This window comes from Bubalus kerabau, chromosome 6 (assembly GCF_029407905.1).
Source record: "Bubalus kerabau isolate K-KA32 ecotype Philippines breed swamp buffalo chromosome 6, PCC_UOA_SB_1v2, whole genome shotgun sequence".
Lineage (NCBI taxonomy): Eukaryota > Metazoa > Chordata > Mammalia > Artiodactyla > Bovidae > Bubalus > Bubalus kerabau.
Window position 1 is genome coordinate 10,965,414 of NC_073629.1, and position 66,210 is coordinate 11,031,623.

The 66,210-nt window shown below is 39.1% G+C and overlaps 1 protein-coding gene and 2 non-coding genes across 3 annotated transcripts; all 3 read right to left on the minus strand.

The window, feature by feature from the left end:
• Positions 1 to 5,383: 5,383 nt before the first annotated feature.
• Positions 5,384 to 5,456, minus strand: TRNAC-ACA (transfer RNA cysteine (anticodon ACA)). Its single transcript has one exon. It is a non-coding gene; the product is annotated as a tRNA-Cys (tRNA).
• Positions 5,457 to 27,219: 21,763 nt separating this feature from the next.
• Positions 27,220 to 27,291, minus strand: TRNAF-GAA (transfer RNA phenylalanine (anticodon GAA)). The gene has a single exon. It is a non-coding gene; the product is annotated as a tRNA-Phe (tRNA).
• An 11,420-nt stretch (positions 27,292 to 38,711) lies between these two features.
• LOC129655872 (olfactory receptor 10J1-like) lies at positions 38,712 to 39,641 on the minus strand. The gene has a single exon (XM_055586683.1). It carries the CDS (start codon positions 39,639 to 39,641, stop codon positions 38,712 to 38,714), a length of 930 nt encoding a protein of 309 aa, XP_055442658.1.
• Positions 39,642 to 66,210: the final 26,569 nt, after the last annotated feature.

The following is a 66,210-nucleotide window of genomic DNA, read 5'->3' on the forward strand; positions in this document are numbered from 1 at the left end:
TAAAGTTTTTTCTTTAATGGATTTAATTAGGGAGCAATACAAACAAAAGCAAGAACCCTCACACAAATCCTTGGTTTACCATCATGCAGTGCAGGTGACTCTTCATCCGTGCTACTTGAGAAGGTTCAGAGAAGAGCTGGGAAATGCCCTTGAGAGAGTGGCAAGGGCTCCCATGTGCAAGTAGCCTGATAAGACAGAGACTCAGAAGTCTGCAGTGGCAGAAGCAGAGAGGGGATGTAATTTACTTCAGTACATTATGAATGGTGTGAACAGAGCTAATACAGGCTCATTCAGCTCACACAATACTAGGAAGAACATGATGACATATTTAGTTCAATCAAATTCAACCTTTGTATTTTGGAAAATCCCACACACCAAGGCACTCTTTGACTTCAGGGTCATTCTCAGCTGGGTTCTCCTTCTTCCTTACAGGAGGCCCCAAGGACTCAGCCTCTTTAAAGCTTCTCTGAACCACAGAGCCCTACACTCCTTCAGAAGGATACTTTTGTCCCTAAAAGTGACATGATTTTCTTTAATAATGATAATAATCATGGTCAACATTTTTTGAGATCTTACTTTGCATCTGTCATTTTGCTTAATGTTTTATGCATTAACCTGTTTGAGCCTCACACATTCTTCTGAGTTAAGGACTAGTATTGATGTGGAAAGTGTGTTGCAGAGGGGATCACACCTTGCCCAAGGTGAAATTAGATTCAGTCATAGGAAGCTATGATTTCAGAGCCTCTGTCCTTAACTATTGAACTGTAGTGATTCTCTTGCTGCTTCATCTGTATCTTTATAAGTGTTGGTCCCTCTAAATGCCCCCAGTGACACATGCATCATTTGCCTTTCCCTCACTGTCTTGGATAATACCTCTTTGTTAGTACACTCTGACCTCTAGGCTGAGTTAGATTCCCCTCCCTTATGCGTCTATGCCATCCTGTACTAATCTCCCCATCACAGCACTCATTACTCTGTACTCTCATTCCCACTTACCTTTCTTCTCTAATGATGTTCTGAGTTTTTAACATCGGGGATTCTTTCCAATTCATTATTCATTCAGTAAATAGTTATCAAGAAACAAGTATGCAGTAGCCACTGAATGCATAGATCGTAGCACATAGTAGGGGAATCAGAAATATTTGATGGACAAATAAATGAATACTCTTCTTTGGGGTTCTTTTCCCCTCAAGATCAATTTTTAATTTTTTAAGCTAATCTCATAGAAAAATATAGGAGTTAATTGCATAACCACATTGAATAAAACTAATTGCATTCATGCAAGCTTCCTATAAGTATTGCCTTTTAGCTTTAGCTTCTAATTCCTACTCTAAACTGATCATTGGAAGTCTTCCTGGTTAGGTGTGTGTGTGTGTGTGTGTGTGTGTGTGTGTGTTTTAGTCACATAGTTGTGTCCAACTCTTTGCAACCCCATGGACTGGGGCCTGCCAGGCTCCTCTGTCCATGGAATTCTCCAGGCAAGAACACTAGAGTGGGCTGCCATTTCCTTCTCCAGGGGATTTTCCTGTCCCAGGGATCAAACCTGGATCTTTCACATTGCAGGCAGATTCTTTACTGTTTGAACCACCAGGGAAGCCCTGGTTAACTACTTCATGTTTAAGGATCTCTGCTAATGAGAAGCCTCAAACATTATATATACTTAGAGTTTACTTATATATCTTTTAATAGGTGCCAGACACTTTCCTGACCACTTTGCATAAATCAAGATGTTAGTCCTCACAACTCTGTGAAGAAGATGCTATCATTAAGCCCATTCTAAAGATAAGGAAACAGACACAGAGAAGTTAAGTAACCTACCTGTGATTACCTAGGAATTGCAGGAAACAGAATTCAGTCCTGGGCAGAGTGAATCTAGAGTCTATGCTTTTAATCACCGGGCCCTACTGTCTCTCATTACTGTCTATTTTCTCTATAGGGCATAATGATCTCAAACTGCATTTTGATATATTGGTTGTGAGAGACCATTTGATACAAATTTTGTAGAGAAGAACAATAGTCTATTAAATACTCTATTAAGGTTTAGGATGCACATAGTTTTTAACTTTCCCTTTTCACTTGCTGGTGTTCATTTATGTGTGAAATGGCATGTTCACAGAGTTTTCTATTCCAGAATTGTTTGCAATGACAACAGCTGGGGACAAAAAGGACCAAAACATCCATCAGCAATAAACTTAGTTAACAAAAAGGACATATCTATAAGGTCAAAAGTTATCCTACCATTGAAAAAATTCAGATAATTCTTCAAGTACTCTATGGAGCTCATTGCAGATATTGTTAAATATAGTGGGGAAAGTATTAATGTGTATGTGAACACATATTTGTTTTTATTAGCTTGTATATATGTGTGCTTAGTCACTCAGTCGTGTCCGACTCTTTGCTATGTGTCCATGGACTATAGCCCACCAGGCTATTCTGTCAATGCGGATTCTCCAGGCAAGAATACTGGAGCAGGTTGCCATGCCCTCCTCCAGGGGATCTTCCCAACCCAGGAATTGAACCCAGGTTACCCAGATTGCAAGTGGATTCTGAGTCACCAGGGAAGCCCAACTAGTATATATATGGCATCTCTATTTATATACTATCTATTTCCTGGAAAGAATATAGGGTGGAGGGGTGCAGGGAGAAAGGGTAACTACTTAACATGGCTTTGCTATTTAGTTGTTTTCAGTAATAGAACTCTACTATTGCATTATCTTCCTCGATGTGGCCTTATTTCAAAAAATTCTTTCCCAGGAAGACAGAAGTTTATTAGGAACCTCCACCAAAAACTTATGTCAATGACCATTGAACTATTCAGCTCTTTTTTCCCCCCAATATTCTGATTTTTTAAATTTATTTTTTAATTGGAGGAAAATTTCTTTACAATGTTGTCTTGGTTTCTGCTGCACAACAACACAAATCAGTCATAATAATACATATATGTCTTGAGCCTCCTCCTGCTCCCCATCCCACCCCTCTAGGTCATCACAGAGCACCAGGCTGGGCTCCCATGTTATATAGCAACTTCTCACCAGCTATCTACTAGACACATGGTAGTGTATATATGTTGCTCTGTTTCTCCCACTCTTTCCTTCCACCACTGTGTCCACAAGTCTGTTCTCTATATCTGCATCTCCATTTCTTCCCTGCAAATAGATTCATCTATATCATTTTTCTTTTTTTGAAATTTTTTTTATATTTTTTTATTTTTACTTTTTAATTGGAGAAAAACTGTTTTACAATATTGTGTTGGTTTCTGCCATACAGAAATGCAAATCAACCATAATTCTATATGTATCCTTTCCCATTAAGCCTCTCTCCCTTTCCCCCATCCCACCCCTCTAGGTTATCACAGAGTTCCAGGCTGGGCTGCCTACGTTATATAGAAGCTTCTCACCAATTATTTATTTTACATATGGTAGTATATATATGTCAGAGAAGGCAATGGCAACCCACTCCAGTACTCTTGTCTGGAAAATCTGATGGGCGGAGGAGCCTGGTAGGCTGCAGTCCATGGGTTCGCTAAGAGTCGGATACGACTGAGCGACTTCACTTTCACTTTTCACTTTCATGCATTGGAAAAGGAAATGGCAACCCACTCCAGTGTTCTTACCTGGAGGATCCCAGGGACAGAGGAGCCCGGAGGGCTGCCGTCTATGGGGTTGCACAGAGTCGGGCAGGACTGAAGTGACTTAGCAGCAGCAGCAGCATATATATGTCTATGCTACTTCCTCTATTTGTCCCATTCTCTCCTTCCCTTACCATGTCCACAAGTCTGTTCTCTATATCTGCATATCAATTCCTTCCCTGCAAATAGGTTCATTAGCACCATTTGTCTAGGTTCCATATATACGCATTAATATACTATATTTGTTTTTCTCTTTCTGACTTAATTCACTCTGTATAAAAGTCTCACTAGAACTGACTCAAATTCATTCTTTTTATGGATGAGCAATATTCCACTGTATATTGGTACCACATCAGAATTGTTCAACTTTTTAATAAATAAACATCAAAAGACTGTTAACTCTCTAAGGCAATTGAAACTCTAGTCTCAAAAGTATTACTTTTTTGAGTTTACCAGTCCAAAACTATTAGATCATGCTCCTTACCCAATCCTAATTAAGTCCATGAATTGAAAGACTGATATAAAGCATACTCCAAAACTTTATAAATAGCCTTACTTTTTACTTCCGTCTAACTTGCACTAATACTTTGTCAGGGTGGTATTCTCCCTTATCAAAGTAAGGATAAACTCAACCTTGTTTATCAGTAGGTTATTTGGGTAGCATTTTCAAGGAATCAGCATTCTAAAGGCAACAGGAAGGAAACTGAAAGAAGACTAATATTTAACTATAAACCTATTTTACTTTTGGATTGTTGTACAATGTCTCTGTATTACTTGTTCAACAAAAGAATTGGAAGAAAGAATGAAAGAAAGAAACTAAATCATTAGATGGAAGCACTTCAGAGAGAAAATAAGTGAAAAATCCCAGATCTAGGTCCTATGTCATTTCAATATATAGGGGCAAAATAGAAGCAACCAACAGAGAAACAGCATCTGTGATATGACTGAGTTAAAAAAAAAAAGTTCAGAATGCTCTAAATTTCTTAGATTGAAGCAGGGCCATTTGTAGAAGAAAGGGAGAGGAGAAATGCAATTTATGTTTGTGGTTGTGATTAAATTCTGTGAATTGTGATTAAATTCCATGAATTCCAGAACAGCTTAGAAGCAAGAGGCAAGTAAACTTTAATGCCCCTATATTCATTATTTCTTTAAGTAACTGAGTCATTCTTTGGAGAGGAGGAAAGATTCCAGCTGCACCAATTCAGGTAAGCAAGACAAAGAGTAAACTTGCCACACTGGCATGCCATTTCTTCCTCAACAAATCCAGTGGTCTGGATCCTGTCTGGAAAGAAAGTGCTGTGCGGAAAAACAGCTGGAGCTGAAGTTGGAGATCCAGCACCAACTGCTTTCTCCAAAGAAAAGATGTTTTCTTGTGTCTTCCTTCCTCAGTTTCCCCTCTGGGTTTCAGTGGCCAATCTTCCTTCTAAATTTGATGAGAGACATTAATCTATTCATCCAAGAAAGATAATACACATGGACCCAAAATACAATGAACAGCTGACTTCTCTTTGGACAGTAGAGCCCAGAGTCAATGGGATACATCTAAATTGTTAGGGGAAAATACTGTTCATCAATTTTATTTTTTCCTCCAAGTTTTCTTTTAAAGGAGATGTTTAAAGTGAAGTGAAGTGAAGTCACTCAGTCGTATCAGACTCTTTGCAACCCCATGGACTGTAGCCTGCCAGGCTCCTCTATCCATGGGATTTTCCAGGCAAGAGTATTGGAGTGGGTTGCCATTTCCTTCTCCAGTGGATCTTCCCAACCCAGGGATTGAACCTGGGTCTCCCGCATTGTAGGCAGATGCTTTTACCATCTGAGCCACCAGGGAAGTTTGTTGTTTAAGTAGCCAAACAGAAAAAGTGACTTCAGGAAAAGAAATGCAAGTGACTGTGGATCTCAAGGATGTCTGTAGAGAATGATCTATAGCCTCCTCTTAAACACAATCTGAAACTTTCAAAGAATAATGTCTAAGGTCTTAAGATCAAGAATTCTATATTTAGCAAAACTATCATTAAGCAATGAAGGTGAAATAAAGACACTCTCAGGTAACCAAAGACTTGAGAGCATTTGTTGCTAGCAGATCTGCCTTATAAGAGTAAAAAAGGAAGTTTTTCAAGCTGTAAGGAGGTGACACTACAATAATTGGAATTCATACAAAAAATTAAAAGTACCAATGGTAATAAATTGTATGAAATTAAGCATAAATGTATGCTTTTATTTAAATTAAATTTTAATATCAAAAGTGATCATATACCTTTCCTTTCCTACTCCAGCTCTGGCTCCCATAGTGGTTTCATGCATGCATCTCTCTTCCCATGAACTTTGACTCCTTATATTTTCCTATCTCTTCAGTCTTAAGGGTAGTAGGTTTTTCTGTGTCTTCACCTTTCTTATGGATTCAAGAACTGTTGATTGTTCAGCCTGTTTAGCCTTTCATTCGTTGTTAGGATAGAATGGTGTGTGTTCGCTGCTCCTTATGTGTTGAACCAAAATTCCCAATCAGATTTTTTTTTTTTAACAAAAATCTTTCAAATAAATTCCCTTTCAAACATCCAAATTGAATTAATTCTAGATTTACTTAGCCATATGTTTTATTGCTTCCCTGGTTGCTCAGATGATAAAGAATATGCCTGCAATGCAGGAGACCTGGGTTCAATCCCTGGATTGGGAAGATCCCCTGGAGAAGGGAATGGCAACCCACTCCAGTATTCTGGCCTGGGAAATCCCATGGACAGAGGAGCCTGGCGGGCTACAGTCCATGGGGTCACAAAGAGTTGGGCGTGGTATACATATATCATGTATAAACTAATATACATATGTTTTATTATAGTTTTAGACACGACTGAGTGACTGAACTGAACTGAACTGAATTCTTCAATGTATGCTCTAAACTCAACACTTTAAGCTTGAACTTTATGCTATAGACCATATTTTGTCCTCATAGAAATCTCTCGGGACTAGAATCAGTGGGTATCAATTTAGAGGCCTGTGGAGTAATCTATATTCTTTCATTAACAATAGGCTGAGATTGTAAGAACTTTTATTTTGAAGTTTGTACTTAAAGCTCACTTTTATGCTAGCCCTTATTGTGTCACATGACATGTTACCAGTTAACCTGAAACTGACTCCAATGGCTTTATTTACAATATTTCTGTATGAAAAATTTGTGAAACTATTTGAGAAGATATTTTAATACCTTTTTAATAATCCTGGGAAAGAGCTTTATTATCTACAACTTTGTCAAGGCATTCTTGACACCTTTATTTTTAAGTGTTGCGGACTCTGATTAGAGTTGGTCATTGAGATCGACTAATTGTACCCTTTGCTTATCTCACTACCATGTTTGAATTAAGCTCTAAAGGTACAGTTTTACCAGATGCTCACCATGGTGAGATGGGAAACACAGAGACAATGTCTTCTTTAGGCCCTTGGCTAATGCTATTCTGAAAATGGTAGAGATAATGAAGGCATAAGAGTCAAAAGACAATGGCAAAAGTAGTAGTCAGAAGACTCAGTAGCAAGATCAGTGATTGGACTAGCAGAATCAAGTCCAACATGACTTGCACATAATAGAGAAAATGATCAGTGAGTGGATCACAAAAGGTTAGCTAGAGAAGGGCCACAGCCTGAACCAGTGATAGAAGCAATCCTGTTGTACACAGTGAGGATGCCAGCAGAACACACACAGGTCCTCCAGTTCTTGAATTGAGTAAGAGTGGGTTGCAGATGCCCATGATATGGGACTACCCAATTACTGTTGGCGATAAGAAAGCAAAGATGATGCTCAGGTCTCAGAGTTCCCCAAGGAGATATGGATTCTCATCTACAAGACTTGAAAGCAAAATGAGATACTATTCATGCTGAAGATCTTTGAAGGAAACAGGACACTAAAAGAAACACAGGGGGGATGTGAAAGTGAAAGCCACTGAGGATTATAGTCCCAGGGATGATATTATCAGCCATTGTGATGAAGTATAGGCTTAGGGGCAGAAAAAAAATCCTTGAAAAATAACTCACTCACCTCTATGTACACTTTTCATGGAAATTTTCACATTAGGAAAAGATTTAGAGAAGTAAACATTTTCTTTTAACACCAGGTCAGTCAGTCAGTCACTTCAGTCAGTTCAGGACTCTTTGCGACCCCATGAATCGCAGCATGCCAGGCCTTCCTGTCCATCACCAACTCCTGGAGTTCACTCAGACTCATGTCCATCGAGTCAGTGACACCATCCAGCCATCTCATCCTCTGTCATCCCCTTCTCCTCCTGCCCCCAATCGCTCCCAGCATCAGAGTCTTTTCCAATGAGTCAACTCTTCGCATGAGATGGCCAAAGTACTGGGATTTCAGCTTCAGCATCATTCCTTCCAAAGAAATCCCAGGGCTGATCTCCTCCAGAATGGACTGGTTGGATCTCCTTGCAGTCCAAGGGACTCTCAAGAGTCTTCTCCAACACCAGAGTTCAAAAGCATCAATTCTTCGGCGCTCAGCTTTCTTCACAGTCCAGCTCTCACATCCATACATGACCACTGGAAAAACCATAGCCTTGACTAGATGGACCTTTGTTGGCAAAGTAATGTCTCTGCTTTTCAATATGCTATCTAGGTTGGTCATAACTTTTCTTCTCTCTAGGGAGTATGCTGTACAGATCAAGAAAGAGGCATGTCAAAATTTACCTTAAAAGAACATTGACCTCTGTGTCTTGATACATGGCTAGTATGGTAGCCTGAATGGCCCTCCAAAAACCTGACTGTGTACTAGTCATATTCTCTACACAAAGTAGCAGGGCTGAGAAAAGGAGAGCCCAGGGCTCAAGATACTGTTCTGACGTATTCCCGGGTCTCATACTTTGTGTTGGCAGACATTTTGATAGACATGAATGGATCAGTCACAGATATTCATCATTCTTCACTGTGTTGCTGCTTCCTCATTTTTTCATCAAAGGCCCAGATCAAAGCTGAATACAGGAGGAGCTGAAGTGTGAAGTTCACTCAACACCTTCATCTTCTTTGACCTGAACCTGTCTCTGCAATTGTCAAGTAGGGTAGTTGTTTTCATAATTCTGCTGTTTATTTTATGTTGAAAAATTTCCTTCTTCCAACCCCTGTCCTAAATTCAGTGAATCATTAGAAATTTCTTAATTTATTCCCAAGGATGCTGGAGCTTTTGGCCAGTGGAAGAGCACTGATGTTCCCCTGCTCCTGGAACATTATTCAAAAGTGCTTCTCAGAGTACTGTGTAATCCATTGTGTGGTTAGAGCCTCACCCCTCCCTTTCCTTTGTCCACTTCATTCAGATCCAGATCTTCCTTAGAGTTTGTGCCAAACTATTGCTTTTGAGGTTTCCCTCGTGGCTCAGTTGGTAAAGAATCCACCTTCCAATGCAGGAGACCTGGGTTTAATCACTGGGTTGGGAAGATCCCCTGGAGAAGGAAATGGCAACCCACTCCAGTATTCTTGCCTGGGAAATCCCATGGACAGAGGAGCCTGGCAGGCTATAGTACATAGGGTTGCAAGAGTTTGACATGACTTGGCAACTAAACCACCACCACCACTATTGTTGTTACTGAGATTTTCTTTAAAGATTTCTCCAGCTTTTGGTGGTAGCATGGGCTTGTTCTGCTTTTTTGACCTTTTGCCTTTGTACCTGCTGACTCTTTCTGGCAATGATATCCTCATGACTATTGGCTTGAGCCATCACAGCTACACTCTGCTGTACTTCTTTCTGAGCATGCTGTCCATCTCTGAGACCTACTATACTCTGGTCTTTATTCCCTGCATTGACCGTCATCCTGAACTCTAAAGCCCATTGCCATTCAAAACTATGCCATCCAGCTCTTCTATTTCATCTGTGCAACCAACAACTGTTTTCTGCTCACAGCTATGCAGTATGAACACTATGTGGCCATCTGCAATGCCCCTCCATGGAATTCATTCATTGTATTAGAGTTTTCCAGAGAAACAACCAGTCCACTCTCTAGTGGACCTTGTGTTCAACCTAAGGAACAAGGAGGTCAGAGATGCGCTTCACACAGCCACGCTGAAGATACCACTCAACCGTCAGTGCATCCAGACTGTGAGAGCTTCTCTTCATATACTCACCCCGCCAAAGTGTTTACGATCAGGAACATTCTCCACAACACCAGGAGTCTCCTGTGAGATCCGTTCTTCCAATGTTGTCTCAGGAGATGTCTCCCCTCAGACTGCCAGTCATATTCCCATGACACCAGCTAAAAGGTACTGAGTGTCAGTTCTTACTTCTGTCAAATAATCAAAAGAAGGTCAGTTCTTACTTCTGCCAAATAATACAAAACAGGCAAGAATCATGTTAAAGACACCTTGGGAAAAGCTGTAGAAATTGTACTCTGCTTTGAGGTTGGAGAACCTCCAGAAAGGAAGCTGAGACTTGTCAATTTAGTTGTTGCTTATACTATTTCCCATCATGTTATTGCTTACGAACTTTGGTACAAGTATCCTTCTCTCTCACCCCCACCCTGCAGAAGCTGTGCTGAGCCATGCCTGTATACTGTTTCTCCTTCCTACTACCACCTCATGCTCTACACCACCGTTAACATGGGGCCTAAGGACTGGGACTTAATATCACACCGATGATAAAATTTTTTATTTTTATTTTATTGTATTTATTTATTTTTATTTTTTAATTTTACAATATTGTATTGGTTTTGCCATATATCAACATGAATCTGCCACAGGTATACATGTATTCCCCATCCTGAACCCTCCTCCCTCCTCCCTCCCCATTCCATCCCTCTGGGTCGTCCCAGTGCACCAGCCCCAAGCATCCAGTATCGTGCATCGAACCTGGACTGGAGACTCATTTCATATATGATATTATACATGTTTCAATGCCATTATCCCAAATCTCCCCACCCTCTCCCTCTCCCACAGAGTCCAAAAGACTGTTCTATACATCAGTGTCTCTTTTGCTGTCTTGTATACAGGGTTATCGTTACCATCTTTCTAAATTACATATATATGCGTTAGTATACTGCATTGGTGTTTTTTTTCTGGCTTACCTCACTCTGTATAATAGGCTCCAGTTTCATCCACCTCATCAAAACTGATTCAAATGTATTCTTTTTAATGGCTGAGTAATACTCCATTGTGTATATGTACCACTGCTTTCTTATCCATTCATCTGCTGATGGACATCTAGGTTGCTTCCATGTCCTGGCTATTATAAACAGTGCTGTGATGAACACTGGGGTACATGTGTCTCTTTCAATTCTGGTTTCCTCAGTGTGTATGCCCAGCAGTGGGATTGCTGGGTCATAAGGCAGTTCTATTTCCAGTTTTTTAAGGAATCTCCACACTGTTTTCCATAGTGGCTGTACTACTTTTCATTCCCACCAACAGTGCAAGAGGGTTCCCTTTTCTCCACACCCTCTCCAGCATTTATTGCTTGTAGACTTTTGGATCACAGCCATTCTCACTGGCGTGAAGTGGTACCTCATTGTGGTTTTGATTTGCATTTCTCTGATAATGAGTGATGTTGAGCATCTTTTCATGTGTTTGTTAGCCATCTGTATGTCTTCTTTGGAGAACTGTCTGTTTAGTTCTTTGGCCCATTTTTTGATTGGGTCATTTATTTTTCTGGAATTGAGCTGCAGGAGTTGCTTGTATATTTTTTGAGATTAGTTGTTTGTCAGTTGCTTCATTTGCTATTATTTTCTCCCATTTTGAAGGCTATCTTTTCACCTTGCTTATAGTTTCCTTTGTTGTGCAGAAGCTTTTACATTTAATTAGGTCCCATTTGTTTATTTTTGCTTTTATTTCCAATATTCTGGGAGGTAGGTCATAGAGGATCCTGCTGTGATGTATGTCGGAGAGTGTTTTGCCTATGTTCTCCTCTAGGAGTTTTATAGTTTCTGGTCTTACGTTTAGATCTTTAATCCATTTTGAGTTTATTTTGTGTATGGTGTTAGAAAGTGTTCTAGTTTCATTCTTTTACAAGTGGTAGACCAGTTTTCCCAGCACCACTTGTTAAAGAGATTGTCTTTAATCCATTGTATATTCTTGCCTCCTTTGTCAAAGATAAGGTGTCCATAGGTGCATGGGTTTATCTCTGGGCTTTCTATTTTGTTCCATTGATCTATATTTCTGTCTTTGTGCCAGTACCATACTGTCTTGATGACTGTGGCTTTGTAGTAGAGCCTAAAGTCAGGCAGGTTGATTCCTCCAGTTCCATTCTTCTTTCTCAAGATTGCTTTGGCTATTCGAGGTTTTTTGTATTTCCATACAAATTGTGAAATTATTTGTTCTAGCTTTGTGAAGAATACCGTTGGTAGCTTGATAGGGATTGCATTGAATCTATAGATTGCTTTGGGTAGTATACTCATGTTCACTATATTGATTCTTCCAATCCATGAACATGGTATGTTTCTCCATCTATTAGTGTCCTCTTTGATTTCTTTTACCAGTGTTTTGTAGTTTTCTATACATAGGATTTTAGTTTCTTTAGGTAGATATATTCCTAAGTATTTTATTCTTTTCGTTGCAATGGTGAATGGAATTGTTTCCTTAATTTCTCTTTCTATTTTCTCATTATTAGTGTATAGGAATGCAAGGGATTTCTGGGTGTTGATTTTATATCCTGCAACTTTACTATAGTCATTGATTAGCTCTAGTAATTTTCTGATGGAGTCTTTAGGGTTTTCTATGTAGAGGATCATGTCATCTGCAAACAGTGAGAGTTTTACTTCTTCTTTCCCAATTTGGATTCCTTTTATTTCTTTTTCTGCTCTGATTGCTGTGGCCAAAACTTCCAGAACTATGTTGAATAGTAATGGTGAAAGTGGGCACCTTTGTCTTGTTCCTAACTTTAGGGGAAATGCTTTCAATGTTTCACCATTGAGGATAATGTTTGCTGTGGGTTTATCACATATGGCTTTTATTATGTTGAAGTATGTTCCTTCCATACCTGCTTTCTGGAGGGTTTTTATCATAAATGGATGTTAAATTTTGTCAAAGGCTTTCTCTGCATCTATTGAGATAATTATATGGTTTTATCTTTCAATTTGTTAATGTGGTGTATCACATTGATTGATTTGCAAATATTGAAGAATCCTTGCATCCCTGGGATAAAGCCCACTTGGTCATGATGCATGATCTTTTTGATATGTCGTTGGATACTGTTTGCTAGAATTTTGTTAAGGATTTTTGCATCTAAGTTCATCAGTGATATTGGCCTGTAGTTTTCTTTTTTTGTGGCATCTTTTGTATCATTTTGGTATTAGGGTGATGGTGGCCTCATAGAATGAGTTTGGAAGTTCACCTTCCTCTGCAATTTTCTGGAAGAGTTTGAGTAGGATAGGTATTAGCTCTTCTGTAAATTTTTGGTAGAATTCAGCTGTGAAGCCATCTGGTCCTGGGCTTTTGTTGGAAGATTTCTGATTACAGTTTCGATTTCTGTGCTTGTGATGGATCTGTTAAGATTTTCCATTTCTTCCTGGTTCAGTTTTGGAAAGTTATACTCTTCTAAGCATTTGTCCATTTGTTCCAAGTTGTCCATTTTATTGGCATATAGTTGCTGATAGTAGTCTCTTATGATCCTTTGCATTTCTGTCTTGTCTGTTGTGATTTCTCTATTTTCATTTGTTTTGTTGTTTTTGTTTTTGTTGATTTGATTCTTCTCCCTTTTTTTCTTGATGAGTCTGGCTAATGATTTGTCTATTTTATTTATCTTCTCAAAGAACCAGCTTTTAGCTTTGTTGATTTTGGCTATGGTTTTCTTTGTTTCTTTTGCCTTTATTTCTGTCCAAATTTTTATGATTTCTTTCCTTCTGCTAACCCTGGGGTGCTTCATTTCTTCTTTTTTCTAGTTACTTTAGGTGAGTTAGGTTATTTATTTGGTTAGAGTTAGGTTATTTTTTTGATTTTTTCTCCTGTTTATTGAGGTAGACTTGTGTTGCTATGAACCCTCCCCTTAGCACTGCTTTAACTGAATCCCATAGGTTTTGGGTTGTTGTGTTTTCATTTTCATTCGTTTGTGTGCATATTTTGATTTCTTTTTTGATTTCTTCTGTGATTTGTTGGTTATTCAGAAGTGTGTTGTTTAGCCTCCATATGTTTGTATTTTTAATCGCTTTTTTTTCCCCTGTAGTTGACATAATCTTACTGCATTGTGATCAGAAAAGATGCTTGAGATGATTTCATTTTTTTTGAATTTACCAAGGCTAGATTTATGGCCAAAGATGTGATCTATCCTGGAGAAGTTTCTGTGTGCACTTGAGAAAAAGGTGAAATTCATTGTTTTAGGGTGAAATGTCCTATAGACATCAATTAGCTCTAACTGGTCCATTGTATAATTTAAAGTTTGTGTTTCCTTGCTAATTTTCTGTTTAGTTGATCTATCCCTAGGGGTGAGTGGGGCATTTAAGTCTCTCACTATTATTGTGTTACTGTTAATTTCCCCTTTCATATTTGTTAGCATTTGCCTTACATATACTGGTGCTTCTATGTTGGGTGCATATATATTTATAATTGTTATATCTTCTTCTTGGATTGATCCTTTGATCATTATGTAGTATCCTTTGTCTCTTTTCATGGCCTTTATTTCAAAGTCTATTTTATCTGATATGAGTATTGCTACTCCTGCTTTCTTTTGGTCTCCATTTGCATGAAATATCTTTTTCCAGGCTTCTCTTTCAGTCTGTATGGGTTCCCTAGGTTTAAGGTGGGTCTTTTGTAGACAGCATATATAGGGGTCTTGTTTTTGTTTCCATTCAGCCAGTCTTTGTCTTTTGGCTGGGGCATTCAGCCCATTTACATTTAAGGTAATTATTGATAAGTATGATCCTGTTGCCATTTACTTTGTTGTTTTGGGTTTGAGTTTATAAACCTTTTCTGTGTTTCCTGTCTAGAGAAGATGCTTTAGGATTTGTTGAAGAGCTGGTTTTGTGGTGCTGAATTCTCTGAGCTTTTGCTTGTTTGTAAAGCGTTTGATTTCTCTTTCATATTTGAATGAGATCTTTGCTGGGTACAGTAATCTGGGTTGTACGTTTTTCTCTTTCATCACTTTAACTATGTCCTGCCATTCCTTTCTGGCTTGAAGAGTTTCTATTGAAAGATCAGCTGTTATCCTAATGGGGATTCCCTTGTGGATTATTTGTTGTTTTTCCTTTGCTGCTTTTAATATTTGTTCTTTGTGTTTGATCTTTGTTAATTTGATTAATACATGTCTTGGGGTGTTTCACCTTGGCTTCATCCTGTTTGGGACTCTCTGGGATTCTTGGACTTGGGTGGCTATTTCCTTTCCCATTTTAGAGAGGTTTTCAATTATTATCTCCTCAAGTATTTTCTCATGGCCTTTCTTTTTGTCTTCTTCTTCTGGGACTCCTATGATTCGAATGTTGGGGCATTTAACACTGTCCCAGAGATCTCTGAGGTTGTCCTCATTTCTTTTAATTCTTTTTTCCTCTCTGCTTCATTTACCTCCAACATTCTATCTTCCACCTCACTTATCCTATCTTCTGCCTCAGTTATTCTACTGTTGGTTCCCTCCAGAGTGCTTTCGATCTCAGTTATTGCATTATTCATTATTGACTGACTCTTTTTTATTTATTCTAGGTCCTTGTTAAATTTTTCTTGCATCTTCTCAATCCTTGTCTCCAGAGTATTTATGTGTAACTCCATTTTCTTTTCAAAATTTTGGATCATTTTTACTATCATTATTCTGAATTCTTTCTCAGGTAGACTCCCTATCTCTTCCTCTTTTGTTTGGTTTGGTGGCCATTTATCATGTTCCTTTACCTGATAAATACTTCTCTGCCTTTTCATCTTGTTTAGGTTGCTGTGTTTGAGGTGGCCTTTCTGTATGCTGGAAGTCTATGGTTCCTCTTTATTGTGGAGGTTCTTCCCTGTGGGTGGGGTTGGACGAGTGGCTTGTCAAGGTTTCCTGGTTAGGGAAGCTTGCATCGGTGTTCTGGTGGGTGAAGCCGGATCTTTTCTCTCTGGTGTGCAATGAAGTGTCCAGTAGTGTTTTGAGGTTCTATGGGTTTGGTGTGATTTTTGGCTGCCTGTATTTTTGTGCTCAGGGTTATGTTCCTGTGTTGATGGAAAATTAGCTTGGTATGACTTTCTCTGAAACTTGTTGGCTCTTGGGTGGAGCTTGGTTTCAGTGTAGGTATGGAGACTTTTGGATGACCTCTTATCAATTAATGTTCACTGGAGTCTGGAGTTTCCTGGTGTTCTCAAGTTTTGGATTTAAGCCTCCTGCCTCTGGCTTTCAGTATTATTCTTACAGTAGCCTCAAGACTTCTCCATCCATACAGCACCAATGATAAAACATCTAGGTTAATGGTGAAAAGATTCTCCACAGTGAGGGACACCCAGAGAGGTTCACAGAATTACATGAAGAAGTGAAGAGGGAGGAGGGAGATAGAGGTAACCAGGAGGAGAAGAAGGGGAATCAAAAGGGGAGAGAGCAATCTAGCCAGTAATCAATTCCCTATTTGCTCTCCACAGTCTGGAACACTCAGAGAGGTTCATGGATTTCCATAGAGAAGAGAAGAGGGAGGAGGGAGATAGAGGTGACCAGGAGGAGAGGAGGGGGACTCAAAAGGAGAGAGACTAGTCTAGCCAGTGATCAGTTCCCTAAGCATTCTCCACAGCCCGGAACACCCAAAGAGATTCACAGAGGAGTTAAGTAGAGAATAGAAGGGGGAGGGAGGAGATAGAGGTGACCTGGGGAAGAAAAAGGAGAGTCAAAAAGGGAGACAGCAATCAAGACAGTAATCACACTCCTAAGTAAAAATGGGTACTGAAGACTGGATTCTTTAAGGTACAGAATTGATAACAAATACCAAAAAGCATAGATTAAAAATCTATAGTAGAGCTTAGACTCTCAAAAACACAATATTCAAAAAACAAAACAAAATCACAAAACTTTTTTAAAAATATAAATTTGCTTTAAAACTAGGGTCTTTTTATCCCAAGGTAATAGGTTTTAAGAATGAAAATTAAAGGAGTAATAAAGAACTTAAAAATTAAAAAATGATAATAGTAAAATATATCTAGGTATTTCTCTAGAGCTGTTGAGGGCAGTGTAGGGTCAATTCAGTTTCAGATAGTTCCTTGTTCCAGCTTATGCTTCTTCTCAAAATCTATAGGTCCCTTCCAATGTAACTAGTGCTAACTACAGAGTTTTAACCTGTTGCACCTGTCACTTCCAAAGCCATTCCCTCCTCTTTGTTTATTTCGGCTTCCTCTGTTTGCAAATCTTTTCAGTATCTAACTTCCACCCTGACACAAGGGGGCGAAGGTGGTCATTAATTTAGGCTCACTTGTTCAATTGTGCTGCAGGGAGGGAGGAACACTGCAAACAAATATCACTGGCATGTCTGGACCACACTGGGTTTGCCCCCACTCTTGGCGTGTGTGCTTTCCCGGTCTACATTGCTTAGGCTCCAGGTTGCTCTGCCAGGGAACTATCTAAGGTGGGCCCTGGGTTGCATGTACTTCCCAGGTCTAAACCATTCAGGTTCAGGTTCTTGGGTACTCCAAAAAGGCAGAGACTCAGTTGGGCCTGCGTTTTGTGTCCTTTCCAGGTCCGAGCAGTTCAGGCGACCAGGTGCTTGGCAAGCACACTCTCCCCAGGTGGGGCGGTGCGTCTTATCACCTCCCCGTCCCAGTCGCTCGGTTTCCTGTCTGCGCAGCAGGAGCACCATCTCAGGTGTGCAGTGTGTCTCCTCTGGGGACCTGATCCCTGGCTGCGACCCTCCTGGTGGATGCCAATCATTCAGGATCCCAGGAAGACTTGGTTAGCAACTGGGAGCCTGCTCGCAGTTTGGTAGGGGATTCCATCTCTGGGGCCAAGTTTGCCCCTTGCCTTCTGGCTCTGGCTGTCTCCTGCCTGCCTTCCTGCCTCTGGCAGGGGATGGGCCTGTCCGCAGCCCACCAGCTCTCCTCTGGTATTCGCTCAGTCCTTTGTTCTGTGAGAGGCCCTGGCAGTGCCTTAGTTTAGAGCTTTTCGCAGGAAAGTTCTTCTCTCTCTCTCTCTTTCCTTCCCCCACCCCCCCTCTCTGGCTATCCCAGGTTTAGGTTGCTATCTCACATTAGCTCCCTCAGATTGCCCTCAGGGCATTCAGGCCCTTTCCTTACCCTAAGCAATGCAGCCCCCACTTGCTGGTGGCGGATGCAAGTGTCTGGGCTACTTCTCCATTCGGAATTGCAGTTAGGCGTGTAAACTGTGGGTTTTATTTATTTTTTTCCTCCTGGTTATGTTGCCCTCTGAGATTCCAAAACTCCCCACAGACCCGCCGGTGAGAGGGTTTCCTGGTGTTTGGAAACTTCTCCTCTTTTATGACTCCCTTCCAGGGACAGGTCTCCACCCCTAACTCTTTCGTCTCTCTTTTTATCTTTTATATTTTGTCCTACCTCCTTTTGAAGACAATGGGATGCCTGTCTGGGTGTCTGATGTCCTCCACCAGCATTCAGAAATTGTTTTGTGCTATTTGCTCAACGTTCAAATGATCTTTTGATGAATTTGTGGGGGAGAAAGTGGTCTCGCCATCTTATTCCTCTGCCATCTTAGGACCACCCCTAGTTATATAATTTAAACTTTATTTGTATCCTTCAAAACCTAGTATATCTATCCTTTAATTCACCTATTTATTCAAATGATGTTTATTGAGGGCTTCATTAGCTGTTTATATTGATGTGATGAAATTAGCTCTTAGAAGCCTGGAGTCATCTCAAAATTTTTGATCAAGGAACTCTTTAAACACTTTAAAAATTATTGAAGACCCTGAGAGATTTTGTATATATTATTTTACTTTAGCAGAAATTAAAACTGAAAAAAATGAAAATATTTTTTATTAATTCATTTAAAAATAGCATTAAGCCTATTAGATACTAACATAAATGACATGTAATGAAAAAAAAAGTATAATCAAAAAAATATTTAGAAGAGTGGTACTGACTTAGATTTTTGAAAATCTTTTTTAAGATCTGGTTTTAACAGAAGATATTTGGATTCTCATGTATGTTTCTGTATATCAACTAAAGCCATTTCACACATTATGTAGCCTCTGGAAAACTCCTCTCACAAAAGAGAATGAGTGAAAAAGATAATTAATGTCAGTATTCTCATGAAAATTGTTTTGACCTGACAGGCCCCTTGAAAAGAATCCTCTGACCACTCTGAGCATGTCTGAGCTAGTGCGTAAAATGTTGTCTACCTGCTGTGAACTGTGTTTGCTGAGGTTTCCTCTCCTTGCCCTGACCACGCTGACTTAAGAATTTAAAAAGGAGCTAGATGTAGGAGTGGGGAAGCATCACTTTTGAAAGTAAAGGAACCAATGAGGAGGTCATGGGCCTCTTTCATCTTTGGGCATTTCTGTGGTCCATTGGAAGGGGCATTAAATGCCTGAATGGGGGAGGGGAGGAAATGAGATGTAGAGCTGGGGTCAGGAGGTTCTAAGGGGCGCTCATCACTTATTATTTTTTGGTATACTTGTGAGAGATGGGCTTTGCAAAACTTGTTTTCTTGTTGATTTTCTCTTATTCCTAAATCCCAGCCAGCAAATTAGAGCCTACGCTGTGCTTAATAACATCAGTTGCTGAGAATCAAAGGAGACCCTTTTTTTCCCCTCCCTCCCTTCCTTCCTTTCTAAAGTTATTGGCTCTAAGGGCACTGCAGTTCAGAGCCAAGAAGTACAGTTTAAAATGTCTAAAGATAAAGAGCTTCACTATTGCATATATCTAAGCCATGTCTATTCAGTCATACTCCTTTCTTTTTTACCATATGTCAAATTAGTATATGTGTACACATCTATACACATATTTTTTATTCTATTTGTTTGTATAGATCAATTTCAGCTATTTTTGTACCAATTTTATGCAGTTTTAATTAATATAGATTTATGATATATCTTGATATTTGCTAGATGAAGAAACCATTGTAATTTTTTCTTAAATAGTTTTGTCTATTTTAGCACATTACTAAATATAAGCCCCATGAAAGCAATGATACTGTTTATCAGTTTGATTGCTGCACCCCTAGAAGCTTTAATAAAAGTGACACAGTGTAAGCACTCAATAAATATTTGTTAAATAAAGGAATGCACTAATTTTAGAATTAGTTTTTCAGTGTGTGTGCAGCATCTTACTGGGCTTGTTAATAGGACTGCACTGAATTTGTGGATTGACTTTGCATCTTTAAATCTTCCCATCAATGGATATGGCTCCATTTATACAGTTCTTTTTTTGTGTCCTTCAGTAAACTGACATAATATTCTACAGAAGGATCTTGTCTATTTTTGCTGTATTTTTATAAGGTGCTCGGGTGTTTTTGTTATTGCTGTAAATGGATATTTTTATATAACTGCTCTATTGAGCTATAATTCACAGAACATAAAGTTCAGACTTTCAAAGTGTGCAATTTAGTGGTTTTTAGTAAATTCACAGAGTTGTGCAACTATCACCACTGTCTAATTTCAGAACATTTTTATCACCCCTAAAGATACCCTGCATTAGCCATCAGCAGCTGCTCTATTTCTCCCTGTTCTCAGCTGCTCACAAATACTAATCCACTTTCTATCTCTATGGATTTGCCTGTTCTGAACACTTTATATAAATGGAACCATACAATATGTTGTTTTTTGTGATTAGCTTATATTTGCTTAGTGTAATGTTTTCAAGGTTCAACCATATTGTAACAGGTATCAATATTTCACTCATTTTTATGACTAAATAATATTCTAATATGTTGATAAACTCTATTTATTTATCCATTCACCAGTTGATTGAAATTTGGACTGATACCACTTTTTAGGTGTTATGAATGTAACATGTGTTCATTTCCTTTGAATATATGCCTAGAAATGAATTATTGCTGGATTCCATTTTGGTGAGGATTTTTACATCTATATTCATAAGGAATATTGGCCGATAGTATTTTTTTCTTGTGATATCATTGTCTGGTTTTGATATTAAGATAATACTAGTCTCAAAAAAAATACAATACTAGTCTCATATAATGCGTTGAAAAATATTTCCTTCTCATTTTCTGGATGAGTTTATAAACGATGGGGATAAATTCTTAATGTTTCATTGACTTCACCAGGGAAATTATCTGGTCCCAGGCTATTCTTTATGGGAAGTTTGTTCTTGTTATAGGTCTATTCAGATATTCTATTTCTTCTTAAGTGGGTTTTGATAGCTTATGAATTTCTGGGAATTTGTCCATTTTGTCTAGGCTATCTAATTTGTTGGCATACAGTTGTTCATATAATTCTATTAGCTCTTTTAAAACTTCTGTGAGGTCACTGGTAGTATCTTCTCTTTAATTCCTGATTGTGGTAGTTTGTGTTCTCTCTCCTTTTCTCTGGGCTTGCCTGGTGGCTCAGATGGTAAAAAATTTGTCTGCAGTGCAGGAGACCTGGGTTCAATCCCTGGGACAGGAAGATCCCCTGGAGAAGGGAATGGCAACCCACTCCAGTATTCTCACCTGGAAAATCCTATGGACAGAGGAGCCTGGCAAGCTACAGTCCAAGGGATTGCAAAGAGTCAGACACGACTGAGTGATTTTCACATCCTTTGGCAGTTTGTGTCCTCTCTCTTTTTCCCTTGGTGAGTCTAGCATCAAGTTTTATTAACTGTGTTGATTGTTTTAAATAACCAACTTTAGGTTTTGTTAATTTTTCTATTGTTTTTCATTATCCATATCATTTGCTTCTCCTCCACTCTTTTTTTTTTTTCATTTTGTTTATTTAGATTTAGCTTGCTCTTCTTTTTCTACATTTTTTCAAGGTGGAATCTTAGGTTACCAACTTGAGAACTTTCTTTTTTTTTTAATATACCCATTTACACATTTTTTTCTAAGTATTGATTTTTCTGTATTCCTTAAGTTTTAGCATGTGTTTTCATTTCTTTTAAAGTAGTTTCTAATTCTCATTATGATTTTTTCTTTGATACATTGGCTATTATTTAGGAGTGTGTTAATAGCCACATATTTGTGAGTTTTCCAAATTTCCTTTCGTAAGTGATTCCTAATTAATTTCTTTACATGGAAATATACATTGCTTGATCAATCCTTTTAAATTTCCTGAGGTTTACTTAATGGTCTAATATATCGACTGTCCTAAAGAATGTCCTTGTTGAGAAGAATGTGGATTTTGATAGAGTGGAATGTTCCTTGGATGTCTGTTCTATTTGGTTTGTAGTATTGTTCAAGTCTTCTTTTTCCATAATGATCTTATGCCTAGTTGTTTTATCTATTGTTGAAGATGAAGTTCTAAGGTTTCCAACTAGTATATATATTTCTCCCTTCAAATCTGTCAGTTTTTGCTCCATGTATTTTGGGGATTTGTTATTCAGAATGTGTACAATTTATAATTATTATGTCTTCCTGATGGATTGAACTTTTATCACTATAACATGTGCATCTTTTCTCTTGTAACAATTTTGGTCTTAAAGTCAACTTGGTTGATATTAATGTACCATGTTATTTTTTGGTAACTGTTTGCATGGTATATCTTATTCCATCTTTTTACCTGTAACAACTGTGTCTTTGAATCTATAGTCTGTATCTTGTGAACACTGGAGAGTCAGATCATATACTCTTAAATCACTCTGCCAGTCTCTACCTCTTTATTGGATTATCAAGCTTCCTTCCATTTAATGTAGTTACTGGCCAGGAAGTATCTAATCTCCCATTATACTATTCATTTCTTATACGTCGTTATTTTTTTCTTTTGTCATCTCTTACTGCCTTCTATTTGTTAAATAGATATTTTCTAGTGTAACATTGTCATTCCTTTTGTCTTTCCTTCTCTAGATTTTTAAAAATTATTTTTTAGTGGCTGCCCTGAGAAAGATTGCATGTAATTTTTTACTCTAAAAGTTCTAGTTCTTACTCAGTTCAGTTCAGTTCAGTTGCACAGTTGTGTCTGACTCTTTGCGACCCCATGAATTGCAGCACGCCAGGCCTCCCTGTCCATCACCAACTCCCGGAGTTCACTCAGACTCACGTCCATCGAGCCGGTGATGCCATCCAGCCATCTCATCCTCTGTCGTCCCCTTCTCCTCCTGCCCCCAATCCCTCCCAGCATCAGTCTTTTCCAATGAGTCAACTCTTCGCATGAGATGGCCAAAGTACTGGAGTTTCAGCTTCAGCACCATTCCCTCCAAAGAAATCCCAGGGCTGATCTCCTTCAGAATGGACTGGTTGGATCTCCTTGCAGTCCAAGATATTCTCAAGAGTCTTTTCAAACACCACAGTTCAAAAGCCTCAATTCTTCGGCACTCAGCCTTCTTCACAGTCCAACTCTCACATCCATACATGACCACAGGAAAAACCATAGCCTTCACTAGACAGACCTTTGTTGGCAAAGTAATGTCTCTGCTTTTCAATATGCTATCTAGGTTGGACATAACTTTCCTTCCAAGGAGTAAGTGTCTTTTAATTTCATGGCTGCAATCACCATCTGCAGTGATTTTGGAGCCCCCCAAAATAAAGTCTGACATTGTTTCCACTGTTTCCCCATCTATTTCCCATGAAGTGATGGGACCAGATGCCATGATCTTCGTTTTCTGAATGTTGAACTTTAAGCCAACTTTTCCACTCTCCTCTTTCACCTTCATCAAGAGGCTTTTTAGTTCTTCTTCACTTTCTGCCATAAGGGTGGTGTCATCTGCATATTTCAGGTTATTGATATTTCTCCCGGCAATCTTGATTCCAGCTTGTGCTTCTTCCAGCCCAACGTTTCTCATGATGTACTCTGCATATAAATTAAATAAGCAGGGTGACAATATACAGCCTTGATGTACTCCTTTTCCTATTTGGAACCATTCTGTTGCTCCATGTCCACTTAATTTGCAAAGTATGCAAAGCCCTTGTTCTAATATAGCTTAATTACCTCACATCTCCTTAAGCTATTGTTGAGATGTATGCTAAGTTGGAAAAGGTCAGTTTTCATTCCAATCCCAAAGAAAGGCAATGCCAAAGAATGCTCAAACTACTGCACAATTGCACTCATCTCACACGAGAGTAAAGTAATGCTCAAAATTCTCCAAGCCAGTCTTCGGCAATACATGAACCATGAACTTCCTGATGTTCAAGCTGGTTTTAGAAAAGGCAGAGGAACCAGAGATCAAATTGCCAACATCCACTGGATCACAGAAAAAGCAAGAGAGTTCCAGAAAAACATCTATTTCTGCTTTATTGACTATGCCAAAGCCTTTGACTGTGTGGATCACAATAAACTGTGGAAAATTCTGAAAGAGATGGGAATACCAGACCACCTGACCTGCCTCTTGAGAAACCTATATGCAGGTCAGGAAGCAACGGTTAGAACTGGACATGGAACAACAGACTGGTTCCAAATAGGAAAAGGAGTACATCAAGGCTGTATATTGTCACCCTGCTTATTTAACTTCTGTGCAGAGTACATCATGAGAAACGCTGGACTGGAAGAAACACAAGCTGGAATCAAGATTGTTGGGAGAAATATCAATAACCTCAGATATGCAGATGACACCATCCTTATGGCAGAAAGTGAAGAGGAACTAAAAAGCCCCTTGATGAAAGTGAAAGTGGAGAATGAAAAAGTTGGCTTAAAGCTCAACATTCAGAAAACGAAGATCATGGCATCTGGTCCCATCACTTCATGGGAAATAGATGGGGAAACAGTGTCAGACTTTATTTTGGGGGGCTCCAAAATCACTGCAGATGGTGACTGCAAGCCATGAAATTAAAAGACACTTACTCCTTGGAAGGAAAGTTATGTCCAACCTAGATAGCATATTGAAAAGCAGAGACATTACTTTGCCAACAAAGGTCCATCTAGTCAAGGCTATGGTTTTTCCTGTGGTCATGTATAGATGTGAGAGTTGGACTGTGAAGAAGGCTGAGCGCTGAAGAATTGAGGCTTTTGAACTGTGGTGTTGGAGAAGACTCTTGAGAGTCCCTTGGACTGCAAAGAGTTCCAACCAGTCCATTTTGAATGAAATCAGCCCTGGGATTTCTTTGGAGGGAATGGTGCTGAAGCTGAAACTCCAGTACTTTGGCCATCTCATGCAAAGAGTTGACTCATTGGAAAAGACTGATGCTGGGAGGGATTGGGGGCAGGAGGAGAAGGGGACGACAGAGGATGAGATGGCTGGATGGCATCACCGGCTCGATGGACGTGAGTCTGAGTGAACTCCGGGAGTTGGTGATGGACAGGGAGGCCTGGCGTGCTGCAATTCATGGGGTCGCAAAGAGTCAGACACGACTGAGCGACTGAACTGAACTGATGCTAAGTTGCTTAGTCGTGTCTGACTCTTTGTGACCATATAGACTGTAGCCCACCAAGCTCCTCTGTCCATGGAATTCTCCAAGCAAAAATAGTGGAGTGGGTTGCCATGCCCTCCTCCAGGGGATCTACCCGATCCAGGGATTGAACCCAAGTCTTTTATTTCTCCTGCATTGCCAGGTGGGTTCTTTACCACTAGCACCAGTGTTGACATATATATGTGTGTGTATATATACACACACATATACACATATACACATACATGTGTGCTCAGTCACTCAGTCACGTCTCTTTGCAATCCCATGGACTGTAGCCTACCAGGCTCCTCTGTTCATGGGATTTTTCAGGTAAAACTACTCAAGTATGTTGCCATTTCCTACATATATATATATATATATATATATATATATATATATATATTATGCCTTTATACAACTTTATACAAGTCCATAAATACAATTTTTGATTCTATTATGTAGTTGTATTTTAAGTCAAATTGTTGCTGTTCAGTCATTCAGTATGTCTAACTCTTTGTGACCCCATGGAATGCAGAATGCCATTCCATGCCAGCATGAAGGATAGGCTTCCCTATCCTTCATCATCTCCCAGAGTTTGCTCAAACTCATGTCCATTGAGTCAGTGATGCCATCTATCCTCTGTCATCCCCTCTTCCTCCTGCCTTCAATTTTTCCCAGTAACAGGGTCTTTTCCAATGAATCAGCTCTTTGCATCAGGTGGACAATGTATTGGAGCTTCAGCTTCAGCATCAGTCCTTCCAATGAATATTCAGCATTGATTTCCTTTAGGGTTGACTGGTTTGACCTCCTTGCTGTCCAAGGGACTTGCAAGAGTATTCTCCAGCACCACAGTTCAATTGCACCAATTCTTTGGTCCTCAGCCTTTTTTTTTTTTTTTTTTTGGTCCAGCTCTCACGTCTGTATATGACTACTGGAAAAACCATAGCTTCGACTGTATGAACCATTGCAGGTAAAGTAATGGCTCTGATTTTTAACATGCTGTCCAGGTGTGTCATTGCTTTTCTTCCAAGGAGTGTCTTTTAATTTCATGGCCGCAGTCATCAACCACAGTGATTTTGGAGCCCAAGAAAATAAAATTTGGCACTGTTTCCACTGTTTCCCCATCTATCTGCCATGAAGTGACGGGACCAGATGCCATGATCTTCATTTTTTGAATGTTGAGTTTTAACCCAGCTTTTTCACTCCCCTCTTTCACCTTCATCAAGAGGCTCTTTAATCCCTCCTCACTTTCTGCTGTAAAGATGGTGTCATCTGCATATCTGAGGTTATTTATATTTCTCCCCACAATCTTGATTCCAGCTTGTGCTTCATCCAACCCCACATTTCACATGATGTACTCTGCATATAAGTTAAATAAGCAGGTGACAATATACAGCCTTGACATATTCCTTTCTTCCCCAATTTTGAACCAGTCCATTGTTCCATGTCCGGTTCTAACTGTTGCTTCTTGTCCTGCATACAGGTTTTACAGGAGGCAGGTAAGGTGGTCTGGTATTCCCACCTCTTTAAGAATATTCCACAGTTTGCTGTGATCTACACAGACAAAGGCTTCTGCATAGTCAATGAAGCAGAAGTAGATGTTTGTTTGGAATTCTCTTGCTTCATCAATGAGCCAATGGCTGTTGGCAATTTGATCTCTGGTTCCTCTGCTTTTTCTAAATCCAACTTGTACATCTGGAAGTTCTTAGTTCATGTATAGTTGAAGCCTAGCTTCAAGGATTTTGAGCATCACTTTACTAGCATGCGAGATGAGTGCAATTGTGTGGTAGCTTGAGCATTCTTTGGCATTGCCCTTCTTTGTGATTGGAATGAATACTGACCTATTCCAGACCTGTGGCCATTGCTGAGTTTTCCAAATTTGCTGTCATATTGAATGCAGCACTTTAACAACATCATCTTTTAGCATTTGAAATAACTCAGCTGCCATTCCATCATCTCCTCTAGTTTTGTTCGTAGTTATGCTTTTTAAGGCCCACTTGACTTCACACTCCAGAATGTCTGGCTCTAAGTGACTGACCACACCATCATGGTTATCCAGGTCATTAAGATCTTTTTTTGTATAGTTATTTTATATATTCTTGCCACCTCTTCTTAGTATATTCTTCTTCTGTTAGATCCATACTATTTCTGTCCTTTATTGTGCCTATGTTTGTGTGAAACGTTCCCTTGAAAATGAAGTTGCTCAGTCATGTCTGACTCTTTGCAACCCTTTGGACTGTAGCCTACCAGGCTCCTCCGTCCATGGAATTTTCCAGGTGAGAGTACTGGAGTGGGTTGCCATTTCCTTCTCCTGGGGATCTTCCCAACCCAGGGATCAAACCTGGGTCTCCTGCATTTCAGGCAGACACTTTACCATCTGAGTCACCAGGGAAGCCTGGGTATCTCTGATTTTCTTAAGGGGATCTCTAGTCTTTCCTGTTCTATTGTTTTCCTCTATTTCTTTGCATCATAAACTTAAAAAGTCTTTCTTATCTCTCCTTGCTATTCTCTGGAACTCTGAATTCACATGGGTATATATTTCCTTTTTTCCTTTGCCTTTCATTTCTCTTCTTTTTTCAGCTATTTGTAAGGCCTCTTTATACAACCAGTTTGCCTTCTTGCATTTCTTTTTCTTGGGGATGATTTTTTTAAATGTATTTATTTTTTATTGAAGGATAACTGCTTTACAGAATTTTGCTGTTTTCTGTCAAACATCAACATAAATCAGCCATAGGTATACATATATTCCCTCCCTTTTGAAACTCCCTCCCATCTCCCCCATCTCCCTCCCCATTCCACCCCTCTAGGTTGATACAGAGCCCCTGTTTCAGTGTCCTGAACCATACAGCAAATTCCTATTGGCTCTCTCTTTAATGTAAGTTTCTATGTTACTCTTTCCGTACATCTCATCCTCTCCTCCCCTCTCCCCATGTCCATATGTTAATTCTCTATGTCTTGGGGATGATTTTGACCTTCACCTCCTGTACAGTGTTACAAACCTTTGTCCATAGTTCTTCAGGCACTCTGTTTTACAGATGTAATCCCTTGAGTCTATTTGTCACTTCCAGTGTATAATCATACGGGATTTGATTTAGACCATACCTGTATGGCCTAGTGGTTTTCCCTACTTTCTTCAATTTAAATCTAAATTTTGTAATAAGGATTTCATTATCTGAGCCACAGTTAGTCCCTGGTCTTGTTTTTACTGACTGTATCTCCATCTAGAGTTTCTCCATCTTTGGCTACAAAGAATATAGTCAGCCTGATTTTGGTATTGACCATCTGGTGATGTTCATGTGTAGAGCTGTCTCTTGTGTTATTGGAAGAGGGTGTTTGCTATGACCAGTGCATTTTCTTGGCAAAACTCTGTTAGCCTTTGCCCGGCTTCATTTTGTACTCCAGGGCCACACTTGTCTGTTGCTTCAGATATCTCTTAACTTCCTACTTTTGCATTCCAGTCCCTTATAATGAAAGGACATCATTTTTTTCTTTCTTTTTTTTTTGGTGTTAGTTCTATAAGGTCTTGTAGGTCTTCATAGAACCATTCAACTTCAGCTTCTTTGGCATTAGTGGTTGAGGCATAGACTTGGATTACTGTGATAAACATGCAGAGATAAACATGTCTGAAATGACATACTAAAGTCCCCTATGATGAAAAGGAAATCTTTTTTTGTTGTTGTTAGTCCTAGAAGGTCTTGTAGGTCTCCATAGAACCATTCAACTTTAGCTTCTTTCGCATTAGTAGTTGAGGCATAGACTTGGATTACTATGATATTGAATGGTTTTTCTTGGAAACAAACAGAGATCATTCTGTCATTTTTGAGATTGCACCCAAGTACTGCATTTCAGACTCTTTTGTTGACTCTGTGGACTACTCTATTTCTTCTAAGGGATTCTTGCCCACAATAGTAGATGTAATGGTCATCTGAATGAAATTCTCCCATTCCTGTCCATTTTAGTTTACTGATTCCTAAAATGTTGTTGCTCACTCTTGCCATCTCCTGTTTGACCACTTCCGATTTACCTTGATTCATGGACCTCACATTCCAGATTTCTATGCAATATTGTTCTTTAGAGCATCAAACTTTACTTTCACCACCAGACACATCCACAACTTTTTGTTTATTCTGCTTTGACTCAGTCAAATGCATCAAATAGGAACAGAAAAGAGGTGTCAACAAAATATATCCATCTTGTCTTTTATCCTTACTATGTGTATACATTTTTGTCTTTTTCCTGGATTTAGTTGAAATGCTCAAATCTTCTGTCAATATTTATGCTGTTTGGTGCCTACTTCTAATAGGTGCTTAAAGTTAAAAGAATTTCTTTTTTAGTCTTAGTTTGGTAAGAGTGTTTCTGATTAATTGGAAGTTGGATTTATATTTAATGTTTTGTGTTTTTCACCTTTTGAAGTAATCCTATGAATTTAATAATTTAATTTGTTAATATGGTCAATTATTCTGATAGATTATTTAGCATTTAATCATCCTAGCACTCCTGGTCTAAACTCAACTTGGACATGCTGAGTTTCTTCAAACTGTGGATTCCTTTTGTTAAGATTTTATTTAGAATATTTGCTCTTATCTGTCAGCAATGTTGGTGTTTAATTTTGTGTTTTTCACTGCCTGTTTCTGGTTTGATACTAAGTTTTTGAAGCTAGTGGTTTCATGATTTGAGTTGGGAAGATTCTCCTCTTTTTTTATTAAACTTGAAAGAATCTGCATATTTTCTTTTTCTTTTTATTTAATTTTTTAACTTTACAATATTGTATTGGTTTTACCATATATCAACATGAATCCACCACAGGTATACACGTGTTCCCCATCCTGAACCCTCTTCCCTCCTCCCTCCCCATACCATCCCTCTGGGTCGTCCCAGTGCACCAGCCCCAAGCATCCAGTATCATGCATCGAACCTGGACTGGCGACTCGTTTCATCTATGATATTATACATGTTTCAATGCCATTCTCCCATAAATGTTTGGTCTCATGTCTTTCTCTTCAACAGGAGTAGAAGGTGTATTGTGATTAAATTTTTGTTTTTGACTGTTGGCCTGTTTATTTTTATGATTATTCTCAGGCCAAGTTTAATTTATATTCTATTAAAATTATGTATTTAGACTATGTTTTTTTTTAATGCGACTGTTCTTTTTTTTTAAATTTTATTTTATTTTTAAACTTTACATAATTGTATTAGTTTTGCCAAATATCAAAATGAATCCGCCAGGACATGGAAGCAACGTAGATGCCCATCAGCAGATGAATGGATAAGAAAGCTGTGGTACATATACACAATAGACTATGTTTTAAAAAAATATTGATCTAAAGTTTTTCCTGCTATTATCTTAGTTTTAAAGTTTTTATTTGTATCCCTAATTATATATATATGTCTTTATTTTATTTGTGGTTTTACTTAGGTAGTTCTTTTATCATTTGCTCCTTATTATATACACCTAAACTTTTATTTTCAAGACCTAATTTATTTTTCTTATTTTTATTAAAGTATAGTTGATTTATAGTATTACATTAGTATCATGTGTACAAAGTAGTAATTCAGTATGTGAATCACTGTATTGATTTATCTTCAATATTCATATATTATCCTCTTATATCACTCCTGTTTGTCTTCTTGTTCTGTTATTCAAGACATTCCATCAAATTTCTCTTGCCACTCTCATATTTAATTTTTTATTTCAGCTAATATATTTTTAATTTGTGAAATCTGTTTTTGCTTCTCAGAACATACCTTTTATACAGCACTGCTTTTGTTTCTCTGATTAAGTATTTTGTTGTGTCCTTCTGAAAATGTTCAATAAGTATCTTTGGAAAGATCTTAATATATTCCCTGCACTGTATCTGATTCTTCTGCATTCTTTTGTTGTCTGTTTATTGTGTTGATGTCTCTTTCCATGTTAGTGGTTTTACTCAAATACTTGGTGATCCTTTCAGTCAATTATGACTATGATTGAAATTTGTTTTTGTTGTTCAGTCACTAAGTCATGTCTGACTCTTTGCAACCCCATGGATCCCTGTCCTTCACTGTCTCCCAGAAAGTGAAAGTGAAAGTTGCTCAGTCGTGTCTGACCTTTGCGACCCCACGGACTGTACAGTCTGTGGAATTCTCCAGGCCAGAATAATGGAGTGGTTAGTAGTTCCCTTCTCTAGTGAATCTTCCCAACCCAGGGATGGAACCCACGTCTCCTGCATTGCACGTGGATTCTTTACTTGCTGAGCCACAAGGGAAGCCCAAGAATGTTAGAGTGGGTAACCTATCCCTTATCCAGCAGATCTTCCTGACTCAGGAATCCAACCAGGTCTATCTGCCAGAATTTGCTCAAATTCATGTCCATTGAGTTGGTGCTACTCTCTAACCATCTCATCCTCTGCTGCCTCCTTTTCCTTTTGCCTTCACTCTTTCCCAGCATCAGGGTCTTTTCCAGTGAGTTGGCTCTTCATGTCAGGTGAATTGACATTGTATGCTTGACATACTAATAAGCTGTTTAGAAACCTTGTAGTATGTATGTGTGTATGTGTGGTGGGATGAGATAGATTGGGTGGTGGGCTTTACTTAGTAGGGTGATAAAGCTGGGTAATATGGTAAAGCTGGCTTTATTAGGGTAAGCTTATTTTTTCAACGTAGAACATTGACCTGTCCATATCTAAGTCTTTGTTCTTGAAATGCTGAGTTCCCCAGGGGAAAATCCTTCAGTTTCGAGGTGGGGAGCTCTAAGACTTATTGTCAATATCCTGTGAGGTGTGCTGATATTCTTTTACCTTTCCCTCATGTAAAAAAAAAAAAAATTATTATGGCACCCTCCAAACCCTATCTCATCTCTTTAACTCTCTCCAGGAGGCAATCCTTTAGCCTTCTGCTCAGGTGGAGGAAAGGTTCTAATTGTGTGATGTCTCTTAAAATTTTTCAAGCACCTCTATTTTGTTAGATTAATCATTCACTCTTAGGTTCACGAGTACTTACTACCCACTTTCCTGAATACGTCTGGCATTCTGATTGATAAATTGACATTTAGGTTGTTCTCTCTGCCTCAGGCATCTCCTGCGCATTCAATAATACATCAGCATTCTCCTGTGTGCTAAGTCACATAGAAATCAATAACAACTTACTAAACTGCTTTCCAGATTTCAAAATTTTGTCACAGACATTCTTTTGCGCTCGTCTCCTATTTCCTTTTGCTATGGAAGTGAGGTTATTCTTAAATGTAGTAGAGTTTTAGGAAAAAGTCAGAAATAATGCAATGTAAAATCTGTGTTTTGTCAGAATTCTCTCTACTCTGAACTTACATTTAACAGAATTTCTATAAATTTTATTTATTTGTTTTAAATTGTGGTTAGGATTAGCTGGTATGTTTAGCTTCATATTGAGCAGGAGAAGTGAGTTTAATTTTCTTAATTTATTTTATAAAAATATTACTGCTTTTTTGCTCAACACTTCTAATATCTAGTTGCTTCTGCTTGTATTTATGTTTTCTTTTATTTCCCTAGTATTTTTTATTGCTAGACTCTGTGTCATTAGCCATGCCTCTTTCTCCAAGTATTGCTCTTGTCTGGAAATCACCAATGGTGTTCTCCTATTGCCTACCTGGGAGCAAGAACTGCTGGGGAGGGCTCCTTCTCCTGGGCTAATACACCCTGTTACTTTGTCCTGGCATTTATCATTATCTTATTTTCCTCCACCTCTGAGTATGAAGCAACGTTTGTGCTACTCCCAAGTTTCAAGCCTAGATTTTCCTTTTGATTCCTACATATTTCTAAGATACCTTATCAATCCAATTGCATTTGTTGGAAGTCTCTCTTTTGTGCCTTACAGTTACTCAACATGGCTCACAGTCTCTAGAGACTATGGACTAGATAAAAAATATTCCATTTTTAAAAGCACTGGCTATATAATCCTAATTTTAAACTCTTTTCTTTCCCTTCTCGTATTTGGCACCGGGGTTGGGTTGGCAAGTGTGGAGAAGAGAAATGTTGTAGGTACTCATTTTATTATTGTTGCTGTTCAGTTGCTAAGTTGTACCTGACTGTGACCCCATGGACTGCAGCGCTCCAGGCATCCCTGTCCTTCACTGTCCCTGGCGTTTGCACCAGGCTACAGTGAACATGAAAAAGACAGAGTTTCTTCTGTATAATTTTCTGAAATGTTTTTTCAAAGAATCAGTATTTGCTTTTATAATCAGAAAAATGCCAATTCACATACTACTATTTTAGAATAAAAGAATAAAAAAGAGAAATAAGGGACTTTCTTCTCAGATACTTTGCCATTTCAGCCAGTTTGGAGCGTCACTCACTCATGCATGCAGCATTCCTTATGGCATCCACATCTCCCATGTTTTTCCTAAGTTTAGTGGGTCACACCAGGAATAACTCAGAGTTCTACTTTGCTTTTGGTATTTAGTCAAAACCTGCTGCTGAATTGCTACTTTGGTTTTCAATCTCTACAAAGTCGACGGCTCAAAATCTTGAATGCTGTATTTTGACATCTCTGAATTTGTAGGTTAACAATGATCATGTAACAGCATAGGTTATTATCTCTAGTCAGTCTAATATCAGTACTCTGAATAAAGCAAGAGTACTGTTTGTATATTTATGTATTCAAATATACATATGTTTGAATTACATTTATGTTTTCAAATGCAATGAATCATTCTATGAATTACACTGAAATAGCTTTATATGCTTTACCTGTTAAAATTCTATTAAGTGAAGAATATATTTTATTATTAGAAAAGTAAAATGTAAGAATAAATAATGATAATTGTGAGAGTTGTTCATTTTCTGGACAAATTTAAGAGTTTTAAGTAGTTAAATAAGTAGGAAAATAATGCTTCATATAAATATTGAAATTTGTTAGTTATTAGATAATTTTAGAAAGAACATTATATACTTACAAAGCCAAAGTTCAAATGTACAAAAAAGAATAGTGGAAATTAACTATCAGAATTCTAATATTTGTAAAATTATGTGGTGTTCTTTATTTATAATACTAAATAAAAACAACTTTTAAGCATGGTATTTTTAGCTTCTTAATTCCATTTAATCCATGAATCTTATCAAATTTTACACGAGTTACAGCATGATTTCAAATCGTGTAGGACAATACACAGTATACATTATTTTAATACGTACCTAATAAAGAATGGAGAAGGCAATGGCATCCCACTCCAGTACTCTTGCCTGGAAAATCCCATGGATGGAGGAGCCTGGTAGGCTGCAGTCCATGGGGTCGCTAAGAGTCGGACATGACTTCACTTTCACTTTCACTTTTTCACTTTCATGCATTGGAGAAGGAAATGGCAACCCACTCCAGTGTTCTTGCCTGGAGAATCCCAGGGGTAGGAGAGCCTGGTGGGCTGACGTCTATGGGGTCACACAGAGTCAGACACAACTGAAGTGACTTAGCAGTAGCAGCAGCAATAAAGAATATGAAGAAAAGAAAGTGTTAGAGAAAAATGAGATGTTAGTCTCAAGATATTTTGCTCCTCTACAAATCAGCTTCTCACTTGAAAAGTGAGCATCTACCAAGTACCCCAAGTGTGTATTTTAGTGACTGCTAGACAGAGTCAGACACGACTGAAGTGACTTAGCAGCAGCAGCAGCAGACCCACTCCAGTACTCTTGCCTGGAAAATCCCATGGACGGAGGAGCCTGGTAGGCTGCAGTCCATGGGGTTGCTAAGAGTTGGGCACGACTGAGTGACTTCACTTTCACTTTTCACTTTCCACTTTCATGCATTGGAGAAGGAAATGGCAAGCCACTCCACTGTTCTTGCCTGGAGGATCCCAGGGACAGAGGAGCCTGGTGTGCTGCCGTCTATGGGGTTGCACAGAGTCGGGCAGGAGTGAAGTGACTTAGCAGCAGCAGCAGCAGAGTAATCTAGCAGCTACGATGAAGACTAAATGTCCTTTCTCTGAAGTGTCAAGTGTTTAAATATGATTACCAAATGTTTAATAATAAAATTCCAATGTTATTAAGTTTTCAAATAGCATTTTAATTTTATTTCACTATCCCAGATACACAATCTAATGATGTTAGGCTGAGGCATTGGCTTCAGTTGAATATTTTAACTTTCAATTATTGAGTATTTGGTCAAAATACATTGTAGATGCTCCTCTCTCCACGAATATTACTTAAATAAGATGAAATAGGACAGATCAAGCTAGAATGAAAACATCAGAATGCACTGCCTGTAGTAAGGGTAAGTATTATTTGTCAATGTTTCATTTGTATGTGAATACACACAGACACAGAGAAGATATATACGTGCATACTGGCTTATATTACAATATACATTTCCTATTGGGAGTCATCATGGATCATGGTAAAGAGTTTGAATTTCACTGAATGAAGAGGGAAAGTTTTTGATGTAGAGCAAGAAAGGCATTAAATTGCTAATGAAAGATAGTAATACAGAGTTTAGAAGGGTTTTTTTGTTTTTTTTTAATGAGACCTGCACATTTAAGGAAGAATACAACAGTATTAGAACTTAAATAGAAGTGGGAGGAAGGTAGAAGTGCAAAATTAATTAGTGAAATAATATAAAATGGCCTGGAAAAATTGGAAAGGTAAGAATATAGGGATAATGTTAGCCAATAATAATAGGGATAATGATGTATTATATTAACTTCCTATGGTTACCACAACAATTCCACCCTGTTAATTCTACTCTAGTTGATTTTTTCAATAGCCTAATGGGAAAGATGGTTGACATTGATAACCTATCATAGATAAGGAAAGATTTCCTTACTACCTTAGGAATACATAGTTGGGAAAGTTATACATAGTTGGCAAAGTTAAGGTGTGTCTTAAATTCAAGTCTCAAGATTTTGTGTTCTTCCCAACAAAGGAGACCAGTTGAGAAATGAAGGGTGGAGCCCATATGTCTGGGGAAACTAAGAACAGCAATCACTTTCTGTACTCATGAGCTCTTAGAAGCGCTGTACCAGGCTAAATGACTGGGATGTGTCTGGAAGGTGAATCATCCAGAAGCAGAATTCCCCTCTTTATTCTCCAGGATATCTAAGGAAAGAGAACCGACTCTGAACCAGGACTAGAGATTAAATTGATAGCATGCAGACAGAAAGGCAGAATTGTAAATATCTGTGGTTTGTACACAGTACTATATTTAAAATGGATAACCGACAAGAAGCTACTGTATAGCACATGGAACTCTGCTCAGTGTTATGTGGCAGCCTGGATGGGAGGGGAGTTTGGAGGAGAATGGATACATGTATATTTATGGCTGAGTCCCTTCACTGTTCACCTGAAACTATCACAACATTGTTAATTGACTATATTCCAATACAAAATAAAAAGTTAAAGAAAAAAAAATCTCTGTAGCAGTATCCTCCTCAGATGGATGACACTGAACTCTGATATAATTAGAAGTTTACAGAGATTATATTGCTTTTCTTACTCCAATAAAAAAAGAGAATATTTGTCCCTGATTTGTCATTTACAAAGGATTTTCACACTTACTGTCTCATATGTTTGTCAGGAGAAACTGACATGTTTTGTAGATGAAACATCTACAAAATGTTATTTGTTTTATCTACATGTTTTGCAGAGAAAACTTAGGCTTAGAGAAGCTAAATAAAGATTCAAATATATGAGACGAATAAAAAGTAAAGCCAGGACTCAGAATGCAGTCTTTTTCTTACTGTGCTTATGTTACAATGAATACACTTTGCCCTGCTGGCCTCCAAACACTACTTGCTACTATTTTCAGTACCTAACTTTGCAGATACAGATTATTATTAGTAAACTTGAATGGACAGAGCAACATTTTTGAAGCTACAGTCTAAAATTAAGAAGTGTTTACTGAGTAAGAGAGGCCATTAACAAACAGTGGGTAACCTTATTTTTGGGTTCTCTTGGATTCCACCATGCTGCTGCTGCTGCTGCGTCGCTTCAGTCGTGTCTGACTCTGTGCGACCCCATAGACAGCAGCCCACCAGGCTCCCCCGTCCCTGGGATTCTCCAGGCAAGAACACTGGAGTGGCTTGCCATTTCCTTCTCCAATGCATGAAAGTGAAAAGTGAAAGTGAAGTCGCTCAGTCATGTCCAACTCTTAGCGACCCCATAGACAGCAGCCCACCAGGCTCCCCCATCCCTGGGATTCTCCGGGCAAGAACACTGGAGTGGGTTGCCGTTTCCAATGCATGAAAGTGAAAAGTGAAAGTGAAGTCACTCAGTCGTGTTCGACTCTTCACGAGCCCATGGACTGCAGCCTACCAGGCTCCTCTGTCCATGGGATTTTCCAGGCAAGAGTATTGGAGTGAGTTGCCATTGCCTTCTCCAGGATTCCACCATAAATTTTGAAAAATACTCAGATGTGGGTAAGATTGAACCACAATGGGCTATTTATGAAATTACAATATTTGAACATAGTCCTAATTTTTGAGATTATTAATAACATGACGGAGAACACAGCCTCTGAAAATGCCACTGCTTGGTACAACTGAAACCTTAAACTGTCCACCTAATGAAGACTTCATCTGGTTATGACATCACTCATTCATTTCAAGCTTTCATTTCTAAAGACATTATAGGAAATGCTTGCTCTATAATAATGTATGTGCAAGTTTGGAGGTAGGAGAGTGAGAGGGTGATTTCTTCATTAGAAAGTTCATGAAAGGGAGATGCTTTTAGTTTGGTGTTTTAAAAGGAGTACACTTTGGTTGAATAGGCAATAAGGGTGGCAGTAAGGGATTTCCATGAAGTGACAGTAAGCTGTAGAAACACACGAGAATATGAAATAGAAAGAGAGAAGTCACAAGACACAGGTGTTCTGCATGGAACTGGATGACAGGCTCGTGGAGGGACACTGGAAGTGAAGGTGACTAGTGAAAGATGGCATATTAATGCAGATCCTGGGGTCTGAAACGATAGGGTTGATGGTTTAAATCTTTTTCTTTTTTTGAGTCACTGTGTTGCCATACGACACTTTCCTTACCCATCCACTTCTTTCCAGCCCTCTCACCTGACTAATCCTTTCTGTAGATTCTCTCTTGTCCTCCCATTCCCTATCCACTTTTATCCATTCTGCAAGCATCTCCAAAGGCAATACTATTTTTTTTTAACTGAGTGAACTATTTACATATATTATCACCAACAATCCTTGTGCATTCTTGAAATATAAATGCCCATATGATTACTTGGTGCTACCTCTTTAATTAAATTATTAAGGAATTTTAATCATTTTCCAAAAATATTTCTTTTACATATTCCTGAAAACTTAAGTTCCAGGTTGGCCATATACATGAAAAAGATCTAGACTTCAGGAGTTGGTAAATTATATAGATGCTTATTATCACAGACAGCTATTTATTTATGGTGTTTAAGATGCAAGGAACTTGAATTGTCCACAAAACAATGACTTCAATTGGATGTTAAGCCTTTGTAACTCTAAATGGATAAAAGAGAGCTTCATGTCGAAAAAGAGTGTTATAGAATGTATTTAAAAGTTTAGTACTGCCTTGAAGCAGCCTCCCCTCATTAATCCTTTCTACTATCTTGATCTCATTCTGTCCTAGGTTATGCATACAATCCGTGTACTTCCCCATATCAAGTTATTACCCTTATATTGATCCTCCATACCATGTATGCTGTCTTGTCAGAGGCAGGCTTGCATGTACTTTGGAGCCCCTTTCTCCAGGGCCTGGATATATAATCCTTTTATCTCCTCTACCCAACCACTGCATGGTAGGCTCCAGAATTTTCACCCTAGGTGCTGTTCACTGCTTTACTTTCTCTTCCCTATAGAATCTCCCAAGACCGTCTTTGTAACAGTCCCATCTTATCAGCAAAGCTTCCTGCCAATGGCCCGGAGCAGAGCATCCTTGGCCTCTTTGTTCCTCAGGGTGTACACCACAGGGTTCAGTAGTGGGGTGACGACAGTGTAGGTCACTGAGATCAGCTGAGCCTCATCCTTGCTGTTCTCTGACTTGGGCTTGAGGTAGGCAATGGAGGCACAGCCATAGTGGACAATGACCACAGTGAGGTGGGAGGCGCAGGTGGCAAAGGCCTTCTTCCGACCCTCGGTAGACGTGATCTTGAGGATGGTGGAGATGATGAGGATGTAGGAAATGAAAACCAATCCCATGGGAACCAGGATCACCAGGACACTGATGATCAAAGTCAGGATCTCATTGACAGTCGTGTCAATGCAGGAGAGCTTCATCACAGGCCGGATGTCACAGAAGAAGTGGGCCACCTTTGTGGCACAGAAGGGTAACCTGAATACAGACGTCACCTGTGTCATGGCCACAATCAGCCCGATGCTGCAGGCCCCCCACACCAGCTGGATGCACACCCTCCTATTCATAATGACTGTGTACCTCAAGGGATGGCAAATGGCCACATAGCGGTCGTAGCCCATCGCTGTGAGCAGGAAGCAGTTGTTGATGGCCAAAGTGATGAAGAAGAACATCTGAGTGGCACAACCTGCCAAAGAAATGGACTGACTCAGGCCTGTGAGGTTGCAGAGCATCTTGGGTATAATGATGAGTGTGTACACAGTCTCGGAAGCTGACAGCATGCTGAGGAAGAAATACATGGGGGTGTGGAGGTGACGGTCAAGGCTAATGATGGCCACAGTGATGATATTGGCTGCCAGGGTTAGCATGTACAGTGCAAAAAACATGATAAAGAGGGTGAACTGGTGCTCACAGAAGCTGGAGAAACCCTGAAGAGTAAACTCACTCACCAGAGTGTGATTCTCTTTCTTCATTAAGTCATATATGGTATCTAAGAAAGTAAAAAAAAAATTCTATAAGGAACCTAATTGGTTGATTTCTGTTATTAGTAGACTGGGCAGATTCTTTTGGTCAATCTACTTCAGGTTTCTGCTGATTTATAGCCACACTCATGCTCATTTCTTTTGGGAATAGACAAAGGAGAAATGTTCTTTACTCACTAAAGTGTGTGGCTTTTAGAGTCAAATGGTATAGACTCATATCCCACTTCTATCATACACTAACTTATCTTGGGCAAAGAATTAATGTATCTAAGACCAATTTCCTTACCTTTATATTAATACAGTGGTGATAACAATATCACAGAATTATTGGTAGAAACATTTTAAACTAAGTATCATACTTAGAATTTGAACAATTATTGAATCCATTCAAGTTCAGCGGTGTCAGGCAGAGCTCTAGGCTTCATGTATGCTCCATGTCCGACTCTTTGTGACCCCTAGACTATATCCCAACAGGCTGCTCTGTGCATGGAATTTCCCAAGCAAGAAAACCAGAGCCGGTTGCCACTTCCTTCTCTAGGAGATCTTCCTGACCCAGGGATCGAATCCACAACTCTTGCACTGGTGGTCGGATTCTTTAGGGCTTCCCTACTGACTCAGATGGTAAACAATTTGCCTGCAATGCAGGACACCCAGGTTCTATCCTTGGGAATCCCCTGGAGAAGGGAATGGCAACCCACTCCAGTATTCTTGCCTACAGAATCCCATGGACAGAGGATCCTCGAAGGCTACAGTCCATGGGGGTCACAAAGTCAGACACGACTGAGTGATTAACACTGCGAACACTGGTGCCACCTGGGAAGCCCCTCTAAGCTCTGTAGATACCTCCTAATTCCTAAGTGTCTAGAGGTAGAGGTCATGTCACTATGGTTTACACACTGCCTTTTCATTTCAGTCTTTCAACTCCGAGTACTATTCCTCTCAGCTTTGGTCCTACAGTACTCTTCCCTAGACACGGCTCAGTTTTCAAAGCTACACAAAGCTCATGACCTCTGTAAAATCCTTTCTCTCTCTCTCTTCCCTCCCTTTCTCCCTCTCCCCAAATCCATGTCCTTGTACATGTAGGACATGTGTATACTGGTTTTTCTGTGTTGAAAGAACTATAGTGCCTATGTGATTACACAACATGTTCACAAGCATTATTTAATTTCATCACCATCCGGTGGATCAGGGAGGGCAAGAAGTATTGTTTCTCTTCAGAAGGAGAGACTGAGGATCAGCTCTACTCAGGAAATTGTCTGTGGACACACAGATGTCAAAGGATGAAAATCAATATTTGAATACATGTCTTGTGATCCTGTGTCCATTGTTCCTTCTACTACAAAATTGTATCACAGAACTTGCCCCCATCATGGCTACATTATACAGTCTTTGAGAGTAGGGTCCATGTATTCCAACTCTGTGTTGCTAGTGTGTCCACTGCAATGTAGGGCACAAGTGTTTGCTGGTGGAATCATTACAGGTCACTGGTCCATCAAGCAAATCGCCTCTTAGGAAACAGAGCGTTAGGCTACCATAGTAAGGTCTTCTTCAAAGAAGAGGTGTATTCAGCGTTTATAGCCTCTGTCTCCTTGTTCTTCTGTCTATGCCCGTGAGAGCAACAAACAACTAATGAACTAGGCTAAACTTTGACACTGGAATTATAACTAGAAGAAAGCATGACTCTGTGAACATCTAATTGGAAAATAGACTGGTAGTGAAACTTCTCTAGTAGCTTTACCTTATTACTAAACTACATGTAATTATGTAACAGGTTAGCTATAAAAACAAATTTAATAATAGAAAGCATGGACTTGCTGAAAAAGTACATTTTGCTGGAAGTAAAGCAAATTAGCAACACACAAAATGACTTACTATTGGGTAAATTTCAACGTCAAGCTTCTTTAATGCTTTTAAGATTAATCTATTCCTCAGAAATATACCATTTTAAATAAAGGATATCTACAAAATGGTATTTTTAAGGGGTTGGTGCACAGTTATGCTTCAGCTCTTCAGAGCATCATATGAAAGGACACAGTATGAAGTTGAAAAAAGAACAATTTTTTTTGTTAGATATCAGGGATCATTTCATAACATGGAAAGTTGTTTGGCCTTGACGTGTATATTGTGGTAGGTAACTGTAAATCTACTCTATGAGGCTTTATAAAAAGTGTCTATATGGATTATGATTTGTCTGAAGACAAGATATAGACAAGGAAACATAACTGCTAAGTGGCGGAGTCACACATTACCATATTAGTTGGTACAGTTCAGTTCAGTTCAGTTCAGTCACTCAGTCACATCCGACTCTTTGCAACTCCAAGCATCGCAGCATGCCAGGCCTCCCTGTCCATCACCAACTCCCGGAGTTCACTCAGACTCACGTCCATCGAGTCAGTGATGCCATCCAGCCATCTCATCCTCTGTCGTCCCCTTCTCCTCCTGCCCCCAATCCCTCCCAGCATCAGAGTCTTTTCCAAAGAGTCAACTCTTTGCATGAGGTGGCCAAAGTACTGGAGTTTCAGCTTTAGCATCAGTCCTTCCAAAGAAATCCCAGGGCCGATCTCCTTCAGAATGGACTGGTTGGATCTCCTTGCAGTCCAAGGGACTCTCAAGAGTCTTCTCCAACACCACAGCTCAAAAGCATCAATTCTTTGGCACTCAGCTTTCTTTACAGTCCAGCTCTCACATCCATATATGACCACAGGAAAAACCATAGCCTTGACTAGATGGACCTTTGTTGGCAAAGTAATATCTCTGCTTTTCAATATGCTATCTAGGTTGGTTATAACTTTTCTTCCAAGGAGTAAGCATCTTTTAATTTCATGGCTGCAATCACCATCTGCAGTGATTTTGGAGCCCCCCCAAAATAAAGTCTGACACTGTTTCCACTGTTTCCCCATCTATTTCCCATGAAGTGATGGGACCAGATGCCACGATCTTCGTTTTCTGAATGTTGAGCTTTAAGCCAACTTTTCCACTCTCCTCTTTCACCTTCATCAAGAGGCTTTTTAGTTCCTCTTCACTTTCTGCCATAAGTCATGATTCCTTAGGATTAACAGATGATCTTTCAAAGTGGTAAATTAAGGATAAAGAAAAACAAAAATTCATACACACCTGGACCCTTTCCAGCTTAATATAATTTCACCTTTTAACATCAATAAAACCCTTGGTGGTTGAGTTGCTGTCTGACTCTTGTGACCCCATGGACTGTAGCCTACCAGGCTCCTCTGTTCATGGGATTCTCCAGGCAAGAATACTGGAGTGTGTTGCCATTTCCTTCCTGAGGGTATCTTCCCAACCCAGAAATCAAACACAGGTCTCCTACACTGCAGGCAGATTCTTTACCAACTAAGCTTCAAGGGAAGCCCTCAATAAAATTCTTACATCTATTTTATTCCTCAGTGGCTCCCTCTGTAAGTCCCTGATGTCTTTTCCAAAATCTAACTTACATTTCTTCCTGCAAATTTGTGGCTCAACAGAAAAATGGAGGGGGAAATCAAAGATGTGGCCCATTGGTCACAAGTATTCACAAATCAAGGTTGTGAGAAAAAGGTACCTAAATGCAGTCCTTCCACCTGCTTTAGAGCTCTTCCAGGGATGGTGGTAGAAGGAAATTTACTGGGATACTAGATATTTTCTCCAGCTGAAGGAGGAGCTTTTGACACCCAAGAAAGGCTCTTTGGGGCTCATCTCTCAAGGTTTCTGGATACAAGTCCCTGGGCACCCTTGAGAGTCAACTTGGGGCTAGAAGGAAGAAGACAAGGGGTGCCCAGGGGCCTTGTTAGGTAGAGGGCTCATTTACCAGATTTTATGGGCTTGTGCTTTGGGAGTCTCATGGCATTTTGCACTGCAAGTAGAAACAGCAGTGTCTTATCTGTCAGGTTTTATTTTTTAAATAAATATTCTATTTTTATATAGTTGGGCCTTGGAAAACCATGGTTACAAAGCCCAAATGAGCTCTAGCAAAGGGCGAAGAGCCTCTGTCTTAGATTCCAGGAAACTATATAGCTCTCCCTGTAGTCTCCTCAGTTATCAGAAGCTGGGTTGTTGTTGTTGTTGTTTTCCCTTCCTCTTCTTTTCTGGAACTGAAGCCATCAATCTGGCTATTGTTTTTGTCCTATTGTGGGGCTTTAGAAATGGGAGACCAAAACTCAATCGACATTAGAGACTTTTCTAAAGGCCAGGAGAAGGCAATGGCACCCCACTCCAGTACTCTTGCCTGGAAAATCCCATAGACGGAGGAGCCTGGTAGGCTGCAGACCATGGGGTCGCGAAGAGTCGGACACGACTGAGCGACTTCACTTTCACTTTTCCCTTTCATGCACTGGAGAAGGAAATGGCAACCCACTCCAGTGTTCTTGCCTGGAGAATCCCAGGGATGGGGGAGCCTGGTAGGCTGCCATCTATGGGCTAGCACAGAGTCAGAATGACTGAAGCGACTTAGCAGCAGCAGCAGCAGCAGCAGCAAAGGCCAAGAGACCACTGTGCATGTCTAAAGAAATCTGAGCCAAGATTTCACCCCATGGGGTTGTCCAAGAAAATGGATAAAAACACAGGACTTCACAAGCCCAGGCTGGAGTAACCTCCACACTAGTTTCCCCACCCCAATCCCAGGCATTTTTCTCCCTCTTTGCTTTTTTGTTTGTTTAGTGGCTAAGTCGTGTCTGACACTTGTGATCCTCAAGTCACAAGTCTAGTCTGTAACTCACCAGGCTCCTCTGTTCATGGGATTTCCCAGGCAAGAATACTGGACTAGGTTGGCATTTCCTTCTCCAGAGGATCTTCCCAACCCAGGGATTGAAACTGCATCTTCTGCATTGGCAAGCAGATTCTTTACCCCCAAGCCATCATGGAAACACTTTTCTCTCCCTAAGAGCATATTATTCTCACCATTTTCATCTTTTCTGTTGGTAAAAGACAAACTAATGCATATTAAAATTTTTAAGTGTTTATTTGAGCAAAGTTCTATTCAAATTAGATAGTGCCAAACCAAAAGTAGTTAGGGATACTCCATTGCCAGGAACTTGGGGAGAAACTTCTATAAAGAAAAGGTAGATTCATCCACCTCATTAGAACTGACTCAAATGTGTTCCTTTTCATAACTGAGTAATATTCCACTGTGTATATGTACCACAACTTCCTTATCCATTCATCTGCCAATGGACATCTTGGTTGCTTTCGTGTCCTAGCTATAACAAAGCAACCAAGATGTCCATTGGCAGATGAATGGATAAGGAAGTTGTGGTACATATACACAGTGGAATATTACTCAGTTATGAAAAGGAACACATTTGAGTCAGTTCTAATGAGGTGGATGAATCTACCTTTTCTTTATAGAAGTTTCTCCCCAAGTTCCTGGCAATGGAGTATCCCCAACTACTTTTGGTTTGGCACTATCTAATTTGAATAGAACTTTGCTCAAATAAACACTTAAAAATTTTAATATGCAGGCAATGGCACCCCACTCTAGTACTCTTGCCTGGTAAATCTCATGGACGGAGGAGCCTGGTAGGCTGCAGTTCATGGATCACGAAGAGTCTGACAGGACTGAGCGACTTCACTTTCACTTTTCACTTTTGTGGAAGTGAAGGAGAGGAGAAGGAAATGGCAACCCACTCCAGTGTTCTTGCCTGGAGAATCCCAGGGACGGGGGAGCCTGGTGGGTGCTGTCTATGGGGTTGCACAGAGTCGGACACAACTGAAGCATCTTAGCATCTTAGCAATGAACATGGAGGTACATGTGTCTTTTTCAATTGTGATTTCCTCAGGAAATATGCCCAGTAGTGGGATTTCTGGGTTGTATGGTAGTTCTATTTCTAGTTTTTAAAGGAAACTCCATACTGTTTTCTCTAGTGGTTATATCAGTTTGCATTCCCACCAACAGTGTAAGAGGGTTCCCTTTTCTCCTCACTTTCCCCAGCATTTATTGTTTGTAGAATTTTGATGATGGTCATTCTGACCAGTGTGAGAACCTCATTGTGGTTTTGATTTGCATTTCCCTAATAATGAGTGATGCTGAGCATCTTTCCATGTGTCCATTAGCCATCTGTATGTCTTCTCTGGAGAAATGTCTGCTTAGGTCTTCTCCCCACTTTTTGATTGGGTTATTCATTTCTCTGGTATTAATCCACAAGAGCTGCTTGTATATTTTGGGAATTAATTCTTTGTCAGTTGTTTCATTTGCTATTGGATGAAACTTGAGCCTATTATACAGAGTATAGTCAGAAAGGGAAAGAGAAATAGTGTATATTAATGCATATATGGATATACCCATTTGAATGCAGAGTTCCAAAGAAGAGTAAGGAGAGATAAGAAAGCCTTTCTCAGTGATCAGTGCAAAGAAATAGAGGAAAGCAACAAAATAGGAAAGACTAGAGATCTCTTCAAGAAAATTAGAGATACCAAGGGAACATTTCATGCAAAGATGGGCTCAATAAAGGACAGAAATGGTATGGACCTAACAAAAGCAGAAGATATTAAGAAGAGGTGGCAAGAATACATGGAAGAACTATACAAAAGAGATCTTCACGATCCAGATAATCACGATGGTGTGATCACTCACCTAGAGACAGACATCCTAGAATGTGAAGTCAAGTAGGCCTTAGAAAGCATCAGTATGAACAAAGCTAGTGGAGGTGATGAAATTCCAGTTGAGCTATTTCAAATCCTAAAAGATGATGCTGTGAAATTGCTGCATTCAATATGTCAGCAAATTTGGAAAACTCAGCAGCGGCCACAGGGCTGGAAAAGATCACTTTTCATTCCAATCCCAAAGAAAGGCAATGCCAAAGAATGCTCAAACTGCTGCACAATTGAACTCATTGCACACACTAGCAAAGTAATGCTCAAAATTCTCCAAGCCAGGCTTCAGCAATATGTGAGCCGTGAACTTCCAGATGTTCAAGCTGGTTTTAGAAAAGGCAGAGGAACCAGAGATCAAATTGCCAACATCTGCTGGATCATCAAAAAAGAAAGAGAGTTCCAGAAAAACATCCATTTCTGCTTTATTGACTATGCCAAAGCCTTTGACTGTGTGGATCACAATAAACTGTGGGAAATTCTGAAAGTGATCGGAATACCAGACCACCTGATCTGCCTCTTGGGAAACCTGTATGCAAGTCAGGAAGCAACAGTTAGAACTGGACATGGAACAACAGACTGGTTCCAAATAAGGAAAGGAGTATGTCAAGGCTGTATATTGTCACCATGCTTATTTAACTTATATGCAGAGTACATCATGAGAAACGTTGGGCTGGAGGAAGTACAAATTGGAATCAAAATTGCCGGGAGAAACATCAATAGCCTCAGATATGCAGATGACAGCACCCTTATGGCAGAAAGTGAAGAAAAATTAAAGAGCCTCTTGACTAAAGTGAAAGAGGAGAGTGAAAAAGTTGGCTTAAAGCTCAACATTCAGAAAACTAAGATCATGGCATCTGGTCCCACCACTTCATGGCAAATAGATGGGGAAACAGTGTCTGACTGTGTTTTTTGGGGCTCCAAGATCACTGTATATCATGATTGCAGCCATGAAATTAAAAGATGCTTATGCCTTGGAATAAAAGTTATAACCAACCTAGACAGCATATTAAAATGCAGAGACATTACTTTGTCCATAAAGGTCCATCTAGTCAAGGCTATGGTTTTTCCAATGGTCATGTATGGATGTGAGAGTTGGACTATAAACAAAGCTGAGCTCAGAAGAATTGAAGCTTTTGAACTGTGGTGTTGGAGAAGACTCTTGAGAGTCCCTCGGACTGCAAGGAGATCCAACCAGTCCATCCTAAAGGAGATCAGTCCTGGGTGTTCATTGGAAGGACTGATGTTGAAGCTGAAGCTCTAATATTTTGGCCACCTGATGCAGAAAGCTGACTGATTTGAAAAGACCCGGATGTTGGGAAAGATTGAAGGCAGGAGGAGAAGGGGATGACAGAGGATGAGATGGTTAGATGGCATCACCAACTCAATGGACATGAGTTGGGGTAAATTCCATGAGTTGGTGATGGACAGGGAGGCACAGCATGCTGTGGTTCATGGGGTCGTAAAGAGTTGGACAAGACTGAGTGACTGAACTGAACTGAACTGAACTGAATGCATATATATGGAATCTAGGAATATGGTACTGACAATCCTATATGTAGGGCAGCAAAGGAGACACAGACGTAACGAACAAACTTCTGGACTCAGTGGCAGAAGGAGAGGATAGGATCATTTGAGAGAATAGCATTGAAATATATACATTATTATATGTAAAACAGATAACCAGTGGGCATTTGATGTGGATGCAGGCCACCCAAAGCTGGTGCTCTGTAACAACCTGGAGGGATAGGGCGGGGAGGGAAATAGGAGGGGCGTTCAGGATGCAGGGGACACATATGCCTATTCTGATTGATATGCCTATTCTGATTGATATGCCTTTGCTGATTCATATTGATGTATGGCAAAAGCCACCACAATACTGTGAAATAATTATCCTCCAATTAAAATAAATTATTAAAAAAAAAAAACTTCTTGGGGGAAAAAAAAAAGGCATGGAAGCTAAGTAAAAGTATTGACTGTAGCTTAAAATTTGGTTGGCTGTTTGTGATCAGTTGTCCTGAGGCTTTGACTTCATAACCTGGAGGCATTTATTTCCAGGGTTCGTTTGTTTACATTAAATTGCCCCCTCAGTCTAATGACCTCCTTGTTTGGTTAATTTAATAAAATGTACCCTTACCTATCTTATGGCCAGATCCTGACAACTCTCCACTAAGTTAATATTTACACACATGGCAAAAAATGAAATGCCTGCCTTCATATCTGATAAACTTAAAAAATATCCCTTGTACTTGGTTTTGGTTTGTTTTTTGATTTTGGAGGAGATTATTTTATATTCCTTCTTCTCCTTCTCTACTGAATTTGTGGTAGCTTTTACGTTTAGAAAACTATAAACAGAAAAGTTTATACAAAACCTGAAGATACTTATAAAATTGGCTTTTATCCTTATCTGTTTCAGAGACATAAGAAGAGGAAATTCTAGCCAAATTAGGATTTCTTAAAAAAAAACTCAAAATTTTTTCATTAAATTATCATTAAAGAATTTAACATCTCAACTTCTTTTCCTGGCTGTTTGCTGCTGAGTGGTATCTTCATATCCATTATAGCCTTTAATGTTTTGGAGTTAAACTATGATTGGCTAGTCTTCCATTTTGGGGCCACTCCTCTGGTTAAACTTGTGTTCTTTTTTTCTCTCTGCTCTACTGAGAGAAGAACCAATTTGTCACTCCAGTTATCACCAGAAATACAAGCCAGCACTGATGCATAAAGAGCCTCCCTGCTTCAAGTGGGAAGCAGGTAGAAAACCTCTTTCACAGGAGACAATGAAAACATCTCTAGTAACACCAACGGGCTTCCCAGATGGCACAGTGGCATTCGCCTGCCAATGCTGGAGCTGCAGGAGTCATGGATTCGATCTCTGAGTTAAGAAGATTCCCTGGAGGAGAAAATGGCAACCCGTAACAGTATTCTTGCCTGGAAAATCCCATGGAAGAGCCTAGTGGGCTACAGTCCATGGAATTGCAAAGAGTCAGACATGACTCAAGCGATTGAACATGCATGCACAACACACAATTAGGTTGGGGAGAACTTTGTCCTGTTACAGTCTGGGCTCTCTATGAAAAATTAGGAGACTGTGTTGTTGGAGGATGCACTAGTGACCTTTTCCAGAGGAGGTGCCTTTTTTAAGACATCAACTTGTTTTAAGAGTTGAAAAAGAAATCTAGCAGATTTACAAATAGCCAGGAGAGGAGAGAGGACAGTGGTTAGGGGTCTGTTAGGAGGTTGATGGCCAACAACCTCTGACTCCTGGTTAACAGGTCTCTCCAGGGATGGCTGTGTGAACAGTTGAAGGGCTGAGATAAGGAAGAGCTATGTCCCTGGATGCCCTAACCTCAGCGTAGAGTTGAATGGGTAAGCTTGTCCACATGCATGGCTGTAGTTGTCCACATCTTTGGTTGCTTGTACTGAAACTTTGATGTTCCAGTTAGCAGCATAGCAAATTACATGAACTTAGTGTCATAAAGCAACAACAATCCGCCATCACCATCTCTGGGAGACAAATCTCGATCAGGTCATCCTCACCCTGGGTTTCCTGTGTAGCTGTGGTCAGGAGGTGGCAGGGGTTTGCTTTCTCACATGTCAATTAGTCAGTACTGGCTGTTGAGCCTGGACTTCCTCAAAGCCTGTGCTCTGGATTTCAAGAGCAAGCACCCCAAGATGAATAACCCAACAGAAGCTGTATATCCTTTATGCCCTGGTCTCAGAGGTCAGGATGTCACAGCATGACTTTCTTGCCATCACATTGGTTCAGACAATCACAGAGACCCACCTAGTCTCAAGGGAAGGGGTAGAGACTTTGATTTTTAATGGGGGTGCAGCATATTAACAGAAGAACATATGGAGTGGGAGATAGTACGTCCAGTTTTTAAAAATATAGTCTGCTACAGTGAATTAGCAGATGACCAGGATCTTCTCTCAAACTGTTTAGACTCATTGTCCTCAAAGGGAAACAGGAGACAAAGTAAAAATTAGACTAACCAAACTCCAGGATTTCCCTTCTTAGGTATTTCTGTAAACCTGATCTCTCTTTTTGAAATGCTTAAGTTCCAGGGATTCTTGAAAAAAAAATTAAGGGTAAATGTGAACACCCTCCCCTCTAAAAAAATGAAATCCTAGATCTCTTGCTAATCTAATATTAGAAATTTAACAGGACATTAATGTGAGTTAGAAAATAAAAGAGATATATATTTAGTGAATTAGATGATAACTAGAAAGCTAAAAAAATGTTCCAAGCAACAGCAAAATTAACAAAAGTCTGATTAGGCTGACAAGAAGACTTTGAAGCTACTGCTTGCAACTTGCCTATAGGTTTTTGTGACCACATGTAACCTTGGTGTATGTTATTATCTTTCTTTATCCAAAAAATTTATTTCTCTATCATTTTACTAGAATGCTTTATACTTACAAAACACTATGTTTAAAATTTGTAAGTTGAGATGCATAACAATAAAATAAACATTTGAAAACACACTACTCAAGAACTCCACTCAGATACTTCTCATTTTTCCTTCCTTATCTCTTTGTACTTCATCTCCCATCCCCACTCTCACCCCAACAATTACTACTATCCTGGTTTTTATGGTTATTTTTGTCTCATATATTTTATACCTTTATTCTATATCTATATGTGTTTAAACAATACATTTTTTAGTTCTCTGTTTTTGAGCTTTATAAAAATGATATACTGTGTATAGTTTTCTGAGACTTGCTTTTTAAAAAATTCACTGTCCTTTTTCTAAGATCCAGAATGGAGCTGCAGTTCATTAGTTTAACCACTTTATGCTATTCCATCATGTGAAATGCCACAATGTTTTTTATCCATCCTACTAGTGAGGGGATAATGGAGTTGTTTCCAGATTTTTGTTTTTATAAATTATAATGCTTCAAATACTTTAATACACACTGTATTGAACAAGTGTGCAAAAGTTCCTCTAAGGTTTATATCTTTTAGATGAATTATTAGCTCATGGAATATAAAATGTTTCTACTTTACAAAATAATGCTAAATGGAATTTTGTAATGGTTGTACACTATGGCAAGCAAAGAATAAGAAAGTTCCAGTTGCTCTACATCCTTCTAAGGACTTGTTATTAGACTTGCTAATTTCTGCCAAACTAGTGGGTGTGACATAGTTTTGGTTTTAATTTTCATTTTCCTGAACAACAAGAGATTGAAGAGCTTACAACGTTTGTTGGTTATGTCTGTTTTGTCTTCGGGAAAATACTTGTTCATGCCTTTGACCACTTTTCAACTGGCTTGTGTGTATTTTTCTTATTCAACTGGTAGCAGCTTTATATGTACTCTGGACACCAAACTCTTGCCCTTCATGTGTTATGCAAATATTTGCTACCATTTTCTGGTTTGTCTTTTCATTTTTATGGTGTCTTTTATTGAACAAAAATTATTTTAATGGAGTCAAATTATAATTCTTGTCTCTTTGTTTTAGCACTTCCACATTTCCCTGGAAAAAAGAAATTTCTACCTCAGTGTCAGAATAATTTTTTTTTTATCTAATCCTGTTAATATACTTATCATATTCAAATCCATCTGGAATTTATTTTTATGTATGAGGTAAGATAGATATCCAAACTCATTTAAAAAAAAAAAAACTGGATAACTAATTGTTTTATCAATTTTATTTGAAGAGTCCTTCCTTTTCCCTCTGGTCTACAGTTGTATCTCTTTTATATATCATAATTCTTTTAAAGCATTGATCAGTTTAGCCACTTTATTATGCTCCATTGGTCAGTTAAATTCTCTGTTCCCAAATTATACTATCTTAACAACTATACAGTTATAATAAATCTTAGTTATCAGGGAGATCAACCCCTCTTATTTTTATGTAGTTGTAGGATTTCTCTTTCATACAAATTTTAGATCATGTTTTTGGAATTGCATTAAATTAAAAAATCATTAGGGATGTACTGGTATAGGCTCTTTTTCCATTTATTTAAGTGTCTTTAGTTTTTGTTGGGGGTCTTCAAGATCATCATCGAGCTAAATGATTCTCTTAGAATGATTCACAGGGTACAGAGAAACTGTTACACTCATGGTTCTAGTTTATTACAGGAAAAGCATTCAGATTAAAATTAACAAAGGGAAAAGGTCCATGGGGGCAAAATCCAGGAGAAACCTAGCATAAACTTCCAAGTGTCCTCTCCTAGGAGAAGCATGTGGGCATGAGGAATTTTCCCAGCAACAGTGTAGAGTGACCATAGGTGCAGAGTGTTGTCAGCAGGGAAACTCACCTGAGCCTTGCTGTCAGGTTTTTTATTAGGAGTCAGTCACGTTAGGCATGTAATAACTGCTCTGTGAACCTCAGGTACTGATGCCAGCCCTTCAGAGCAAAAGCAGGTGTTCACCATAAAACACATTGTTAGCATAAATGATCTGATCAAACAGATATCATTGAAAGACGAGCCTTTCTTGGGAATGTGCAGAGTTTGAGCAACCCAGGCCTGCTGACTTGACCCTTTCCTGCACAAATATCTTGAAAGATATTTTAATAACTTTTTCATGTGTTTTTTTAAGCTTTTAAAAACTTTTTAAAGATACAATTTCAAACTTACATAAAGTTGTAGTACCACCAAAACTCCTAAATGTCTTTTGTCCAGATATCCCAACTTTTCACATTTTGTCTCATTCACTGTATAACTCTTTCTCTCTCTTTCACCTACCTATATAATTTTTTTCCAAATTGCTTGAGAGTAAGTTGAAGCTATTGTATCACTTTAATCCTAAATATTTTAGTGTGTATTCCCCAAGAAGAAGCACATTCTTCTATGTAGTCATTATAATATAATTATTAAAAATCAGTGTATATTATATATATAGAGACTCATACACATATATTAATATCAAATGCAAAAATATTGTCTGATTTGCAAATCATATTTCAGTTACCTTATTATCTCATAATGTCCTTTATAGTTAAATTGTTTTGAAGTTTAAGATCCATTCCAAGATTATCCTTTGCATCGGTTTCTCTAGTGCCTTTTGACCTAAAACAGTACTTTACTTTTCTTTGTCTTCCTAGACCTTAGTACTTTTGAAAGCTACAGACCAGATATTTTATAGAATGTCTCTCAGTTTTCAGTGTTTATCTGAAGAGTTAATCATTTTTCCCTGCACTCATATTCAATTCTGTTTCACTTCTTCCCCTTCTTTGTACTTACTTTTATTTAATTTCCTTCATATCTAGATTCAAATTTTGAATTTTTAACAAGAATATTGAAAGAGTGATGTATCATTCTTAATACACCATACTAGGAACCACGTGATGTCAATTTATCCTAATATTAGTGAAGCTAATTTAAGATAGTGTCCACCAGGTTTCTCCATTGTAAAGTTATTATTTTCCCTTTTTATATTTATAATTTATAGAGTGATATATTAAAATTAATATCCTAATCCTCGTCAAACTTTAACCCTCTAGTTTTAGAGTCCATTGATGATTTCCTAACTCCATCATTCCTTCTCTAGACTGATATTCTGTAAGAAAGAGATACTATTTAGATAATATAGATACTATGAGACAATGTAATATACTACTGACATTATTTATGTTGATGTTCAAATCATCATAGAATTGGCAAACAGGAACTGCATTTGTCTGCCTCCTTTGTTCTTTTGACATGTCTCCATTATTCTTTGAGCAGTTTTAGTTTTAGTGGTGCTGTTGTTCAGTCACTAAGTCATGTCCAACTCTTTGCAACCCCGTTGACTACAGCACACCAGGCTTCCCCGTTCTTCACTATCTCCTGGAGTTTGCTCAAACTCATGTCCATTGAGTTGGTGATGCCACACAACCATCTCATCCTCTGTCACCCTCTTATCCTCCTACCCTCAATCTTTCCAGGCATCAGGGTCTTTTTCAATGAGCTGACTCTTCACATCAGATGGCTGAAGTATTGGAGCTTCAGCTTTAGCATCAGTCCTGCCAATGAATATTCAGGGTTGATTTCCTTTAGGATTGACTGGTTTGATCTCCTTGCTGTCCAAGGGACTCTCAAGGGTCTTCTCCAGTGCCACAATTCCAAAGTATCAATTCTTCAGTGCTCAGCCTTTTTTTATGATCCAACTCTCACATCCATACATGACTACTGAAAAAAAAAATACATTTGACTATATGAAACTTTGTCAGCAAAGTGATGTCTTTGCTTTTTAATATGCTGTTTAGGTTTGTCATAACTTTTCTTCCAAGGAGCGTCTTAATTTCATGGCTCTAGTCACCATTCACAGTGATTTTGGAGCCCAGGAAAATAAAATCTGTCACTATTTCCACTGTTTCCCCATCTATTTGCCAGGAAGTAATGGGACTGGGACTGGGTGCCATGATCTTAGTTTTCTTTTTAATTGTGATATAATCAATATATAACATTATACTTTTTTCAGGTGTACAATTTGTCAGTTTGGTATTTGTATATATTATGAAATTGAGAGGGTAACAGGCAGGAAGGCCAGGGGTCTCCAAATGGAGGAACTAGGCTGCAAGTTTCTCTTAAAATTCTGTGTTGCCATGACGACTGACACCTGGTTCCACCTGAACTTAACTTTCTCAAACTTTGAGCTAACCAATTGGCTTTTGTTACAGAATTTTTTTTTTTTTTTTAAGCTGTGTTAATGAAACTATGTATTTGGAATTTGTCTTTCTTCAAAATGGTTCCACCTAAGACTAACGTGCTTTCTTTTCTCAAAACTTGGGCTGATAATAGCTCAACAAACCAGTATTCATATCAATTGCTTTATGGCTGGGGGATGACACACCTCTTGCCATCCTATCTCAAAACTGCATATTGTGGGAGAGGGGCCTGGTGAAACTCTGTCAGCCTTGAGGCGTCTCTCTTATCTGATTAATAGCTTTCTAACAGACATAAAACAGCTTGCTGAAACTAGCAAGGGGGGAGCACTCTCCATCCCCCTCCTGATGTCTGTGTCAGAAGCATTCTCTGTTCCTTTTTCACTTTAATAAAACTCTGCTACACAAAAGCTCTTGAGTGATCAAGCCTGGTCTCTGGTCCCGAAGCTTAAGCTTCTTCTTCGGAGATCATGAATCCAGTATGTTCACCGTAAGCTATCAAAATGATCACAATGAATCTGGTTAAAATCCATCACCATCACCATGAGCACAGACCAATTTTTTCAATTTTTGGCAAGCTGATAGGTAAATTTTTTCTTTGAGATTTTACTTCTACAATTATGAGTGAGGCTAAATATCTTTTCTTATACTTAGTAATCATTTGCACTTCATTTGCTGTGAATGTCCATTTACATGCTGTTGCTTTTCAGTCACCCAGTCGTGTCTGTTTGTGACCCTAGGGACTGCAGCACTCCAGGCCTCTCTGTCCCTCACCATCTCCAGAATTTGCCCAAGTTCATGTCCACTGCATCAGTAATGCCATCCAGCCATCTCATCCTCTGACACCCTCATTTCCTTAACGCTGGGAGAGATTGAGGGCAGAAGGAGACAAGGGCGTCCATTTACATATCTTGCTCTTTTTTCCTGTGTCATCATTTCCTTACAAGAGTTCTATTATAAGGAACTATGAGAGTCCCTTGGACTGCAAGGAGATCCAACCAGTCCATTCTGAAGGAGATCAGCCCTGGGATTTCTTTGGAAGGAATGATGCTAAAGCTGAAACTCCAGTACTTTGGCCACCTCATGTGAAGAGTTGACTCATTGGAAAAGACTCTGATGCTGGGAGGGATTGTGGGCAGGAGGAGAAGGGGACGACAGAGGATGGGATGGCTGGATGGCATCACTGACTCGATGGACGTGAGTCTGGGTGAACTCCGGGAGTTGGTGATGGACGGGGAGGCCTGGCATGCTGCAATTCATGGGGTTGCAAAGAGTTGGACACGACTAAGCGACTGAACTGAACTGACTGATGCCTTTTATTATACATGTTGCAAAATTTTTCTTCTGTTTATCATTATTACTGAGTTTGTGAGTTTGACATTTTATTAGTATTTTATTTACATGTCTATCAAGGCCTTTCTAACTCCAAGATTATTTTTTTTAAAGTACCCATGTTTTCTTCTCTACTTCTTGTATTTCAGTATTTGATACATCTGGAATCTAATTGGTGTAATGAACAAAGTAAAATGTACTTCTTAAAATCAAATTGGATATACCTTTTCTATTATGTGTAACTATGCCATTGTTTCAACACCATATATTGACTAATAATCTCATATCATTACTACATTATATTATTACTATATGCTAAATCTACCCCACCCCCTGATTATTCTTTAGAGTCTCCCTTTATTCTCACATTTAACAATTAATGGTCTTTTTATTGATTCCTTATTGAGTTCATAGAAATTTAAGAACAGCCATCTTTAGTCTTTACAACACTAAAACCAAAGTCTTAATGTTGGAACACTGAGGAAAGTGTTACTCATTTTAAAAGGAACACTTTTAAAAGGAAAAGGAAATGTTTATTTTCTTTTATGTGTTTCAGTAGGGTTTTAGAGGCTTCCAAGGTAGCCCTAGTGGTTAAAAAAAAAAAAAAAAAAAAAAGCTGTCTGCCAATGCAGGAGATGTAAGAGATGCAGGTTCAGTTCCTGGGTTGGGAAGATCCCCTGGAGGAGGGTACGACAACCCTCTCCAGTTTTTTTTTGCCTGGAGAATTCTATGGACAGAGGAGACCAACAGGTAATAGTCCATAGGGCTGCATAGAGTCAGAAACTGAAGCAACTTAGCACACAGCACTGGGTTTTAGAATATTCTTCATATAGGAAATGAGTATTTTCTATTTCCATGTATTTGATCTGTTTTGTTTCATTTAGGAATGGAATATCTTATTCCATTATATTTTCTAAAGAGCTATTATTTTTATTGTTTATCTTTTCAGTTCATTCTCACCTGTATCTTAAAAAAAAATTCCTCAATTTATAAAGTCTTACATTTTATATCTATGTTTATTTCTATCATTTTCAGGGTTCCATGCTACTGCACCCTTCTGTGCTCCATACCCTGTTAAAATCCACAGATTATCATTTAGTTGTATTCACCTTTAATTCACATGCCCCAATCTTATCTGGCATGATGTCAACCTTGGTTAAGTCAAAATTTCCTCTTATGCAGAGTACTCATGCAGTTGAACGTCACTGGTGAAAAATACATTCCTATGATAGCTAGTTTTACTTAAAAGTCATGACATTTAACACTAAGTGGGGTATTGATGTTATGGCAAAAGCACTGTATTTCTGTCTACCATTCTTTCTCTCGCCATCTTTTCACACATTCTTTTTTATTCTCTAACTTCCAAAGACTCTTGCTTATCTTTTTTAAAGCACGTGACTTTATTTTTTACTTCTTTTAAGAACAACTAAAGCAGTTAAGAGAGATCTTTCATATATTCCCACCAACACCTCAGCCCAGCCATGTGCATCTGTGCTCAGTACCACGCCTGTGTGCTCTCACTGTGGGGTGTGCTCCATACACTCTAACAAGCCCATCCATACACTTATGCACTGCACTCCAATCCCCTTTCCTACTTAGAACTTTGCTTTAGCAGTTCTCCCTTATGTCTTTTGAATCCTCAAATTTGCATTAGATCACCCTCATTTACAAACTTGTTTGTAATTTTCCTCATCCCCCAAAAAACAAGCATAAAATCAAATAAAAACAATCTTCTTGTGATCCCACATCCTTCCCCAGCTAGAGGCTCATTTATTTGCTCCCTTTTACATCAAAACTCTTTGAAGGAATTACATTGCCTTAAATTTCTCCCTTTTTTCCCTTGAATTCATATTAAACAATCTTTTATTACCATCCCTCTACTCATACAGAATTTTTTCATTGAGACTGAACACCTGATATTGTCATATCTAACAGTCAATTCTAACACACTGTACTTGGCATACTGGCAGCATTTGACCCAATTGACTAATTTATCTTACTTGCAAACTGTTTTTCATGTGGTTTCCAGGACATAACATCTTTTAGTTTTCATATCCGTTCCCCTTTTGACTTCCAGTGTCGTTTCTCTTTTCTCCTCAATCTCACAGTATTAAATTACCTCTTTTCAGCCACAAACCACTTCACTGTTCAGTTACACCCTAATGATCACTTCCTCTTCTGGCTTTAAACAATTTCCAAATTTAAGTCTCCAGTCCATACTTCTTTCCAAAACTCCAAATTTATATCCCATTTTCTTTTCTTGAATATTTTCTTGGCATCTCCAATAGACCATATCCCAAACTGAACCGATAAACTCTTCCCTCAAAGGTACACTTTGTTCCAAGCTGTTATCACTCCTAACTTGGACCACAGCAAGCGAGGTCCTGACTGGTCCCTCCCTGCTTCTCCTTTGGTCTGGGTGTTAATCACAGTAGCAGTCAGAGTAAAGATTTTAATGTCTAAATCAAATCCGGGAGTCCCTTTGTTCAGATGTCTCTACAATGATTTGTCATCCCTCTTAGAATAAAATTCAAAGTCCTTCAGTTCGGTTCAGTTCAATCGCTCAGTCATGACTCTTTGCAACCCCATGAATCGCAGCACACCAGGCCTCCCTGTTCATCACCAACTCCTGGAGTTCACTCAGACTCACGTCCATCAAGTCGGTGATGCCATCCAGCCATCTCATCCTCTGTCGTCCCCTTCTCCTCCTGCCCCAATCCCTCCCAGCATCGGAGTCTTTTCCAATGAGTCAACACTTCACATGAGGTGGCCAAAGTACTGGAGTTTCAGCTTTAGCATCATTCCTTCCAAAGAAATCCCAGGGCTGATCTCCTTCAGAATGGACTGGTTGGATCTCCTTGCAGTCCAAGGGACTCTCAAGAGTCTTCTCCAACACCACAGTTCAAAAGCATCAATTCTTCAGCACTCAGCCTTCTTCACAGTCCAACTCTTACATCCATACATGACCACTGGAAAAACCATAGCCTCGACTAGATGGACCTTTTTGGCAAAGTAATGTCTCTGCTTTTCAATATACTATCTAGGTTGATCATAACTTTCCTTCCAAGGAGTAAGCGTCTTTTAATTTCATGGCTGCAGTCACCATCTGCAGTGATTTTGGAGCCCAGAAAGATAAAGTCTGACACTGTTTCCACTGTTTCCCCATCTATTTCCCATGAAGTGATGGGACCAGATGCCATGATCTTTGTTTTCTGAATGTTGAGTTTTAAGCCAACTTTTTCACTCTCCTCTTTTACTTTCATCAAGAGGCTGTTTAGTTCTTCTTCACTTTCTGCCATAAGGGTGGTGTCATCTGCATATCTGAGGTGATTGATATTTCTCCTGGCAATCTTGATTCCAGCTTGTGCTTCTTCCAGTCTAGCGTTTCTCATGATGTTCTCTGCATAGAAGTTAAATAAGCAGGGTGACAATATACAGCCTTGATGAACTCCTTTTCCTATTTGGAACCAGTCTGTTGTTCCATGTCCAGTTCTAACTGTTGCTTCCTGACCTGCATACAAATTTCTCAAGAGGCAGGTCAGTTGGTCTGGTATTCCCATCTCTTTCAGAATTTTCCACAGTTTATTGTGATCCACACAGTCAAAGGCTTTGGCATAGTCAATAAAGCAGAAATAGATGTTTTTCTGGAACTCTCTTGCTTTTTTGATGATCCAGCGGATGTTGGCAATTTGGTCTCTGGCTCCTCTGCCTTTCCTAAAACCAGCTTGAACATCTGGAAGTTCACGGTGCACGTATTGCTGAAGCCTGGCTTGGAGAATTTTGAGCATTACTTTACCTAGCGTGTGAGATGACTGCAGTTGTGCGGTAGTTTGAGCATTCTTTGGCATAGCTTATAAAACCAGTTTCAATATTCCCCTTAATTGTCTTGGTCATTCCTCTCAACCACACTGACCTGTTTTTTGTTCCTCACACATGCCAAGTTTAACCCCTTTTCAGGACCTTTCCCTGCACCTTGCCTTAGCCTGGAGCACTCTTCCCTCAGATTCTGTAAGGCTGACTCACTTCTTCATTCATTCTTCTGTTTATACATCACATTTCCTGACCACCCGACCTAAATAAACTATTGTTTCCTGCTGCCAGGAATGACTGTCTTGCTGTCCTCTTTCCTTTTGTTTTTTCTTCAAACATTACACTCCCCAAAATAGCATTATATATTACTTACAAATTTTTATAAGTATAAAAGAGAAGGGAACGATTACCCACTCCAGTTTTCTGGCCAGAATTCCAAGGACTGTATAGTCAATGGGGTCGCAAAGAGTTGGACACAACTGGGAGACTTTCACTTTCACTTTTGTATATTTTTTAAAATCATCTATGTTCCTTTTTGAAAGTAAGTTCTATGACAGCAGGAACTTTGTTTCGTTCACTGTTTGTCTTTATTAGTGCTTTTTGTTCTCTTCTATTAAGTATTTTGCCTGGTTTACAGTTTTCCCTCCCTTATTTTCAATCTTATTATTTTGTTTCAGCTAGTGGTAAGTGCTCTAAAAATCATAAAACACCTAATGGAGAACGACAATGGGGAGCATTTCTATAGATGAAATGGTCAGGGAAGGAATCCTTAAGGATTACTTCTCATTTCAGTTAAGGCTTGAATAATAGAGAATGAACAAGCATAAATGAATGAATGGGAATCTGGAGAAAGAGAGTACTCTGGACTGAAGGAATAGCAAGTATAAATTTCCCAAGTGGGAGTAAATCTATGTTAATAGTTACTGAACTAGTAGGTAAGAGGTTAGACATGAGAGTCAGTCTTAATGGCATGGAGTGATAAGGATAGGTAAGGCCTGTAGGTCATCATGAGGAGAGTAAATTTTATTCCAAATAGACTGGGAATCCATTGGGTGTTCTTAATTAGGAAAAGAACATGATCTGATTTTCATCTTTAAAAGACAACTTGAGCTGTTATGTAGAGAATACCTGGAAAAGAATAAGGATAAACAAGCAGAGTAGGTAGTGAGAGAAGACTATTTCTGGATAAGAGCAGTTTCAGTGGAGATTGAAGGAAATGGATAAATTTGCCTTGTAGGTAGAACTGACAAACTTGTCAGGAAATGCTAGCTGACATGACCTGAAAGGCTAATTTTCTTTCCCCTTTTAGTAATTTGGCAAAGAACTGACAATGGAAGAATAGGTTGATGGTAGCTGCTGAGTTCTTGATGCTCTCTTTTCTAACAAAGGTCTTTCAACTAAGAAGCTCCTGTTGTTATATAATCACTTAGATTACTTCCCTGTTCCTCTTTTTAAAATAAATATGCCAATCCTATGAAAAATTATGTAATTATATCAACGTGACACAGAGAAACATTTGACAAAATCCAGCACTCATTCATAATGAAAATTCTTAGCAAGTTAAGAATTGAAGGGAATTATCTCAATTTGATAAAGACAGTATAAAAACCATCAATAACAGTATACTTAGTGGTGAAAGACTGACTACTTCCTCTGTAAAATCAGGGACAAGGCAAGGATGTCTGCTCTCACTACTCTTATTCCACATTGAAATGGAAGTTCTGGTCACTGCAATAAGACACAAAGAGGAAATAAAAGGCATATAGATCAGAAAGGAAGAAATAAAACTGTCCCTATTTATATGGGTGATATAATTATCTATGTGGAAAGATCCAACCTATGGGCAAAAACAAAACGAAAAAAAAAATTCCTCAAACTAGTGAGTTAAACAAGGCTACAACATACAATATCAACATATGAAAATCAATCACAATTCCTTATACAACATTAAAAATTAGGGAAAGATTAAAGATTAAAAACACAGTATCATTTACAGTTTCTCCAAAGAAAATGAAATACTTAGGTATATGCTTAACAAAACATATATAAGATTTGTGCACTGAATATCAGTGGTCTCTGACCATTTTGGCACCAGAGACCAGTTTCATGGAAGACAGCTTTCCCATGGATCAGGTTGAGGGGGTTGCAGGGGGGGGAGGGGGAGATGGTTTTGGGATGATTCAAGCAAATTACATTTATTATGCACTTTATTCCTATTATTGTGGCTCAGCTGGTAAAGAATCTGCCCACAATACGGGACACCTGGGTTCAATCCCTGGGTTGGGAAGATCCCCTGGAAAAGGGAAAGGCTACCCACTTCAGTATTCTGGCCTGGAGAATTCCATGAACTGTATAGACCGTGAGGTTGCAGAGTCGGACATGACTGAGGGACTTTCACTTTCACTTATTTCTATTATTATTATGTCAGCTCCACTTCACATCATCAGGCACAAGATCCTGTACATTGAGGACCCCTGCTGAAAATTGCTAAATGATGATGAAAGAAATCAAAGAGGACCTAAATGGAGAGACATACTTTGATCATGAACTGGAAGACTCAACATTATAAATCTGTCAAAAATTAGATATAGACAACCTTATTCTAAAATTGATATGAAAAATACAAGCTTTAGAATAACTAAAATAATGCTAATAAATAAGAATAAGGTGGAATTACTCTACCCAAAATTATTAATAAAACTTTCTATGCATGCTTGCTGAGTTGCTTCAGTCATGTATGACTCTTTGTGACTCTATGGACTGTAGTCTGCCAGGCTCCTCTGTCCATGGGATTCTCCAGGCAAGAATACTGGAGAGGGTTGCCATGCCCTCCTCCAGGGGACCTTCCTGACCCAGGGATCAAACCTGCGTCTCTTATGTTTCCTGCCTTGTTAGGTGGATTCTTTACAACTAGTGTCACCTGGGAAGTCCAAGATTTACTGTATAGCTACATTAATCAAAATAGTGTGGTGTTAGTGGAGCAATAGACACATAGATCACTAGAACAGAAAAATAAACTCATAAATTGATCTACAGAAATATGCTCAACTGACTTGTGACAGTGTGAAAAATGGAGAATGACAGTCCTTAAAATGGAGAAGGCAATGGTAACCCACTCCAGTACTCTTGCCTGGAAAATCCCATGGATGGAGGAGCCTGGTAGGCTGCAGTCCATGGGGTTGCTAAGAGTCAGACACGACTGAGCGACTTCACTTTGAATTTTCACTTTCATGCATTGGAGAAGGAAATGGCAACCCACTTCAGTGTTCTTTCCTTGAGAATCCCAGGGATGGGGGAGCCTGGCGGGCTGCTGTCTATGGGGCCACACAGAGTTGGACACGTCTGAAGCGACTTAGCAGCAGCAGCAGCAGCAGCAGCAGTCCTTAAAAAAAGATTGAGTTGAAGCAACCGGATATCTGAAGGCAAAAATTTGACCTTGACCTCAATTTCAAAGCTTATTATAAACAAATTGAAAAATGAATCATTGACCTAAGTGTAAAAAGTAAAACTGTAAAACTTCTAGAAAAAAAGTTATAGAAAAATGTGTAAAACATGAAAACACAAAAGACCCCAAACAGTCAGCACAGTCTTGAGAATGAAGAGGAAAGCTGAAGTATCATACTCTGTGATTTCAAACTATGCTACAAAGCTACAGTAATCAAAACAGCATGGCACTGGTACCAAAACAAACTCATAGATCAGTGGAACAGAATAGGGAGCCCAGAAATGAACTCATGTGTATATGGAAAAGTAATCTACACTAGACAAGGCAACATACAATATAAAAAGGGGAAAGGACAACCTCTTCAATAAATAGTTTTGGGAGAACCGGACAGCTACATGCAAATAAATCAAAGTGGACTACTCATACAATACATAAAAATAAATTCAACATGGGTTAAAGACAAATGTAAGACCTGAAACCATAAAATTTTTACAAGAAAACATAGGCAGCCAGCTATTTTGGATATGTCTCTTCAGGCAAGGGCAACAAAAGCAAATAAATTAATAAATCAGACTATGTCACACTAAAAAACTTTTGCAAATTGAAGGAAGCTATCCACAAAATGAAAAAGCCACCTACTGAATGGGAGAAGATACTTTATACTTGCAAACGATATATCCAATAAGGGATAAAAAAGAGCACATCTAATTTGACATCAAAAAACCAAATGACCCAATTGAAAAATGGACAGAAGGCCTGAATAGATAGTTTTCCAAAGAAGACATGCAAACGACCAACAGGCACATGAAAATACACCCAACATCACTAATGATTAGGGAAATGGAAATCAAAGCCAGACTTGACATTACCTTACAATTCTCAGAATGGCTGCTATCAAAAAAGAGAACAAAAACCAGAGGAAAGGAAGCCCTTATGCCTTGCTAGAGGGAAAGAAAGTGAAAGTGAAGTCGCTCAGTCGTGTCCGATTCTTTGCGACCCCGTGGAGTATAGCCTACCAGGCTCCTCCGTCCATGGGATTCTCCAGGCAAGAATACTGGAGTGGGTTGCCATTTCCTTCTCCAGGGGATCTTCCCGACCCAGGGACTGAACCCGGGTCTCCCACATTGCAGGCAGATGCTTTAACCTCTGAGCCACCAGGGAAGCCCTAGAGGAAAGGTAAATCAATATAGCCACTACAAAATCTGTATGATGATTCCTCAAAAAAACTAAAAATAGAATTACAATTTGACCCAGAAATCCCACTCCTGAGTACTTATCAAAAGAAACAGAAAACAAAACCACAATTAGAAAAGTTTCATGGACCCCAGTGTTCATTACATTATTTACAATAGCCAAGATAAGAAGGTAAATCAAAGTGAATTGGACATGCTCAAGCAGCAGATGGCAAGCACGAACGCTGATATTTTAGGAATCAAGGAACTAAAATGGATGGGAATGGGAGAATTTAATTCAGATGACCTTTGTATTTATTACTTCTAAGAATTCCTTAGAAAACTCAGCAGTGGCCACAAGACTGGAAAAGGTCAGTTTTCATTCCAATCCCAAAGAAAGGCAATGCCAAAGAATGCTTAAACTACCGCACAATTGCACTCACCTCACACACTAATAAAGTAATGCTCAAAATTCTCCAAGCCAGGCTTCAGCAATAAGTGAACCGTGAACTTCCAGATGTACAAGCTGGTTTTAGAAAAGGCAGAGGAACCAGAGATCAAATTACCAACATCCGCTGGATCATTTAAAAGGCAAGAGAGTTCCAGAAAAACATCTATTTCTGCTTTATTGACTATGCCAAAGCCTTTGACTGTGTGGATCACAATCAACTGTGGAAAATTCTGAAAGAGATGGGAATACCAGACCACCTGACCTGCCTCTTGAGAAACCTGTATGCAGGTCAGGAAGCAACAGTTAGAACTGGACATGGAACAACAGACTGGTTTCAAATAGGAAAAGGAGTACGTCAAGGCTGTATATTGTCATCCTGCTTATTTAACTTCTATGCAGAGTACATCATGAGAAACACTGGGCTGGAAGAAGCACAAGCTGGAATCAAGATTGCCGGGAGAAATATCAACCACCTCAGATACGCAGATGACACCACCCTTATGGCAGAAAGTGAAATTTTTCCAGTGGTCATGTATGGATGTGAGAGTTGGACTGTGAAGAAAGCTGAGCGCTGAAGAATTGATGCTTTTGAACTGTGGTGTTGGAGAAGACTCTTGAGAGTCCCTTGGACTGCAAGGAGATCCAACCAGTCCATTCTAAAGGAGATGAGTCCTGTTCATTGGAAGGAATGATGCTAAGGCTGAAATTCCAGTACTTTGGCCACCTCATGCGAAGAGTTGACTCATTGGAAAAGACTCTGATGTTGGGAGGGATTGGGGGCAGGAGGAGAAGGGGACGACAGAGGATGAGATGGCTGGATGGCATCACTGACTCGATGGACGTGAGTCCGAATGAACTCTGGGAGTTGGTGATGGACAGGGAGGCCTGGCGTGCTGCGATTCATGGGGTCGCAAAGAGTCGGACACGACTGAGCAACTGAACTGAACTGAAGAATTCCTTAGAAGAAACGGAGTAGCCCTTATATTCACCAAAAGAGTCCAGAATGCAGTACTTGGGTACAATCTAAAAAACAACAGAATAATCTCAGTTCATTCCAACTCAAACCATTCAGCATCACAGTAATCCAAGTCTATGCTCCAAACACTAATGTCAAAGAAGCTAAAGTTGACAGTTCTATGAAGACTTCTAAGAACTTCTAGAACTAACAGCAAAAA

Excerpts from the sequence above, each read along its gene's own strand:
- LOC129655872 (XM_055586683.1), bottom strand. The coding sequence starts at position 39,641 with ATGAAGAAAGAGAATCACACTCTGGTGAGTGAGTTTACTCTTCAGGGT.